The sequence below is a fragment of the Hypomesus transpacificus genome, chromosome 4, assembly GCF_021917145.1.
Source record: "Hypomesus transpacificus isolate Combined female chromosome 4, fHypTra1, whole genome shotgun sequence".
Classification (NCBI taxonomy): domain Eukaryota; kingdom Metazoa; phylum Chordata; class Actinopteri; order Osmeriformes; family Osmeridae; genus Hypomesus; species Hypomesus transpacificus.
Window position 1 is genome coordinate 7,810,440 of NC_061063.1, and position 56,623 is coordinate 7,867,062.

Here is a 56,623-nt window from a genome sequence, read left to right on the forward strand (position 1 = left end):
TTAAAATGATTTAATAAGCACTTTGTTTTATGAGAGAGTGTTATTGTTTTACGAGCCTCCAAGCAGCCAATGGCTTTGCAGGCCAGTCCAGCTCTCTCCACACCTCATTTTATTTTACGGCACGCTGGCTGCTTTACTGCTCGGCAACGGCAGCAGTCGCTGATGGCGACAGGGAAAGTTTTGCCCCCCTTTCCCAGCGAATCATCAAACAGAATCCACAACAGAAGGAGAACATAAACAAAATCCTATTCCCACAGCCTGATTGTGCTGAGATACAACAACAGAACATGTGTGTTGCCAACATTTCTGCTAAAATGGACATTTGAGACACAATCAACACATTTTCTTGACACTTGCTTAACAAAGATACATATTGAGAAAATACTTTTTTTAATAAATTTGAATATTAGCAGTAAATGTATTAAAATTCCCAAATAAACATGACACACGTACGTGTCGCGGTGTGTGTGTGTCTGCAATGCTGCGTTAATGTGTGTGTGTGTGGTTGTGTGTGCATTGCTGCGTTGCTGTCCGTGTTAGCGTGCGTGTGTGTATTCGTGATGGAGCACCCCAGTGCCGTGGTGATGCATCCTCATTATTTGCCAGTCCCATGACCGTCACACTCGGACGCTACCCCCCCCCCCGCCACCCTGCACCCCTCCATTGGGACAGGGGGGTCCGGGCTTTCCCTCATTTCCATCCCCCCCCCCCCCCCCGGTTGTTGCAAATTGCTGAGTCGTCCCAACCACTCACTCTGAACGATGCTGCCCAATAGCTGTGGTTTTTGTGATATCAACACATCATAATTGAACATCCTGGTGAGAAGTGCTTCAGCAAGGACTTTGGGCCCTTCAATTCTGACTTTGGATCAGTTTGCTCCCTCCCAGTGGTTAGGGTCAGGCTAGTTAATCGGATCCCAGATAGAGCTTTGAGGATGGCTGAAGTGGGGTTGTACACAATGTGTCAGCGAGTGTACAATGTGTCTGGTATGGTTGCGTGCCTGGGTCTTTGTGAGCTTGTGTCTCGTGTGTGTGGACATGTGTGTTGAACAGGGTTAAGTGAGAGAGGTTAGGTTAACTTGAGGTAAAAGAGACGGGGGGAGATAGTAGCGACAGATAGGAACGGTGCCAGTGAGGGGCTAAGAGCCTGTGCTTAGTGTTTTTAATGGATGCTTTGAAAGAACAGTCACTCTCTTTGCCTTTGAGCAGACCTCCCAAACCTATAAACTGATGGTGAGGGAAGGGGAGGGGTGGGAGACAGCACAGTATTGAGACCCGTGCGTGTGTCTGTGTGTGTCTGTGTGTGTGTGTGTGTTGTTGTGACATGTCGCTATGATGTCTTGATGTATTTGCAGGTAACACATTTCCAGGCAAGACAACTGAAGGTTTTGCACATTAAAAGACACAAAAAATGACAAAACTGATGACACAAGGAATGAGAGGGATACATAGCTGGTTGGTTGGCTTTGGAGGACAGACAGTGTGACGCTGACAAACATACCTGTGGCGTCTCCCATCTTGTGACTAACAGACAGGAACTCTTAACCGAGGATAGGGGGGCTGACTGAAGGTTCCTGTTTTCAAACAGAGTTGGGGGGGTGGGGGAGGGAGAGAGAAAGCGAGCGAGAGAGAGAGTGAGAAAGAGAGTGGTGGGGAGAGAGAGAGGAGTGGAGGGAAAGAGAGAGACAGCGGTGGGGAGCGAGTGGGATAGAGAGAGAGTGGGGGGAGAGAGAGAGAGGTTTTATGGTGATGCTCTGTTTGTGATTCCTGTCTCCTGGATGAAAACACAGCCTCTCCAACTCCTCATGGGTTAATGGAACTTTTATAGGTTTTTCCTGCAATCATGTGACCTCTGGTGTTACCCCCCCCCCCCCCCCCCCACCCCCCCTCTCTCTGTCTCTCTCTCTGTCTCTCTCTCTGTCTCTCTCTCTGTCTCTCTGTCTCTCTCTCTCTCTCTCAGGGTAGATCTGAGGTGTGCCGCTCTGTGTTTGTTTACGCACCATGTTCCCTCCTCAGAGTTTATCACCCGGTCTAGAGAGGTTAAAGAAAGCGATGAGTCACTGGTAGACGATTTGTTTATGTCGGGTTTCAACAGTCAGTGTGGTCAGTTTAGAGCATGGTGAAAGTTAAATAGTTAGGAGCCAGTGGTCAGCCTCTATGGCCAAGAAGTGAAGCATAAGAACCAACAAACATCGTTTCTCCCCCCTCCCCCCTATCCCACCATTCTCCATTCTTTTCCCTACTTCCCTACTTTGTTGGAGTCAGATGGCTGAGCGGTGAGAGAGTCGGGTTAGTAATCAAAAAGGTTGCCGGATCGATTCCCCGCCGTGCCAAATGACGTTGTGTCCTTGGGCAAGGCACTTCACCCTACTTGCCTTGGGGGGAATGTCCCTGTACTTACAGTCGCTCTGGATAAGAGTGTCTGCTAAATGAATAAATGTAAATGTAATGTACTTCCACACTCAGCACTGTCTTCTTCTTCGTGACTCACTCGAGTTGGGGGACGGGGCATTCGGAGAGGGATGAGAGTATGGAGGGGAGTAAGATAGTCGGTAGGTGTGAATTGATGGAGCGTGTCATGAGTAGGTGGGGGCCGAGGACGCTCGCCATCATAAAACACGGGGTGGGGGGACGAGAGGAGCGAGACACGCAACTTTTAACGCCTCGCCATGACTCATCCTGACTGTCTGTAATGAGTTTTATTCACTTCCATCATCTGAGTGTCGATGACGATCATAGGCGTGACGAGCAGCGTGATTGACGAAGAGACAAGTATGTAAGACGGTGGGGGGGGGGGGGGGGGGGGGGGGGCATGGGGGGCAGGGGCAGGGAGGGGGCAGTAAGAGACACACATATTCCGGTCTCGATTGACCGTAGTATGTTGTGAGGTTTACCGTTCTATGCACATCAGCAAGGTGACCAGAAGCCTTGTTGATGCAAAGAAATTCGAAAAGTTCTTTCGAAATGTGATTTTTCTTGTGTTTGTAAATTAAACATATGATAAGGAACGCAACGTGCACAGACATGCCCTGTGCATGATGCACACAGAATCGTCTTCCTTCCTTTTCTCCACCTAAACACTGAAGCAGTTTTACTCCTCCTCCTCTCTCCATACCCTCTTTTTCCAGATTCATAAACAAGGGACACGATAATAACCCCCCCCCTCCCCCCGCAAAGAAAAGATCAATATCTTCCCTCCTACTCATCCTTTATCTGACTCTTCCCACTTTCTCTTTCAATCGCTTCTTCCTCCTCTCCCCACACCTCGTCAGGACCTCCTCGCACTCAAACCCCAAAGACAGGCAGTTTGAAGATAATAATCAATATTGATCCAGTGACAGAGTAAGAGAGACAGAGAGAGAGAGAGAGAGAGAGAGAGAAGGAAAGATAGAAGGAATGAGGAGGGAGGAACTCGTGTGACGGGCCCTTACTCTGTCTGGTTGTTGACGCAATCAATGGCTGCTTGAGGCGTGGGGGAACGGCCAGACTGTTCAGCAGTGTCACAGCCAGTGACACTGCTGAAGAGATTGCACCTCAGGGTCCACAGAGACACGGCCACACACTCTACGACTCTACGACCTCCAGTCTCACTCTCTGAATTTTGTGCGATTGGTTTACCCAATTAAGTGTGTGTGTGTGGTATTCAAAGGTGATGTTGTGCTGTATGTGATGTCCAAAGGTAATTTTGAGGTGACTGGATATAAAACATAGTCCTCATTTTTCACACACTCCAGGGTATTGATTACAAAATAATAAACAGGGCAGTTACACACAAAATACGTGATGCAAACACCCCTTTTCCATACATGAGATCATTAGACACACACGTACTGAGATATAATCCCATACATGGACCATGTGAGACAGCACAAGGGAGAGAACAATGGCGGTGGTCTGGTCTGTCTGAATGCTGAAAGCCATGGCGCTGCTGGGAATAGCCTGGAAGAGTCGAGTGTCCCTGAGCTGGGGAGGAAAGACGCAGGCCCAATCCCTCTTGTTTAGTATTGACTGCTGCAGGCCCTTTTCTATTCTAATAAAGCCTGTCCTCTCTATATTTACCTGCTTACCACAGCCCAGTGCTCTGGGGCCACAGCGTCCTGTGTGTGTGTATGAGAGAGGCCATAATGGTGACTTAGCACCCAGCGACACAGGATATGGAGATTCAGCAAAGTAGATGCAGAGAGCATCCGAATTGGCTGTGTGACTATATATATGTGTGTGTGTGTTTGTGTACTGGTTATACTGTATGTGACAGCACATTTCTATGTGTGTAGCAGTGGATGTGGGGTTGCATATGTGTGTGTGTGTGTTTGTTTGCGCACGCCTGGAGAGAGAGATGAAGATTCAGCTCTGTGGATGACAGCACAGGATTAGAGATGACAACAGAGGCCGAGCTAAGCCATCATTCCATGTCCAGCGAGCGCTCCATTCGGCCCATGACGCAGCACCCCAGGGGAGGGGCAGTTCCGCCCCGTCAGGAGGTATTATGGCCTGATGGATTCAGCGCTCAGGTACAGAAGGAAACATCCCATGGTATTCTCTTCCACCCACTGGGATGTGTATACAGACACAGGAACACTGTGGACCAAACCTTGGGATATGGTTGCCAGCCTAGATTTATATATTATATATAGCATTTGTAATGATATCATGTTAAAGGGGTATTCCAACATTTTAAATTGGATTTTTCACGCCCGTCGTTGTTTTCCCTCCCAGTCCGTCCACTAGCAAAGCGGCTCATGCAAACCATGGCTAACGCAGAGCCTCCAAAGTACAGTAAATAAAGTCGGGAATCACTCACATCTCGGCCACACTTAATTAGTCTCTCTCTTGACATCCCAGCCAATCAGATACCTGTAGATTAGCAATTTACTGCTCTCCCCTCCCCCACCCTGGTCCAGCCCACACACATCCACACGGCCCTTGCCATGGGTATCTGGGCTTCAATCCCTCTCGGAGCGACGCGTCCTCTTTCCAGAACACAGACACACACCCAGGTCCCTCACAGTGCCACCGCTCTGCTCCCCTCCACTCGAAACCAACCAATTATGGGTGTTTATGTAGCTCTAATGTGTCTGAGATCCAAGAGAGAAACACTGCACCGCTCACCGCCTAATCAATGAGGCCTCTGCCTCCTAAACGATCTTTCCCTCTCTTTCTCTGCTTGCCCACCCCCTCCCCTTCTCCAGTGTTATCTCTCGTTCTATCCCCTCTCTCTTTTGCTCCTCTCTCCCTCCCGCTAAATGTTCAATTAGCAAAGACAAGGATGAGGCATCGGGTCAATTGACCATGAAGAGAGCTTTAAACATGACAGTGAATGGTACTTTGGAGCTGCTGTTCTGTTAGTGAGGATCTCATTTTGCACCTCCTGTTTAGCGTGCCTGAAATAAGTATGTTTTTTCTTGGCGCTCTAAATAGTAGCATTTCTATTTTGTAGATCTTCATTTAGCATCTTCCATCTCTGCGAGGCCATCTTGAAGGCCATAAGAATGCAGCCATTCTAGAAATGGGCTCCCACATCTTCCCCTGATTGAGCAGGCTCCCTAACTGGATTAGGATGTGTACGTTTGCTTTGTGTAAGGCGTCACAGTCTCTCCACACACAACAACACCGGAGGCCCCCTGTGTCTGTTTTCTCAACCAGCCACAGATCAGTAATCAGAATACCCAAGGTTGGTAGCCAACCACAACCATTAGAGGTATGAAATAACATGTGATCCTGAATCTGTTGTTAGGGTTAATGTCCTCCCTGGGGCTGTGGCATAGATGGATGCTCCTTCATGGGAGCGATGCCCCTGGGTATTTACAGCCCACCCCGGTGGGTCCGGTGGGGCCACGAGGAACCAGCCCGTTACCGGTACCGGTGATTATTTAGAGTACGAACGGCGGTCGGGTCCTCGTCGCCGTGGGAACCGCAATGAGATGGATTCTGGTGGAACTGATGATTACTCTTCCAATGAGAGTAATTAATATAATGAAGCGCTACTGAGCATGTGCAGTAGAGGGTGATGAATAGAGACCTCTGCCTGTCGTTACTCACAGGTGACACACACACACGAGAGAGAGAGAGAGAGAGAGAGAGAGAGAGAGAGAGAGAGAGAGAGAGAGAGAGAGAGAGAGAGAGAGAGAATGAAAGAGAGACATAACAGTAAAAGGAAAAGAATAGAGACTGCATATGAAGAGGTTGCAAAGAGAAAGGTGAGTAGGATGGGGACTGCGAGATGGAGAGGAAAAGAAAGGGTAAAAGGTGAAAAAAGTGATGGAGGGAAATAAAGAATGAGAGGGGGAGACACAGACCAGGGGTGAGTGAGGGGGTGAGAGAGGCTGAGACAGATCCATGGAGCATAACGGAGTGAAGTCGAAGACAGGTACATATGACCTCCTCTGATGTTTACTCATGTTGTTGAGGGGTGACCTCATATGTAGCATTAGAGACTCATGCTTCATAGCAGCTTGCCATGTCTTCATACATATCATAATAAGGACACCATAGGGATAATTAGCCGGAGTTGTGTGTTCTACTGTCACCAGTGATATGTTGTGAACCAACCTGTCTTTGTTAAACAGCTCTGCTCTAATGAACCTAAGCGGTGTCAATGAGAGGGGTAGAATATTGTGGGTGTATGTGGGTATGAGGTGTGGTACCCTACACGAGGGCAGAATGTTACAATTGTTGTGTTCATGTGAGGCATGGGCTTGTTTAAAACATCGTTAGCACCCCTTCTTCAAGTTAGCCCACTACTGGGAAAGAGAGCGAGAGAGAGAGCGCGCGCAACATAGCGAGTCTATTTAGGATATACGCATCGCTGAGCGAGACATTATTCCCGCTAATAAACAGCCACTAATTTACCCTCTGTGCGCCTTTTAACACGTCTGATATGAATCACAGGCCACTTAAACAGCCGTGTGCACCCCTCGCTGTGTCTCCACTTTCTCTGCTTTAAAGAGTGCCATTAAACCGCGGAGAGGATCCACCAACGCTTATAATGGGAAAAGAATGAACGTCGTCGCCCCAGGGGTTTATCACAGTGGCAACAAATAAGGGTTCGTCCCACTACCTTGCTTCCATATTTGTATGCGCTCTGGAGCCATTTCTTTTATAATACAGCACGTGACTGGATACAGAAGATGATTCTGGCTTTTGGACAGACACAAGTAGGACTACGAAGATACTTCTAGTTAGCGGCGATTGTAGGCTTAATTCATAGGTTCAAAAATACAAGGTTAAAGAAATCTGATGTTACAATGTTAGTGAAAAATGTGTAATGTTTGCTGTGTAAGGGAGGTCAACTGAAGGACTAGACTACTGTTTAAACAGTAGAATAGCTTGACTGTAAATACAAGATCCAAACCAAGAAGGAGCGGCTCTCTGGGCTGCATGGTGCTGCGTTCCGTCACTGGTTGACTGGCGCAGGGTGAGGCTCTCAGACTGGCCGGCCCGTCAGTCGGTCGCTACCCATACAGACGTCAGCGCGGCCCCGTCTCACCGCGGCTTCTTTATAGTATCCTTTCAAGTCGCCTTTAATGGGGAAACCGCCGGCTCAGCAGCCTACTCATAAACACTGGCGAATTAAAACACCCAAATATGAATCAGATACGCAGGGAGAGAGACCACAAACAAGACTGCGTTAGCCGAGGTCAAGTCTCTGTCGAATGACAGAGACACTTGACAGTCTGGGAGATATGGTTCAACCATCATCCATAATGTGAATGCACTTTAAAGACTACACTAGGTGGCCCCACCAAAGACTGTTAGTTCCTCTTAAACCAAATACCCACATAGAAGATCACCTTAGAGTGAAATATAGCCTACCCACTGGTTATTTAGTCTAGTGCTAGTCTCCTCAAGGATCACAATGACTCTTGCTTAGACTGTTGCTCTTGTTGGTTAGTGGTAGCTGGTTTAAACTGTTGTATTCTATTTTAGTTAATCCTATTTTTATTGCTTTTTACAGGTACACCTGCACTTAGAGATTAATGTTGTGTAATTTAACTTGTTTAACTACATGCTCTTATGGTTTCTTCCCTTTAGCACTATTTTTTGGTTGTTCACAATATGTACTTCTTGTTTTTGACTACCCGCAATGCTGTGGGGCTATCTTGTTGTTATTATCAGTGACCTATGCACTTTGTAAAGCTCTCTCTTGAAAGTCGCTTTGGATAAAAGCGTCTGCTAAATGAATAAATGTAAATGCATTTCCTAATCTATCCTCTAAAGAAAACTAAAACGTAATATAAACAGGTTTGCTGTAGGTAGACTCTTGAGCTTTGAGAAAATGATGAGTCCTCCACGTTTCATCAGATTGAGTCACGAGGTAATGCCACCACCGTTTCACCATCATGGCTAGCCACAGTCTGCTACATGCACCCGACAAGCACTTAAGACAGCACCAACTCAATAAAACATTAAAGGAAAAAAAAGAAAAGACCAACCCCAAAAAATAAATAAAACAAAACCGTAATTGTTTTTTTTCTTGCCCATTTCATTGTAATGATGGAAATAAGGGCATCATTCTGAGATTAGTGCTTCTATTTCTCCCTGGCTGACGTTGGGCGTTATATGAGGTTCTGCTGAAGAGCTTTAGAGGGACAAGGGAACAACAGCCAACCACAGGGCTGGTAGCACACTCCTGGTCAGACCAGGCACTGGGACACACAGGGTACAGACAGGGCACTGGCAGACACACAGGGTACAGACAGGGCACTGGCAGACACACAGGGTACAGACAGGGCACTGGCAGACACAAACTGAAACACATACAAGTGCACTACCTAACTGAATACGACCAATGGAACACCAGCATACCCCCTCCATACATCCTGTTGATGTGTTTGTGTTAGAATGCATGTCAGTAAGGTCGTTGCTGGTGAACTACAGCCTGGCACCATCAACTAGATCTGGACTTCTGGGAGGAAGGGCAAGGAAACCAACCAACAAAACATCTCAACTCCAACTTACTTAGTGACATACTGTCTACAGCAGCAACAAAAGGACAGGACAGTGTTGATATTGAAAGAACATTCTCTTATTCTGGAGAGTAGGTCCATTCTTTTTTATTTTTTTTATAACAGAACAGAGACCAAGAAGAGATAGATGCTCCACAAATGTACCAGTTAACAGCAAAAAAAATAACAAACCGTGACGACAACTCTGATTCTCCTTAATACAGCAAACAAAAGAAATATACATTATGTACATGGACACAGGGTCAAGCTGGGCCCACCCTCAGTGGCGCTTTATGCAGACATGCTTCATGGGCTCAGGGAGCGAGAGAGGACAAAGACAGGGAATAAAAGGATAAAGGAAGAGAGACAAAGATAAGGAGAGAGGGAGGAACTGGAAGAGAAAGAGGACATGGGGGAGTGACAGAACAGAAAGAGGATCGCAAATGTTAAGCTGGCATGATAGGAGAGGTTTGGAGCAGTGGTGAAGGCGATATTTTTTAACTGACATTTGTAAGTAAGTAAAACCAGGAAGTAAAAACCGGTAACTGAACCTAAAGAGGTGTAATAGGCAGAGTAGAGGTATGTTAAGAGTGTGTAAACTACATTAAGGAGGTATATCGAAGGATTCACTAGCCCTGCACCGCAAACATTGGTCAGAGTGCAAAGGTGACCCAGGAGCTGCAGGCAATGACATCTCACAGTACGTCAAGTGTGGAAGTGACCTATCCAGTAAGTGTTGATTGTGGTGATCAAGTGTTGGTCGTGCCAAAAACAAACACCATGGAGCGTAAAACAAGTTCATGATCAGATAATTATATGGATGCAAAATAAACAAACATTCAGTCAATACTAATATCTTCCCATTCAATTCAGACCCCGCTCCTTAAAAATAGATGAGTGACTTAGTGAGAGAAACTATGACCCTGTAGAATGGGCATTTGGTGACCAGGTGTAACACTGTTTGTGTGTGTGTGTGTTGGCAGGTATGAGAGATATAGTCCTTAGTTGGAGAGCTGGCAATTATACTCTTGCATATTATTCATGAACTCTTCATAATCTTGATCGACATTCATAACTCAATCTTTAAATCACCCCAAAACAACTCATATGTCAACGTTGAACTAGCTCGACGACTGAGGGGTGCAGCTTTTCTCTCTGTGTATTTTTTTTCTTCTTACGTCTGACTAAGAGGCAAGTTGAGTTTCACGCGGGTAACAGGCAAAATCCCAGTCAAACAAACACAAAGAACAGGAAGTACAACTGATGTACATAATCTGTTCTGTCAACCGTAGCATAAACCTCTAAACAGCCACACCACACGTTGCATTGAGTGGGACCCCACAGCGGCCCTCCCAAACCCCCCACATCACCTGACTGATCCTGGACTAGGAAGGGGTACGGGCGACGGGGAGAAAGATAACCTCATAGACACTGATCTAAGGCCAGTTAAACCTTTTCCCATCTTAAACTATCATCATCCTATAATCCCTTTGTAGTCATTTCTGTCCGTAGATCTGTGCTAAATCTTAGGGTGATCTCCATTGGTTGGGATGGGGAAAGGGGTGTGGTTGGTTGGGGGGGAGGGGGGGGGTGTTGGTACATCGCCCCTTACTGCCCCTCCTCTTCGCGCAGGAATTGAAAGACGGATGAGAAGTCCTTGTTAGCGTAGCCGCGGGCACACATGACGCGGTAGATCTGGTGTGCCAGCGAGCCCAGGGGGACGGGGGTCTTGGTGTTGGTGGCAGTGTTCTGGGCCAGACCCAGGTCCTACAAGAGAGACGGTGATAAGGAGGACATTATATGTGCACATACTTATAAATACAGTATGCACATTTGAAAAGAGAGAATGACATATATAATTTTTTTCAGGAAGAGAAGCATGAGAGATAAAGACAGAGATAGCGAACGAGAAAGGAGGTTGGAAGTCAGCAGGGTTAGGTGAAGGGACCAGACCTTTGCCATGAGCGTGGTGCCAAAGCCACCCTGGTAGTTGTTGCCCGAGGGTACTCCCTCCATGACGCCAGGCACCGGGTTGTAGGAGTCACTGGACCAACACCTGCCTGACGACATGTTGAGGATCTGAGCCAGCAGCTTGGGGTCCAAACCCAGTCTGACAGGAGGAGAGGAGAGGTCAGTGGAAAGAGATGAACTGGGCCGTATGTATTGGGGGGGGAGAGGGAAGAAAGAGAGTGAGCTAGAAAGGAAAGAGAGAGAACAGGAGATAGCGTGGTGTTGACCTATGCTGAACCCTGTGCCTGTGTCCAGGTCCATCCCTCAGAGTTAATGGCTAAGAGCTGGTAATACCGGCTAATGCAGTATTGATGTTTATCAGGACATCTATCCTTCATCATCCATCGTTCATGAAGAGAGGAGGACAAGTGGTTAAGGAGCACAGGGGGCCATAAACCTAGCTGACACACACACACACACACACACACACACACATGGCCACACACTCCCATACTCCCTCCCCCATCCCATTTCCATTCCATAGCAATCTGCTGCCAAAAGGACCAGATAACAAAAAAGAAAAAAAGGAGAGGAGAATAAATGAGAAGCGTACATTCAGATGAGCTCCCTGTCAGAGTGTCCGTGTTCTAGTAGCATTAATGAGGGCTGCGCCTTGAACGAGGTGTGTATCTGTCCATGTGTGCTATCGGATTCAAATCGGGATAGCGAGTACAAAACATGCAATTCCATCCAACACACCGACCCTGGTTCAGGGGCAGAACAAGCTGAGCACCGGCCAGCGCTCAGCCCAAGAGAGGGTGTGCCTGGAGCCTGTGTCTGTCCGTCTGTCTGCATGTCGCTGCTGCTGTATTAACAGTTTAAAGGGCAGTGTTAAGTTGACCACATCAAGCCCTGCCAGCCACAGACTGCTATAGCTTACAGGCCTGGAACTCTATTCTGCTCTCAATATGACTATTAAACCATCATGGGTCTTTAAGGCCAGAGGCCTCCCTGCCTCTGCCATCTCTCCCTCTCTCGTCCTCCATCTCTCCACCTGGCTCTCATTCTACCATTACTGCCACAAGGAGTTTATTAGCTGTCTACTAACTAATTAAGGCTGGGAATTACATTTACTCTCTTTGTCTCGGGTGCTTTCTCTCTCTCTCACACTCTCTCTCTCCCTCCCTCTCTCTCTCTCTCTCGTTTACAGACTGTTTTGGAAATGTGGGATAAGTGACAGTGTGTTTGCTTGTTTTTTTTTATGAAGTCTCACTCATGATGGCTTTTTCAGTTTGTCTGTATACTGCCCTGCCACCCGCCCTCCTATACACACACACACACATGCACGCACGCACCAACTCATCCGCCCCTCTTCCTCCTCCCCCTCTTCCTATGTGTTCCTGCTGGCCTAGCAGACACCTCCCTGTCTCAGGACTCAAGGGGACATATGTTTGACATCGTTCATCCCCCCTCCCTCCCCTCCCCATCACACACACACACACACACACACACACACACACACACACACACACACACACACACACACACACACACACACACACACACACACACACACACACACACACACACACACACACACACACACACACACACACACACACACACACACACACACACACACACACACACAGCCCCTCCCTGTGTTCTGGGTCAGCAGCTGAAAAGGTTACTGGCTGTGCTACAATAAAGCGCGTCCGAGCGCACAGATCATTTGTTATAGCGACCAGAGACGCTGACGGGAGCTGTTATCCTGTTTAATGATAAATCAATGAACCCGAGCTCCCTTTCCTATCACACACACACAGTTATTAGCTTCTGCGCCAGTGTTGCTCTTCGGCAGAGGTAATTTGCGTGGAGAAGAGGACACGTCACGCTTTAACAAGATTGACACGGAGGAAACCAAACGGAGACACTAACGTGTTGCGGAGCGATGCCATCACAGGGAAGAAAAGAAAACAGGAAAAAAACAGGGAGAAGACGGAGAGAAAGAGGGTGGAAAAGCAGAGGAGAGAGAGAGAGGCAGGGAGGGCGTGATGCGGAGTGATGTGGGACTGAAGCAGGTGGAGTTCATTTGGAGTGATATTAACTGTCTGTTTCATGACCACTGGGCCCAGCCTCTCCTCCCAGCCTGGAAGCCACGGGAGAGGAAGCGTGCTCCACATTTATGATTACATTAAACAGCTAACGAGCGCTCGCACACACACACATTCACGCACACGCATTTACCATTACATTTAAGAGGTAACAAGCGCGTTTATCACCCAACTTTAATCTTCATCTGGAACATATGCCTGCAATCTAATTCACAAAGCGGGGGGTAAAGTGTGTGTGTGTGTGTAGCCCTGGTCTGACCTTATATGGCACTCAACTCAGTGTTTCTCAGATCTGTGCGTTTATACAGTATAAGGGGTCTTGTGTGTTTGTGTAAATATGCCCATAACTAAATACATGGATATGAGCGTACAAGGTGAACCATAAGCTCTTAAGCTTAGTCTCTCTGCCTCCGTCTCTCTCCCTCAGTCTCTCCCTGGGTCTCTCCGCCTCCGCCCTTCATTTGCATCGTTAACATCAGGGCTAGCCTTGCCTGCAGCTGACTGAAAGCATACTGAAGTGACACCAAAGTGAGGTGAGAGGGAGAGAGAAGGAGGGGGGGGTGGACAGAAAAAATGGATGGGATAAAAATGGGATGAAATTGATAGAAAGGGAATCGAGGGAGGAGAGAAAAAGGGAATTAACTCAGAGAGAAAGAGAGAGAGGAGGTGTACGTGTGTGTGTGAGAGAGTGTGTGCGTCATTATAATTGTCATGCGGGGCCATTCCCTGCTCAAAGGGAACGTCATGCTCTGTCGGAGACGGCCAAGCTTCCATCTGAGATCAACAAATTAGCAGCATGGACAGGACAGGCAGCGTGTGTGTGTGAGCCTGTGTGTGTGTGTGTGAGCCTGTGTGTGTGTGTGTGAGCGTGTGTGTGTGTGTGAGCGTGTGTGTGTGTGTGAGCCTGTATGTGTGTGTGTGTGTGTGTGTGTGTATATGTGTGTGGAGGGGGGACAGGTATTGAGGAAAGGGCAGCTCTATCAGGCCCTACTACGGCATGATAAAATGTTATTGCCGTTTCCCTGTAAATTGGCTGGGAGCGCTCCGTCCTCCTCCTGTGCGTGTGCACGCTCGCTCCATTCTGCATAAGGCGCCCGGGCCGCAATGCAGCGTGGGAGATTTACGGGTGTCGGCTCTCTAAACGATGACTGTCTTTGTCAGTCCTCCTAATGAAGCCCCAGAGATGGAGCAGTCAGGAGGAGGGAAAACACACACAGACACCACGGCTCCAAACGATACGCTCAAGTCAGAGGACGACCGGCTGTAATTTGTACAACAGTACTGAACATAATATTAGGAATTTCAATGGCCACTATTTTTTGCTATTAACGGAGATGGAATGGAATACGATCTATGATATTGCTTCTAAATGTTGAGTGAGTGTGTGAGTGTGTGTGTGTGTGCGTGTAGCAGAAACACTGTGGCAGTGTGTAAATCTGTGTTGCTCCTGTAATGCCTCCATATTTCAGAGGCCTGGTGGGGGGATTTATGCCCGAACGCTCATGCCAATTTTCCCTCTCCGTCTCGGCACAGATAAATCAGCCGCACTAATACAGCTGCACTATGGACACACACACACACACAAACGCATCTACAAGCGCACACACTCTCTAAAGCTAACACAAAGCTACACAGAGCCGCACCCAAGAAGCTGCATGTTTCTTAAGATGTGGAATAAGCTAACTAAGCATCCTTGAATAATGAGCCGCATCCACATTACCAACAGCTACGCCAATATTGCTAAGGATGATGGGATGTGTAGTTCTCATGAAAGGATAAGAGTGACCGAACTCCATTCAACAGAGTCACTGTCTAGACTTCCAACATAAAAGGGATGAATTGTCTGAGAAGCATGCACGCAAAGACTGAGGTTTCGAGAAATACTCCATATACACAGCTCGGTCTGAACCCCATTAGACAGTGGTGCCTGATGGGACGTGTAGTTTTTGACTAATGTTCATTGGCAGGGTAGGACTTGGCCCCACTGAGAGCTCAATCAGGGGATGTAAATGAGAGTCTCCGCCCCCTCATCCGTCTCACTCCACCAATGACAGGTCTGCAAGGGGGCTGGGCTGACCCCTCTACACCCCTCCCAGCCCAAATCACTCCCCACACAAACAAACACACACCAAGTGTACCTGATGCCAAGGTTCATGGTCTCAGCGGTTCCGATCATCCCGATTGCTAGCAGCATGTTGTTGCAGATCTTGGCTGCCTGGAGGACAGAGGACACTGACGGTCACATGTCTCACACACATGTTCAATGGTATGTGTGTCCAGAGGACCATCCTTTGCTTCCCCTTGTTGACCTGAGTGTTCCTTCTATGGGAGGCCAGATACCAGAACGTCTGGATGTGGACTCATACATGGTGAGACAGAGAGTAGGCACACGGTGTGTGTGTGTGTGTGTGTGGTCATACCTGTCCGGTGCCGACCTGGCCACAGTACACCACATTGGCTCCCATGCAGGTGAGGAGCTCCTGGGCAGCTTGGTACTCCTCCTCCAGCCCCCCCACCATGAAGGTCAGCTTGGCCAGGCTGGCAGCTCCTACACCTGCACACACACACACACACACACACACACACACACACATGCAAACAGTGTTATTCTTCCGTGAACACAGATTAATGGATAGCAGGGTAGGGATTGACTGAATACCACTAGTATCCTGAAATAACAGAAAGCATATCTTCCCAACTATGAACTTCTCCAAAACGCTGGAACAGCCATCACAGAACCTAGCTATGGGTATGAGTGTGTGTGTGTACACACTATGGTGGGACAGCAGTGTTTAGGAGAGGGGGCATTCAAAAGACTGGGGTGTCTTTAAAAGCCGATTGTTCCTATCATGGTCCACACGACCCCCAAGGGAGAGTTTGCTATTGTCCTCACTCACACAGGCCAACAGCTGTGCCTGGGGCCACACCCCCCCCCCCTCTCCACACACACACACACACACACACCCCATGGGGGTATTGGTGACAGGCTTGAGGGGTAATTAACTTTACACTTTATCATGTTCAATTAGGCATCCCTCCCATTGCCCGATGGCTTAAGGAGCGTGCCGTGTTTTAGCAGGGATCTCCACGCCCCCCTGAAGGGGTGCTGACGGACCCTGATGGAGCAGATAGATGGCCGACTACGTGCCCGATTAGCGGAGAAATAAAACGGTTAAGAAGAAAACGGGGTTGGGGCCACTTGTGCCCAAATCTCATCTGCCACGGTCCCACCCTCTTAACGCACCATCGATTAACCCTAAACATTAACACACCTTCAGAAACACACAGTGAGAAACACACACAGGCCATAACAGATATACACACTGACTAAACAGACCCATTGTTAGAGGCACAAGTAAATATTTTATCGGACACTTCACACAAATGGTAACTGTATCTGTAAAGGGTACCAGTTTAAGATGGAGCTGAATGTATGCATCCTCTCTTGTACCTCAGTGGGTCCAGTAGTATCTGGGGACAGTGATGCGACACATGGGGCACCTCATGCTGACCAACGTAGTGGGCTTCAGTAAAGGTCACCCATTTGTGTGTAAAAGATCAGAGTGAGCACACAGCTCTTTGTCTGTCTGTGTGTTGTTTGTGTATGTTGTTTGTGTGTCTGCTCTTCAGGGTGCTGTGTAGCTCTAATGAAAGGCAGCTTTATGGTGAAGGCCTAATAATGTTGCTGTTAATAATTAAACAGGGATTAGCAGAGAGCGAGAAGGAGAGAGAGCGAGAGAGAGATGAGCTGAACTACAGAACAGGAGAGGATCTACTGTACCTCGCTGTGGTCCAGAAGCATATGAATATATACATCAGCCCCTCTCTCCCCTTCTCTCTTCTCCCTAATTAGCTGCTGCTGTCAGTGTGTGATGCCGCAGTGCGTCCATGTCTGTTTCTACGTGTGTGTGCGCGTGTGCGTGTGTGTGTGTATGTGCTGAGCTGTCGTTGCATCATTAGGGCCACATAATCAACCCAAACTCCACACTGCAGCAGCTGCCTGTGGACCACAGTGACACACGGGACACATGCGCTTAACAGACACACAGATCATGTATACATATGGTCAACACACACACGCGCACGCACACAACCCACACGCACACACCCCCACACGCACGCCCCCACACGCACGCCCCCACACGCACGCCCCCACACGCACGCCCCCACACGCACGCCCCCACACACACACACACACACACACACACACACACACACACACACACACACACACACACACACACACACACACACACACACACACACACACACACACACACACACACACACACACACACACACACACACACACACGGTCTAAGAGGAAAGAAAAGAAGGGATATACTACAGAGAAATGCATCCTGCTCTCTCCAACAGACGCACACACACACTTTGTACAGCTGACACGACCAAAGTTGTGTGACAACCGTGCTGGTTCATTAGTGGAGATCCCCGTGAGCTGGATCACTAAAGAGGAGATTATTGATAACACAGCCAACATGCTGATCAATACACATCTCTACACTCAGACAAAGAGAGAGATAAGGAGAAAGGGAGAGTTAGAGATAGAAAGAAAAGCAAGAGAATGGGACTGGGAGAGGGAAAGAGAGAAGGAAAAAGAAAGACCCGCTCTCTACACCCCGCTCTCTCCCCTTCTCTCTCTCCCTCCCTCTCTCAAATTAACTAATCACCCATAATATGCGCTTATGATCTGTAGTGGATTTCTATAAGCAGAGACAGGAAATGATGGAAGATCACCGCTGTGCAGGAAGAACAACACGTCATTAGCATAACACAGGGGGAGTGTGTGAGTGTGTCTGTGTGAGTGTGTCTGTGTGTGTGTGTGTGTCTGTGCGTGTGTGTGCGGGGGAGGACGAGGAGGGGGCGTGCTGTGCTCCGGACGGTCCTGTCAGAAGACAGATTCGACCAGAATTCTAATGAGTCTCCGGAGCGCTGGGAGCACCAGCTCATCCATCCCGACTGGGCCGACACCACCGGGTCGTTAACGCGGCGTTACCGCGCGTCGCCCCCTAGGGGAGGGACAGGGACCCATGCAGGCAGGGGGACAGGGAGGGGGGAATCAAACCTGTGTGCTCTGTAGGTGGGTGAGAGATGGAGAGGGAGTGGAGGAGCTGGCACGTTTCAACACATGTAATTGTCGTAGAGCAGGTATACGTCTATGCAGATCCTACACGAGACAATACCATCTCTACACAACAGGGGGGAGGGATGGAAAAAGGAAGAGAGAGAGAGAGAGACCCGACCGAGCTGGGGGGGGAGGGAGAAGCAAGGGATGGAGAAGATGGCAGCAGAAAAAATATATATATTGCAACTCTGGTCTCCTTGTCTCCTTTGGGGAACGATTCCCTTGGGAAACGGCAGGCTCCTTCTCATCTGCATCCAGGGACACGTTATGGTTGGCTACCACACAGTCCTGAGGCACAGTACCACCAGTCTGACCACGGTTCAACCACGCTTGGACCACGCTGAACTGGCATGAGGGTTAATGAACAGCGCCACCATTTTAGGGCCCAGAGAATCGGGAGCAGAGCCAGGGACAATTCTCCAATTGAACATGGTACACCGTCATTGTGTGTGCGCGAATATGCCGACGTGTTGGGTATTACTGCTTTCAGCACTAAGCTTTGATGAAGATACAAAAAAGAAAAATACAACTGAGAAAAGCATGAGCATACAGGAGTTAGGTGGTGTGTTTGCCTATGGGGGGGGGGAGATCTGATGGAGCTATATGGTTTCTGTCCCCTTGTAACAAGCACAAAATTAATTAGCACTTTTTTCATTACAGTCAAATAATCAAGCGAAGCGATTCATTATGGCGCTGTCGTCCTTTTAACTTCAGTCCATTTAGAAGCGGTCTGTGTGCACGTGTTCGTGTGGTTGTGTGGCTGTGTTAGCGTGTGTGTGTGTGTGCGTGCGCGAGGACGGCAGACAGGTGCGGAGCCCGAGCTGGCCGCCTCAGAGACGTCAGGCGCTGCTTCTGAGGACGTCTCCCTGGGTTACGAGGCCCGTGTGAAGCAGCAGCCACTTTTATTGGTGGTGGCTTTAAATGAAACTACATTTGTGAATATGAGGCTGAACAAACACACCACACACACACACACACACAAACAAACACACACGGGAGGCAGTTCCCACGCCTTAGTAGGGAATGATCCAGTTGACGATGTGCTTCAGCACAGCTCTGTTCCCTTGGATTGTCCATAAAAAGAAACCCTTCAACAGAAACTCCAGGACTAGGCCGATCTCTTAATATTAGTATCCATACATGATTACAGAGTACTTGTTAAGTTAATATCCCTTTACTTAAAGCACACGTTGTTTACACACACATAGATACTTTCAAAAGAGCCAGTGTTTTGTGTACCTGTACATGAGGGGTTGTATTGAAGTATATACTGACTACAGATCAAACAGGTTACCCGGAGCTCACTGGAAGTGACCGACTCCTTCCTGAGAGAAAAGACCATGCGGTGAGTGGGACTCTGCACGGTTCGACCTGAATCTTAACCGAGACTGAATGTTTACAGCCAACTCCCATACGTGGCCAGGCACTAGAATGACATGGAGATATTTTCTCAAACAAATTAAAAACCCCAAACAAGCTTCGTAAAAGCCTGACGGATATCAAGTGAAAACAAAATGAAATGCTGAGGGGAGAGAGCGTTTACCCAAATCACTCACACTGGCACATAAAAAAACAGCACTTTCAACAGTTTGTCTGCCAGTTTCACTAATGCCTCTCCTTTATGTTAAAAACAGAGTCTTTATCTGAGGAGTTTATGAGCGTGGGCCATGAGAACCTTTTTGCGCACACACAGAAACACCAGAAAACCCATGAGAAAAAATGACTGCCAAGCGTCGAGTGTTACAGAAAGAGAATTGTCTATAACTATACTAAAATACTTGCTAATCTCGGTCAATATCCTAGTCACAAACATGCCAATCCCCCCTTCACCCCCCAGTGACCACAGCCCTGATCCACATCATTATTATATCCTGATAGTCATGGTGGTACTGGTCAGACGCTGGAGAGATCCACAGGGGAGTGTGGTCAACGGCCAGAACACAGAGAGGGAGACAGACATCCACAATCAATCCCCGCTGCTCTGAAGAAAAACGTGTTAATGAGTGACTTCACACACACACACACACACACACAAACACAGTGAGTCCGACATATCTGAGATGAGTGACATGCTGGGTTGCTTTGAGAGCATTTGATGGACAGAGAGCCTTATAAGCAAGACTGGTGCATCAACCAGCTGACATTTACACCCCATACAAGCGCACACAGGCACCCAGGCAGTCAGTCAGTGGGCCAGTTCCCCAGCTGCTGTGGGTCTGCTCCCATCTGGGGATCAGACTAGACCACCACCCCCCTTCACATCACACCCTGGCCCTCTCAGACCCCCGTTCCCCTGGTTCTCCCTTCACATCACACCCTGGCCCTCTCAGACCCCCGTTCCCCTGGTTCTCCCCAAATCCCTTTTCTACAGTATACAATATAGTTACCCCCCCCCCCCCCATTTTCCTGTCTGATTCCCTCCCCAACTGTCCCTCTCTCTCTATCCCAACTGTGACTCACCACCACTCCCCCATCGCTCCCCCCACCCCCCATCCTCCCCCCCACTTGTCAGGGGACCCCTCAGTAAAGTGCTTGTTATGCTAATCTACTCAGTCTCTCTAATGCTGGTTAGTCATCAACACTGACAGCAGGCCAGGCCTTCTCCCCCTCTGTGTTCCTCCTTTTCACTCTCACTCGTCCTGCTCGCTCCTTTCCCCTCTCCATCTTCTTCTGTCCATCTTCTTCTCCCTCCTCCTCTCTCCCTCTACATACTCTCTCCCTTCTCCTCCTCCTGTCTTACTCTCTCCCTTCTCCTTCCCTATCCTCTCATTTCCCTATTCCCCTCTCATTCCTAACCCTTACTCCCCCTGGTAGCCTAAAGCTACTGTGTTGTTTGAGATAACTTATGAAGGGCTGCATTGGACTGGATAGAGGGTCACTCTCCACAAAGCCGCACACCAGCACCTGAAACATTACACAGACAGACATTTACTGTTCACATAATGGTCGTGGACGAATCCTAACGTCAACATTCAATTCCAGAAATTATTATACAGCTGGTGGCTCAGTCGATACATGTGCACTCTCTCACACTCACTCGCTCCCACGGTCCTAACAGAGTTTGTGCAGTTCTGTCACACACACACTTTCTCTCCCAAACACTGATATCCCAATTCCCAGTGTAGGGAAACAATACAAGCTTTAGATTTTTATTTTAAAACCCTTCAAAAGTCATCGTCCGTTTAGCGATGTGGCGGCGTACCACCGGCTAAGACATGCAGACGCAGGCATGCTGGGTAATTACTGCTAACGATTCCGGCGCTTGTTAGCCAGAGCTCCTATTTCTGCCATTGCCGTGCCAACACCCCAAAGGGCGTGACGTCAGAGAGCGTTTTGTTGTGGGTCTAGTTTGCATGTGGACACTTTTAACGACACCAGACAGTGGTACAAGAGTGTGTGTGTGTGTGAGTGTGTAAGAGAGGGAATGAAAGTGTGTATGAGCAGGAAGTGTGTGTGTATGGCTTTGAGGGGGTGCACGCACTGTAAGTTGCTTGTTGACAGTGTGTGTCTGTTTGTGTGTGTGTGTGTGTGCCAGAACAAAGCTGGGTCAGGCAGGGTTAGGCCAGGCAACTGGTCAGTGAATGAGAGAGAGACACCAATAATGGTAAAGAGAGAGAGGGAACGAGGGATGAGGTTTCTTTTGATTGTCGTTTTTTAACAGGGTTATTATTCTTCGTCTCAGACCCCAGGGGCGCCTGCCAAACCCCTAGTGACGCACACGAGGTGGACGCCACTAGCGTCCACACACAAACTCTCACATTATAAATATAAACTACCTCACTCCAGACAGAATCATTTTTATATCAAAAGAAAATCTAAATTTAAAAACAATAGAAACCCTAAAATCCTAAGATGAAAGTGTGTGTGTGTGTGTGTGAGAGGAGGGGAGACAATTAAGAGTGTCCATATATGTGTGTGTGTCGATGTATGTCCTACTATCCTTGTGTGAAAACATTGATGAAGATGTGTCTGAAGAAACGATGACAGAGCAAACCATCCCCACCTCCTTGTTTGCTTATGTTGGTTTATGCATCTGATCGCAAAGGGTCCACATGCTTTTCGCTTCCTTGCTCACACAAACGCGTACACACACACGCGTACACACACACACACACCTCTGTATGGTTCTCTATGGTTCCTCATTTGGATAGGGTGCCATCTCCTGGCCAAAACACAGCATGCAAATTCCCCTCCCGCGCGCACACACACACACACACACACACACACTCACTATGTGAGGTGTGTGGCAACTTGTCCAAGTTATGGATGAGGCCGTCTGTCAAACATTTCCACCTTGGTTCACCATTCAGATGAACCACATTTAACATCAAGGATGTTGGAAGTGAAGAAGACAGAACAGGAAAGAGTTAGAGGAACGTAAAGAGAGGTCTAGGTGCCATAACCACAGGGTTGACCCCCAGTTCACCCTTGGCCCACTCCTCCAGACCTCTCTATTCCCAAGTTCAGTTTATCCTCACCAGAATAATCTCATCCCCAGTCTTGGGGGTTAGACAAGGGCCGTGTGTGTGTGTACCTGAGGGGGTAGTATGGTGGACTGGATTGTTTGTGTGTGTGGATATTTGGAGGAGGGGTTGTTGAGAATATGGGCGTCTACAGGGCCCATGCCAGAGGAAGCAGGTAAATCATTGTCCATCTCAGGACAGTAAAACAGGCTTAGCTAAGAGCCACGAGAGAGAAAGCCTTCACACAGCACTGCACACTAACTACAGGCCACCACACAGTATGTAAACACAGGCTGGCTGGTAAGTGTGTATGGTGTATGGTGTGTGGTGTGTGTGTGTGTGTAAAGGAGTAAAATAGTTGGGAAACATTCACAAGGATCTGATCTCGCCGACTACAGCTCGTCGGCCTTGGAGACGCCAGCCAGTAAACATGGTGTGTTTACGTATAGTGCGTGTATGCATACATTTATGGGTCTTCCTTTTTTGCAAGTGTAAGAAGGAATGTGTTGCAGCATTGCCAGCATAATGCAAGTGTGTGTGTGTGCATCCGGAGGTTGGTCTGGCTGGTTTGAGATGGAGTTTTACAGCTGTGTGTCTCCCCTCTCTTATCTCTCCCCACCCCCAGGACTGCATGCCATGTGGGGCAGCTTCTTTCTCATTTATGTCTCTTTATCTACATGAAAGGCACGGATATGGGACACCCGCCATTACGGCTCCATCAACATCAAAAGCCCTGACACAGGATTCCCCATTGCGGCTCAAGCCATTAGGAGACGGCTGGACCTGTGCACTGTCAGGGAGCTCTGAGACAGACATAATGAGGACTTAAAACCTTAACCTTGCCTTTAAGGCCTTTAGTCTGAAGCAGCAATAAAACACAGGGCCTATGTCGTCGAGCAAACTTACTGGCTAGTCCACTCCATAGCAACAACATGTCCTACTAACCCCTATTCAATATCCAATACAAGAACATATCAGAAAACAAACAGCACCTAGCATGCTTCTTTAAAGCGTAGTCATGGACATTGTTGGGCAGTCTTCTTCACCAAAATGATCAGTATTCTAACACCAATAACATGTCATTTTTTAACTGAACTATAGCCTGCATGTAATAAACAATAAAAACATAAAGCCATAAATTATTTATAGATACTGTACATAGAGACGTGTTTATATTTAGAGCTACAGGACATGGTTTACATTGCTGCTCGTGTGTCTGGGTCTGTTCAGATGAACACTTCCCAGAACACAAGAGGAAGTGAGGGGAAAAAAGAGACAAAAGACAGAATCTTCTATTTGAAATGTTTTCCAACAGGTAGTTAGAGAGATGTTTCAGTGTGGATTTTTCCCGCTATCATGGTTCTACATGAACCGAGTTCCTCCACAAACAGAGAAGAATGATCTCCTCCTTAGAGGACTGGAAACAAGGCCATTTTATTGGGAGCCCAGTCGGAGTCCTGCCCTGACGATGTGGTGATGTTTTCTTTGCTTACCTCCCGACACGGGGGCGTCCATGAACACCGCGCCCATCTTCTCAGCGGCGAGGGCCATCTCCCTGGAGACGGCGGGGTCAATGGTGGAGGAGTCGATCAGCAGCGTTCCCTTCTTCACCTTCCTGAGGACGAGGAGGGGAAATGCGCACATCACAGATCCAGCAGCACCAAGAAGAACGGTGGTCAAAGTCGGCGTGTGGGTAGAACAGAGGAAGCCCAACACGTGACGACACGACTGCGTGGTCCCTCAAGCCAATCACCGTCATCAGTGACTGTTTTTTTTTTAAGCCAGCGTCTGGAGGGATTCCATCCAGATGAGGACAGGGACCTGAAGAGAGTGGACAGAGAGGGAGAGATGCCTACTTGAGGATGCCGTTGGGGCCGGTGTAGACCTCTATGACATTGGGACTGGAGGGAAGCATGGTGATGATCCTGTCAGCCTTGTCGGCCACCTCTGCTGGGGCATCCAGGATCTGAAATATTAGGAGGGGGCAGGAGATGGAAGAGAAAGGAGTGATAAACAACAACAACAACAGACATTGAGAAACATGTTTGGAAAACGAGCAGAGATGGCAACAATAAACACACATACAGAAAAGCCAAGACATCGATAGCCATTCTGTACTGTTTACTACCTGTGCGCCCATGTCTTGCAGCTCCTTGCAGGACCCTGGGAAAACGTCGGTGGCGATGACAGGGTAGCCGTGCTTCAGAAGGTTCCTGGCCATGGGAGTTCCCATGTTCCCCAGGCCGATGAAGCCTACCGGAGTCTTAGAGGCCATTGACCTGTTTGCCACTTGAGAGGAAAGAGGAAGAATTTTAGGTGCCAAGTCAGATCTACAATGTTTTTTTTATTGTACAATTTCATAAAAATAGACTTGGGGACTTTATTGTTGCAGTGTGACCACGACACACACCAACAACCTTGCACCCCTGTTAACACAGCCTTGACAATGGAACGTTCTTTTTCTATGTTCTTCTGACTGTGCCGTTGGTCAGGATTCCCAGTAGGTCATCATATTATCATGCTTCCATGCCCACCACATTCTGATGAGCTGATAGCAGGCCTGACTAGCGGTGCATACTAATTTTAGTCTGAGCCGGTTTAACTGAAATCTGTACTCCCCTGAAGCCTGAACACTCAGGCGATCTTTGGACGCGGAGATATTATGTAAAAGCTGTACACAACTGCTTTCACTCAGTTACACAGCATGCTCTTTTCGTGTAGGTTTCATCATAGGCATGTCAGGTTATGCAGTTGTGAGACTGGTTGTAATTATTATGTGATTTAAAGGGATCTTAGTATCTTAGCAATCAATGTGGAAAACTAAGTTAGAGTAAGAACAACAGTTATGTTTATCTACATGAAATCTGACTTACAATAAATGCATAAGCCAATAGGGAATTGCAAACTACTGATTTGAGGCATGGCCAGCTAAGGGAATCCAATTGTTGGCTAAATGCATTGTCAAACTCTATTAGCAAGATGCAATTAGTTCACTGCCAATGCTCGAATCTCATTTGCGTCAGATGAATACCACATTGTCTTCAGCTAATGCATTAAAGAAATACGCAGTTGGTGGTCGACAAAGATTTTTTTCAGACAGTATTGCCATTATCTTCAGACAAGGCTATGCTAGGCAACGTTAGCTTAAGGAAAGCAGGTTGATATTTCGAATGCCTTTATCCCGTGTTGTTGCAAACATTAGGCACACTAATCAATGGAGTATGGACAAATGAGACTATACTTTACCGAGCACCAGGTCGACATGTTTATTGCACCTTTGCAATAAATTCCGAGACCCTCTAAACAAGGCGGCCATGCTTCTTTCCCCTTGACCTCGGCGTTCAGTGACAGCAGCTGTCAAGACAGGAAGTAAAGGGGAGGTGGTTAGGAGTTACGATTATTTGAGCCAATCCTAACTATCCACCGAGTGTTGTATCCAATGGAAATCGTATAAAGGCGGAACATCCTGTGTTATCTCGCTTATTAGAGTCCATGTAGTTACAGTGCGGGACATGCAGCTAATAAACTCATGTGCTCAGTCTATTGCTTCCACTGTTCAGAATAACATTATACAACGTTATTTAGTTAGCCAAAAGTATTCAATTACATAAAGATTATAAAAGTACACTATTGAAAAAGCACCAGTTTACAGGAGAAGGAAGCTAGCCCTTAGAGTTAGTGTATTATTATGCAGCTACTGTAAATTCTTGATTAATGATTAAATGTTCACTTAAACAATAATCAGGCATGAATTTGGTCCACCCAGCAAGCCAAGTCGGGACAATGCGTGCGTGTGTGCGTGTGTATGCGTGTGTTAGAGTTATATGAGGGTGGGGAATTCTAAATACCTCTGACAGTAAATTTGGTTTATAATAAAAATGTTTTTTACTGGGGTGGAAATTACCAAGGTGTCAAACTCTTTGGGGGGTTTTGATTGGCATACGTCCGCTTTCGGTTCTCCTCAGCACCAGAAGCACCCCGGAAATGACAGCATACTTTTTCTTTCAGGAAGAGCATCTTCACTGACTCAGTACGTCGTTGACAACAACAGGGACCGAACTAAATAATAACAACGGCTGTCTGTCAGCTACATTTTGGTTATACAAATTACCATTGTAGCTGTCCGGGATTCATACGTTCACGGGTATGGAATATATATAGGCATAATCTATTTCTAGAAGTGATTGTCGCCTACCGCTTACTTAGCTGTAGTGCCATGGCCTGCTTGCATGCTAACGAGCAGACAGCTACTAGCTAGCTCTAGCTACTTTGAAGATAACCACAAAACAGATTAGGTTATACCAGCGAGCCTTCCCTAACAAGTTATACCTAGTTAGCTGTTGCCTTGATATACATAGATACCATGTGTCATCAAATTGACAGAGATTTAGCATCATTGACAATTGCAGTACCTCGATCAAGCGTTGAAAATAAATCCTGTCACTGACTTCCTTTCCCTTCCATTCCCTTAATTGATCACACTTGCCACGTGTCAATGGGGTTGCTAGGGTATTTGGTGCCTGCTGGGAACGACAAGTTGTTAGATATTGTCTATAATCCCAATGGATTAGATGCATTGACGTGAGCAAGGAATGGTACAGTAATGCAGAGTGATGTGTTGTCAGCATACTAACATAGGCGTGTCTGAAAATGATAGCTAGAATATTTTGCTCAATTTGTTCTTTCTTTCTGTGCAGGTCAGACAAATGAAGTGACCGACAGGATATGATGTCATCATTCCAAGTGGTGGGTTCGTCCCCCAATAGCAGTGTTGGCGTGATGGAAACGTCTAATTTTGCTCACGTCATCTTTCAGAACGTGGGGAAGAGCTTCCTCCCCCAGGCTCCGCTGGAATGTTGCTATACCCTGACCCCCTACCTCACCCCCAATCCCAAAGATTGGGTGGGCATCTTTAAGGTGTGGACACTTACATGCTCAAACAAAACAACCTCTTATTTTAAATGTTGTTGCTACACATAATTTCATACATGCATTTTCACCCACACACCCACATACAACACACACATGCATACACAACACCCCTGCCTCTTATTTCCACCATTCTTGTCATATATCTGATCATACTTATTTTTCTGAACGTGCCCACCAAAGGAACAGTTGCTCCCATTTTGATGTGGTTGTCTCTGGGGCAGGGAAGGGGATGTATGAGGGCGGATGCAGAAGCTGGGTGGGTAATCGTGGGGGGCACTTAATGAGCTACTTTGATACTTGTTCATTAATATCTCTGTTCTGTTCTACCCTCCTTAGCCTGTTTCCTCTCCACTCCTCTCTTACTTTTCATCTCTCTCTTCATCTATCCTCTCGCCTTGAGCTCTCCTTCATCGCAGTCTTTTATCGGGGCCATCAAATCTCACAGTTAATTAACAGGAAATGTGAATGAGGGAACTTAATCTCTCGTAAAGACAAAAAGCAAACATTTTTATCATCATTTAAGAACTCACTTCAAATCCACCAGCTCTATTAAAAAGGGATACAGACACAGGGTTTATTTGGAAAATGTCGATTGGAAAATATAAATGGTTAATCCACACCAATAAAATCTGTTTGATGTCTAGCTTTATGTAAGGGTGAGAAGAGATCTGTGCTCTTCAGTGAGTGTGTGTGTGCGGGTGTGTGTGTGTGTGTGCGGGTGTGTGTGTGTGTGTGTATGTATGAAAGAGAGGGGAAAAAGCAGGAAAGAGTGGAAAGATTTTTCCACAAATTTCCTCTGTTGGAGGTGGTAGGTTTTCCCTTAATTCTTGAGGGTATTAGTCAGAATTTAAAACAGAGCTGGAGTATTGTGTGTGACAACTATGACTCGGCCTCTGACATCATAGGTTGTACACAGACACCCCCTAGTGGTTTGACACTGTCAGGGCATTTGTCATAAAAAATTACAAAATCATAACAGCTTTTCTTTCTCCTTCCCAAAAAAAGAAAGTATGCAGTCATTTAGTCTCTTTTGGCACCCCTCGTCAATACAGCGTTGTTTTATATATAATTTGTGCATTTGTCAGCACGTTCTGTAACAGACACACCTTTCAAACAAGCCCTGAAGGAAACAGTTGGTTGTGGCATGTTTGTTGGGTCTTCTTGGAGAAACCCGCTCACTAACTATGTAATTAACATGTCATCACTCAGCTTGCTCATGCCTCTGAAGAGTGATTGATAGAATCTATGTCTGTGATTATTTGATCACGTTTACATTCATGCCAAGTCTCAGCATTGCAACTGTACAAAACCAAACTTCAGTCAGACTCACTCTAACCCCCTTTGGTAATGTGTACATTTCTATCCTCACACACACAGACATACATGGGCCTTGTCGGTTGGGTGAAATACAAACGACTGTCCCTTGGATTGTAGACTGAGAAGACACCCACCATGTGGATATAAAGTTCACCATCCTAACCATCATCATTATTTTGGCCTGTTGTTATAATTAGGAATAAATAATACATGTTATTTTCAAGAAGACACCCACCATGTGGATATAAAGTTCACCATCCTAACCATCATCATTATTTTGGCCTGTTGTTATAATTAGGAATAAATAATACATGTTATTTTCAATGCCCCTTTCTTGCACTCATATCGTTACAGTACAATTATAATTTGTCATTAACTGTCATAAAACATAATTACATAATAACTTAATTTGTACATTTCTATCTACACACACAGGCATACATAGGCCTTGTCATAAAACATAAGGACTTAATAAGTGTATTACACTTAATGCCTAATACTGCTAGACGGTCTGATTATTCCTATTGTTATTATACTGCTGTGGTCCAACGCTTTTTATTCTTTTAAGGTTGTTAGATGAAGTTAACTCCTTTAGCCGATGCTGGTGTGAGTGGTTTTGTGGTGGTTAGTGTGTATGAGTGTTTGTGTGTAAGTGTGTTTGTGTGAATGTGTGTTTGTGTGCAAGCAAGAGAGATGGAGAGCGTGTGATTGTGTGTGACAGTTTTATGGCGTACGGTTGGAGTTATAATGTTCTGTCTTTCCTTTCATCATCTGTCACCTAACAACACATGAAATTGATATAATCACTTCTCCCCCGCCATTTTCAGTAAAATTGTCACCTTTTTTTTCCTGTTTCGTTTTTCCCCCTATGTGGACTGTTTCCTCGAAGGCAACATCCACAAAGACACAACGTCTGACACACATGTAGTTCAACATCCACAAAGACACAACGTCTGACACACATGTAGTTCAACATCCACAAAGACACAACGTCTGACACACATGTAGTTCCGAAGGACACACTGACACATGCGTCTACACACGCACCACACAGACCACTAGGGCCCCTCTCAGTCATGCATGGCCAGAGGACAAGAAGGGGGAAGTGTTGAGGAGAAACATGTTTCAATCATGGCAACAATACCATAACACCATCGTTGTACATTAATAGAAAGTGTGTCTTCTATGTCATAGTATGGGTGTGCAATCTCAATGAATTGTAACTTGTACTGTGTGTGTGTGTGTGTGTGTGTGTGTGTGTGCGCGTGCGTGTGTGTGTTGCGTTCCAGGTGGGCTGGAGCACAGCCAGGGACTACTACACCTTCCTCTGGTCTCCCATGCCAGAGGACTATGAACCTGGGAGCACCGTACACAGGACCGTGGTGTTCCAAGGTAGTCTCTGTTCTCACATGCTCACACACACACACACACACACACTAGCACTGGCCTGTACTGGCATACTGTGTTCAAACATATAAAAATAGACAACCATTCTATGTGCACTCACCCACACACACATACAGTAGACTTACATTGTTTCTATACAGACACAGAGAACAGCCGTGTAAAGGAGCAGGGGATTTCAAGGTAACCTCTCCATTTTACGGTGCGTATAAAAACCAGGCCTGGTATTTTATTAAAGGAACACGACCACAAGCGCGGCCAGAGCCCCGAACACCTCTCTGACTCTGAGAGGAAACCACACGACATACACACACACACTGTACACACACACACTACACACACACTACATACACACCAACATCTGTGGACAGGTTTTAGTGTGTCTGAAATGGTCAGATATTACACAGTTGAAGTACGAGAGCACTTTGTGGTGTGTGTGTAAAACTGGCCGTCTACTGGGTATATTGTATTGTGACTGCTAGCGCTGGTCCAGGCCCATTGCTCGCTACTCTGAAATACACATGAACAGTGTCCAAATAATCAGTCACATCATCGCTAGACTTTATGTTCAAGATGTGCGTGTGGGTAGTTCCGTTCGTACCCCTTCTGTGACCCAATATCATGCTGTGTGGTCAATTCTCCAACTCAAATCCATGACGTGTTGAGTTCTCACACACTATGTCCGTTGGTGGTTTTTCCTCACCTCTGCACACTCTCGCAGGCTACTATGTTCCCAAGAGTGACGGGGAGTTCTACCAGTTCTGCTACGTCACCCACACGGGGGATATCCGCGGCGCCAGCACGCCCTTCCTGTTCCGCCCGGCCACGCCTACCGAGGAGCTGCTCACCGTCACCGAGGACGACAGCAACTCCGACATCCTGGTGGTCACCACTAAGAGCGGCCTGCTGGAGGTAGTCTGGGCCTGGGGAGACCGGCTCTCTCACACACACACACACAGACAGATGCACCTTCACACACATACACCCTCACACACCCTAATACACACACACACACATATTGAGACACTATAATCAGATGCAGTCCTATTGTGAAACATACAGTACTGGGCAAAAGTCTTACACAATTATTTTTTTGGAAGCAAAAATGCGAAATAAAAAGTTGCACTTTTATACTGCCGCACAAGTACAGATTTGTATTTCATTTGAGACAATACATGCTTAAAGAAGACTTTTGTATGAGTACTGTACATTCCCTCCTCTTCTCCCTCCTCCCTCCCCTCTCCTCTCCTCCCTCCCCTCTCTTCTCCTCCCTCCTCCTCTCCTCCCTCCTCTCCTCTCCTCCCTCCTCCTCTCCTCCCTCCCCTCTCTTCTCCTCTCCTACCTCCTCCTCCCCCCTCCTCTCCTCCCTCCCTCCTCCTCTCCTCCCTCCCCTCTCCTCCCTCCCTCCCTCCCTCCCTCCCTCCTCCTCTCCTCCCTCCCCCCTCCTCCCTCCCTCCTCCTCTCCTCCCTCCCCTCTCTTCTTTTCCCTCCCTCCCTCCTCCTCTCCTCCCTCCCCTCTCTTCTTTTCCCTCCCTCCCTCCTCCCTCCCTCCCTCCTCCTCCCTCCCTCCCCCCTCCTCCCTCCCTCCCTCCTCCTCTCCTCCCTCCCTCCCCCCTCCTCCCTCCCTCCTCCTCTCCTCCCTCCCCTCTCTTCTTTTCCCTCCATCCCTCCTCCTCTCCTCCCTCCCCTCTCTTCTTTTCCCTCCCTCCCTCCTCCTCTCCTCCCTCCCTCCCTCCCTCCTCCTCTCCTCCCTCCTCTCCTTCCCCCTCCTCTCCTCCCTCCCTCCCTCCTCCTGGCGTGGGCAGGAGGCACAGCAGGAGCGGCGGGAGCTGCTGAAAGCCATGCACCTCCTGCAGGAGGAGAAGAAGCTGCTGCTGGAGGAGCAGAGGCGTCTGGCCAGGGAGAGGGAGCTGGAGAGGGAGACCTGCAGCCTGCTGCGCACCCACAACCAGGTGAGGGCTGTGTGTGTGTGTGTGTGTGCGTGTGTAGATAGCCTGTATTTGATCCTGTGCTTGTTCCTCACCATTGATCACAGGTTCCAACATCAAAGGTTTTACTTTTATGAATGATCTTTGTCCATGTTTGAGAGCACAAAGACCTCGGTCTGCGTGCGTGTGTGTGTGTGTGCGTGTGTGTGTGTGTGTGGGTCTGTTTGCTCCAACTTTCTGTCCCCTTTAAACAACTTGACTCAGTGGGCCAGAACGCGATCGGCACCCAGTCTCTAGTCTGGGCCATCTGGCGTCAGCACGATGCCATCTCAACCGCAGAGTGAACAAACATGACGTCAAGCCCCCACACGCACACACACACGCACTCCCTAAAACCACCCCTTGTTTTAACTCCACTCAATCTCTCACTCACACTCACTGTCAGTTTTCAAGCCTCCGCACACATTCTACACACACACACACACTCGCTCTCATTATGCCACCCGCTTGCAACTTTTAGAATGTGTGTGGAATTAGACGAGAGTGTCCGCAAAACCGCCTGACTGAAAAACAGGAGCCCAGCCCAGCTCCAGGGCCAAACATGTCTCAGTCACGCGATTCCCAGGGCACTGCCTCCATCCCCCCCACCCCACCCCCCTCTCTCTCTCTCTCTCTCTCTCTCTCTCTCTCTCTCTCTCTCTCTCTCTCTGTTCTCTGTCTCTCTCTCTCTCTCTCTCTGTTCTCTGTAGGCTTACTCATCCTCTCGTTCTTCCTGCCTCCATTCGTCTCTTCTGGCTCACGTATTCCATCTCTTTGTAATACGTGGACCTCAGGGGTAAACCTTCAGACGAAGGCATGTCTTCCACAGAGAGCGACATGTGTAGCGTGCCAACAAGGAGTTAACCTACTGAAACTCTGAGAGATGTGAAGGGGGAGCGAGAGAGGGGAGGGGAGAGAGCCAGGAATGCCTCACCAGAGGATGGATCTTGAATCTAGTCTCACAGTGCCCCCTAGTGGAGGTCTCTGGTCCTGGTCTGCTAGGTTTCAGACAGCTTTGGGTGAGTCCTTTGCTCTTTACAAAGGACAAAATTGCCATAAATTACATCCTCCCAAAGACTATTATCAATGTGTCGCTTCTCATTCACCAGCTCTTAGCTTCCTAGATATATGGGGTATGTATGTGGCTTGTGTGTGTGTGTTTCTAAGTGTTACCCACATTCATATGTATGGTCTGTCCCTGTCAGGCCCTTGCTTATGTTCCACGGATGAAAATATCCTTTTACTTCAACATGAAAACATAAGTACATATTTTGCGGCTGCTAATTTTACGACTACATGTTTTATAAGGTCTTTATGCGCTGCTAAAGTGCTTCCCAAACGCCAGCAGTAAAATCCTGAGTCATCGAGAGAGCCAAGCCCATAGGGAGCCGGAGAGTGTGTGTGTGTGTGTGTGTTGGTGAAAAGTGCATCTGGATGTCTTTTTGATATACTGTACATGTTGGATTTATTTTCTTTGATGGGTGTTCTGTGTGTCTAACATGTCCTTGACAGTGTGTGTTTGAAGTATGTGCATGTGTGTGCGTTTGACATATGTGTGTGTGTGTGTGTGTCTGTGTGTGTTGGACGTGTGTGTGTCTGTGTGTGTGTCTTTGTGTGTGTGTTGGACGTGTGTGTGAGAGCTGAATAATGGTGGGGAGCTAGTAGGCGTGCTGCTTTGTCAAACGAGTTCACTCTGGGTGATTTAATGTTCTCCGAAGCAGAACGTGCGCAAGTTCTAACAGGGATCAACGCTGAGGACAGGAACATGTCTCATGTGTTGGACGGCTGCCAATCATTCCCTCCGGCAATCCGTCCTCGCAGTTCAGGAAATGATGACCCGTTCGTATTCACAGTTGATGTTCACCAGCAGTAAAACATTTAAAAAAAGGCAACCGAAACACTGGGAAACTTTTGTGTCCGACGACGTGATTGGCTCCGGTGCTACACCCGCCTCTAAAATGGGCTGCCGTGCTGTGACGGGCCCCCTCCGATTGGCCGCAGTGACCGACAGCGCCTCCCTGTGGCTGTGTGCAGGAGCTGCTGCGCTCCTCCCAGGGCCTGTGTGAGGAGCGGGAGGACGTGAGGAGGAGGCTGCAGGCGGCCACGGAGCGCGTGCGCCAGCTGGAGGAAGACCTGCTGGGCGTCACCCAGAGAGGCCTGCAGAAGGAGACCGAGCTGGACTGGTACAACCACCTCTCCCACAGGAACACACACACACACACACACACACACACACACACACTGAGAGGAGCATCACACAAAGCTACTGTACCCACTCTGACGCTGTCCAGGTCGTTTTCTGTGCGTTTGTAGAGGATGACCATTCAGGATCATCCCCTACTGAGTTGGTAGAGCCGTGTGGTCTGACTGCGGTTGCTTGTCCTGCAGCATCAGAGATCGTCTGAAGAAGCTGCTGGTGGAGAGGGACACCCTGGAGAGCCAGCTGAAGAACGAGAAGGACGAGAGAGATCTCTACAAGGTGAGAGGCTCGCTGGAGGTGACGGGACTTTCCTACTTCTGGTAGCTTGTGTGGTAGTGTGTATTTGTGTGGGTGTATTTATGTGTGTGTGTGTGTGCAGGCCCACCTGCGCAGCACAGAGCTGGAGAACACCAAGCTGAGTGCTGAGCTGCAGATGCTGAAGGCGGTGGAGCTGAACAGGGAGGTGACCATCGCTCAGTTCCAGGAGGAGCTGGAGCGCCTCCGGTCTTGCGTGGCCCAGAGAGACAGCCTGGAGAAGGAGCTCAGCACACACACTGCAGACCAGGTACACTCACACACACACACTGCAGACCAGGTACACACACACACACTCACACACACTGCAGACCAGGTACACACACACACACTCACACACACTGCAGACCAGGTACACTCACACACACACACACACACACTGCAGACCAGGTACACACACACACTGCAGACCAGGTACACACACACACACTGCAGACCAGGTACACACACACACACAGGGACATGGGGTGTGTGGATGTGATTTTGTAAAAGTTTGAAACAGACATACTTGGAAGATTTTGAGGGGGGTGAAACTTCGAATGGGGTTCAAGTAGGTGTGTGTGTGTGTGTGTGTGTGTGTGTGTAAGTGCGCACGGCAGGCGGAGGTGGGCCGCCTGGGCGAGCAGCTGCGCCAGGCTGAGGAGCAGCTCCAGGCCTCCCGCCAGCAGGCGGCCATGTTGGCGTCGGAGCTGCGCGACTCCACCAGCGCCCGCGACCGCACCATGACGGAGCTGTACCGCGCCCGCCTGGAGGCCGATGCCCTGCGCGCCAGCCTGGCCGACGCACAGGCCGAGTGCCAGCGCATGGAGACGCAGCTGGACCGCATGAGGAGCGCCGCCCAGCAGGAAGTGGTGAGGGAAGGAGGAAGTGAGACCTCCGAACCAGGAAGTGGACTCGTTTGACTCTCCGTGCCGAGTTGTGACGGGATCGGTCCACAAAGTGTGCTTTGGTGGAACTTACTCGACCTCTCTCTGTCTTTCTTCTTCCCCTCCCTCCCTCCCTGCCTCCCTCCCTCCCTCCCTGCCTCCCTCCCTGCCTCCCTCCCTCCCTCCCTCCCTGCCTCCCTCCCTCCCTCCCTCCCTCCCTCCCTCCCTCCCTCCCTCCCTCCCTCCCTCCCTCCCTCCCTGCCTGCCTGCCTCCCTCCCTCCCTCCCTCCCTGCCTGCCTGCCTCCCTCCCTCCCTCCCTCCCTCCCTCCCTCCCTCCCTGCCTCCCTCCCTCCCTCCCTCCCTCCCTCCCCGCCTGACCCCCCAGGGCGTGGGCACCTCGTCGGAGGGCGTGGTGTCGGAGGTGGAGGCGGAGCTCCAGCGGGAGGTGGAGGAGCTGAAGCTCCGCCTCCACATGGCAGCCGAGCACTACAAGGAGAAGTACCGGGAGTGTCAGAGGCTGCGCCGGCAGGTGGCCAAGCTCAGCGAGGCTCAGGGGGTGAGGGTCCTCACACACACACACACACACACATGTTAACACCACTCAACTGGTGTTTGTGGCCTGTTCGCAGGAGTCCAAAAGAAATCCTGGGGCTTTTACCCTACAGGAGACACTTACTCCCAGTCCGGAGTCACCAACAAGAGGTACACACACACACACACACTCACACTACACACTGTGTCTACACGCGTCATGTATGTGTGATGTAAGCTGTACCCTGTATGTACTCGCAGGGAGCCTGGCTGTTGCTGTGCTCCAAGGAATGACTGAGAAGACCTGCGCTCCTGAACACGACACGGAAGAGGCGCTCACACACACCGACACACACTCCGACACACACACAGAGGAGGAGGATAGACAGGGCGCCGGGGTTGGAGAGGCGGAGAGGAAGGGGCGGGGAGGAGAGGAGGTGGGAAGAGGCATGAGTGGAGGAGAGGCGAGGGGGAAAGAAGGGAACGTGGAGAAGGAAGAGAGGCACGAAAGAAGCGTGGGAGAGGAGAGCTTGAGGATGGGGAGTTGGGTGGAGGTGGAGAACGAGACCAAGAGCGCGGAGGAGAACGACGAAGGAAGGGGCGTGGTGGAGGATGAGGACGGGAGGAGCGTGGAGGAGGAGGAGGAGGAGGAGGAGGTGGAGGGAAGCAGCGTGGAGGAGGAGGAGGAGGTGGAGGGGAGGAGCGTGGAGGAGGTGGAGAAAGAACAGACGCGCTCGGTGGAGGAGGAGCTGGCAAGCATGGAGGAGAAGTGGAAGGAGCAGTGTGCCATCAACGAGACCCTCAAGCAACGTCTAGCCAATGAGGAGGAGCGCTTCAGAGTGAGTCCAGGAAGGCGTGTGTACACACACACACACACACACACATGCAACACAGGAAACATAGACATTCCCTATTGTATTCCTCAGCCAAGCAGAGTGTCCAGGTCGTTTGAGTAAATCAAGTTGTTCTTGGTTTAGCCAAGCAGCCTTAATGCTACAAACTGCGTTTGTGTGCGTGTGCGGGCGGGATGACTGGCGGGCATACAACTGACTTCTGAATAGATGCCTGCCTACTCGCACAAGCGTGTGTGTGTGTGTTTGATCTCAGTGAGTGAGTGTGTGTTTATCCCTGCTGTAAATAAGGCTCTCTCTCCTTTGATAGCGTCTTCAGTCAGAGATAAATCCTGGGCCTGTGAGCTCCCTAATGGTCCTGGGGCAGACAGAGAGCTCCTCGGCCTGCCAGCCACACAGGGCCATGCTTTACGGCTGTTTACGCTGCAGACCCTGGGAAGCAGGGACACAGGGAGGAGAGGAATGAGAGAGAGAAGTGTACTATTGCAGACCCCTTCTCACCTGAACTTAACCCTCTGGCCATGTCGTAATTCAGTTTCCCCCGAAAGTAAGATTGGAGGGGGACGGGGGGGGGGCAGACAGACTGATAGACAAGAAGGGCAGGGCAGGCGGGGAGAGGGGGAGACAGATAGGTTGAGAGGGAGCAAGAGGGGGAGAGACGCTCCTTTTGATAGTGTTTGCAGGGAGAGCTAAACGTCAGGCTGGGAGTAGAGCAGGCGAGAGAGAGCCTGGTTTGTGTGAGCCCTGCCTGTGTGTGTGTGAGTCCTGCCTGTGTGTGTGTGTGTGTGTGAGCCCTGCCTGTGTGTGTGAGTCCTGCCTGTGTGTGTGTGTGTGAGCCCTGCCTGTGTGTGCGAGTCCTGCCTGTGTGTGTGTGTGTGAGCCCTGCCTGTGTGTGTGAGTCCTGCCTGTGTGTGTGTGTGTGAGCCCTGCCTGTGTGTGTGAGTCCTGCCTGTGTGTGTGTGTGTGAGCCCTGCCTGTGTGTGTGAGTCCTGCCTGTGTGTGTGTGTGTGAGCCCTGCCTGTGTGTGTGAGTCCTGCCTGTGACGCCTCGTCTCCCTGCTGCAGATCCACATGGCCGAGCGGGCCGGCGAGGTGACAGAGCTGAAGCACAAGCTGGCTCAGGCCCTCAGAGACAAGGAGAAGCTCCAGGAGGTAGGACTGCCCACATGTCTGTCACAACGGCTCACCTGGGGCAGCAACATTCATAGAGCTGTTAGAACATCACATCTGGTATACATTTAACATTTAATTATTTAGCAGACACCCTCATCCAGAGCAAATTACAGTAATTAGTGCAGGGACATTCTCCCCGAGGCAAGTAGGGTGAAGTGCCTTGCCCAAGGACGCAACGTCATGTGCCCCAGCCGGGAATCAAACAGCCAACCTTCAGATTACTAGCCCGGTGCCCCAACCACTCAGCCACCTGACTCCCTATAGGGACATTCAAATAGCTGTTATAACATCACAACTGAACAGGAACATCCCACCCAACAACCACTTACACGGTAACGAAACGATCCCAAACCAGGTCTGAAACATACATAGGTGCAACATGGAGATGTTTCACAGCTTTGAAGGATCCGATTCCTCTATTTCTTTCCCTTGGTTCCTCTTGACTGTCCTGCCAGATGAAAGCTAGTGATGTTCCACACATACCTGCTCCGTAGCCCTGAGCTACTCCTCCATTATCTGCTGCAAATGCCAACCGTCGTGTCGGTTTCACCCCCACGCCAAAATGTTAAGCTGGGATATGGTTGCACTAATGAAGTCATGAAGAGAAAAGGGCTCAGAGGAGGTAGGGGGAGGAGGAAAGACAGGAAGAGAAGGAGGGCTCAGAGGAAGTAGGGGGAGGAGGAAAGACAGGAAGAGAAGGAGGGCTCAGATGAAGTAGGGGGAGGAGGAAAGACAGGAAGAGAAGGAGGCGAAGGAGAGAAATGTTGTTTGACACCCATGACAGTAATGAGTAGATAACTAATGCACATGGTTCAGGTGGAAACAGAAACCACGCTTTCCCAGAACTGAGAGAGAAATGTTTCCACCGAGCGTTTGTTGTTGTTTGTTACGTCTTGTGATTGACCTAACAGAGTGGTTATTTAAGGACTTCACCAATTATCTTGCACGTTGCTGTTGTTGTTGTGTCCAGGAACTGCAGCAGTGTCTGGACAGACAGAGGGAGCGTGAGGCAGAGGGGTCAGAGGTCAAGCAGCCCGTGGTGCTACGCTACCCCCTGCCCTACCCCCAGGACCCCTCCCCACCCCCACTGGTGCCACACAGGCCTGCAGAGCTGCAGTACGGCAACCCCTACTCTGCTGACAGCACCCGAGGTACAGCACCTCTCTCTAGCAAAACCCTTCACCTCTCTCTCTCTCTCAAAACCCTTCACCTCTCTCTCTCTCTCAACACCCTTCACCTCTCTCTCTCTGTCAACACCCTTCACCTCTCTCTCTCTCTGTCTCTTTCTCTCTCAACACCCTTCAGCTCTCGCCCTCAACCCTCTTCACCTCTCTCTCTCAACACCCTTCACGCCCTCTCCCTCAACCCTCTTCACCTCTCGCCCTCAACTCTCTTCACCTCTCTCTCTCAACACCCCTCACCTCTCTCCCTACACCCTCTTCACCTCTCTCTCTCAACACCCTTCACCTCTCTCTCTCAACACCCCTCACCTCTCTCCCTCAACCCTCTTCACCTTTCGCCCTCAACACCCTTCACCCCTCTCTCTCTCTCTCTCATTCATTCATGTTGTTACCCAAGTGACACTTCTTGTGTGTGTGTGTGCACGTGTGTGTGTGTGTTGTTTGTGTCCATGTTCAGACGGAGCAGATGGCGCCCTCTCCCCTGAGCAGATGCCCCGGCCCCCCCCGGAGGCCCCTACCTGCGGCCCCCCCGCCTCGGCCCCGGGGGCCACCTGGGACAGGGGGGTGGTCTGCATCCAGCCCTCCCGCAGCATGAGCCCCCCCGACGGCCTGGAGCACCCCCCAGAGGAGCCCCGCAACGTGAGGCCACACACACACACACACTTAGACACACACACACACATGCATACACACATACACACACAAGTTTAAACGCAAGTATTTGAAAGACTTGAGGCTGAAACTATACGAACGCAAAGCAGAGGAACACACAGGCTGTCTAGTCGTTGAGCAAAATCCCCTGCACTGTGTGGGCGGCTGGACGAAGTCTCATTTACATAAAGCTCTAATTAACGTCACCTCCTAACTCGTTGGAGAGAGACTGACGGAGGTGGAGACTGGAGGAGGCTAATTAAGGAGATAGATCTAGGATCCATTCCCCCTCTCTAAGCCTCATCTCACCCCTGCACATGGGGATCCAAAACGAGATTGGTTACCGAGGTCAATTTCCTCTTCCTCTCTAATTAGGACAGGATATAGTAGGAGGGCACCCAGCATGCACACACTCAAACACGCGCGAGCGCGCGCACACACCCTCGCACGCACACACACACACATTGCTCTTTACTGGTACACTTGAATCATGACCCCCTCATCTCTGCCTCCTCTCCTCAACATTAAAGGACTATTAACCTTTGAGGGAAACCATCAGTGTCCAGACAGCCTCGAGCTTTATTGTAAAGGTGTGGGTCTGTGTCGGTGTGGGTGTGTGCGTGTGGGTGTTGTTCGCTGTTATTTAGTCAGGTAGGTACTTTATCGATCCCAAAGAGAAATTACGGAACGTCTGCAACATACAGCGTTGTGTGTTGTCTGCAGTCATTACAAGGTGTGTGTGTGTGTGTGTGTGTGTGTGTGTGTGTGTGCTGTTGCAGGTCGGTGACGGGGCTCAGCCAGCGTGCAATCACCAAGCTGGCCGACACAACGAAGGAAGGGGCAGCTTCTGCTTTGACTCCAGGTAACACAAACAAACACACACGCACACACAGTAGGCCACTAAAAAGATGCTCTGGGCCACACACATAACCCTAACAAGCACGTTCTCTCTCCCCTGCTCACCCTGGGCCGTGTGCCCTGCAGCGGGGCGGTGCACACATAACCCTAACAAGCACGTTCTCTCTCCCCTGCTCACCCTGGGCCGTGTGCCCTGCAGCGGGGCGGTGCACAAGCGCTGCCCGCTGTGCGAGGTGATCTTCCCACCGCACTTTGAGCAGCGCAGCTTCGAGCAGCACGTGGAGAGCCACTGGAAGGTGTGTCCCGTCTGCGCCCAGCAGTTCCCCCTCGACTGCCAGCAGCAGCTCTTCGAGAGGCACGTGCTCACGCACTTTGACGGCCACGTGCTCAACTTCGACAACATCGAGTAGAGCGAGGGGGAGGGGGGGCGAGGGGGTGGGGGGGGGTGTCGGTTTGAATCCAATAAACGGGTCAAAGTATTGCAGTTGTTGGGTTTAGTATGTTTGAGGTCTAAGACCAACTTGATTTCAAAACCCAGTCCAAAATCTACTTTGTTGAAGACTTAGAAAGGGTCAGAGTGATTACAGGTGGATGTAGACAAGATGGTGATGGCTCCACCAACCTCTGAACCAGGGCTAGAAGGGACTAGCATTCTTTTTTAGGCCAGGCTCTTGGCGGGAGCTTCTTGGGTTTTCGTCTCATGATTATGATGTCATCTTTCTGCTTCTGGAGATGCTAGCGTTATTCACCACTGCATGTGTTTAGTATCTGTGTAGGATTCACCTGTTAATACCAGTCAGTCAAGTCTGTCAGCACTTTCCAAACTTAGCTTCTTGATTTTCCTGTTACAGCCGTGTCTGTGGGCCACACAGGTATTAGCAGGCAGGGGACCCTTGCAACACAAGGTCAAAGATGCTGTATTTAGTACTCCATGGCTGGTGGGGGTTGTAGTCTTGGGTGACTTCCAAGCCATTAAACTGTATAGAGAGCCTACCTAAAAACTACAAATGTTGAGCAAAGATGTCCGACTTTTTTTTTAAGGAGGGGATGAAAAGAAGGAAATAGCACTAGGTTTTAGTTTATATCTGCACTAAAGATGCTTTATTCTGAATGTAATGTATATATGAGATGTATAATTTATGAAGAAAAATGTGTGAAATACTGTTGTGACCCCCCCCTCCTCTTCTCAGTGTGTTCCCTCATGTTTTAGTAATGACAGAATTATGGACCAATGATGTTTTACTTCCTGGTGTATTCTAAAGTCCTCCCCTGGAGTGTTACCCACAGTTGATTGGAGGAGAGGTATTTGAAAATATATTTGCAAGCTGAAAATCACTGCTATGGACCATACCATTATGTAACCACCACTCTCATCTAGAATGTAAAAATTAGATGAACAGTCGTGTTCTTTCCCTTTTGTGCAGGTCCATGTCCGTCTGGCCAGGTGTGTATGTGTGTGTGTGTGTGTGTCTTTGAGTTTCTCTTCTGTGTGAGGTACTTTATCTGTTCACCATCAGTCAGATATTTTCCTGTCATTTGAATGTGGCTACACAGTGCTGTAATTAGATTTCACATTTACACTCATAATTCTAGACTCTGTGTGTGTGTGTGTGTCGGTCTTACCTCTCCAGACATTCCCTTCTATGTAAGGATGTATGTGTTGGTTTGAATGTGCATATCTAAAAAGATCTTTAGGAAATAAAGAATGCTTGTCAAATGGATCCAGTTGCCATCTTGTCCTATGTTGTTCAGGGTTGACGACGTGTCACCTTAATGTTGAAAAGACTGAACCACCCAGGACCACAGACTTAACCACCCAGGACCACAGACTGCACCACCCAGGACTAAAGACTGAACCACCCAGGACCACAGACTGCACCACCCAGGACTAAAGACTGAACCACCCAGGACCACAGACTGAACCACCCACGCCACCCACGACCACAGACGGAACCAGGCAGGACTAAAGACTGAGCTTGAACTTTATTTATTTTCCATGTAATGGTGTTTACATTTCTGAAGCAGCTTCTTATATAGAAAGACAGTTTGACAGTATACAAGTTACCCTCCTTACATCATCTGTATGCCTCCATACAAAACAGGAAACGGCGTTCTCCACATGACATATAAAAATATAATTTAAAAGCACTTGACAACAGACACATTACAATACATTCACTGTACACAGTATATTGAAACCTCCTGTCCGCCCCCTCTCCCTGTACACGCACACAGCCATGTCCTCCAGCACCATACGTGTAATACTGTCACTGGCCCCGTTAAACAATGTCATCTGCATTGTTCCCATGGCGACCTTGGTATCTGTGGCGGAGGACAGGTTTAGGAGTGTTTGACAGATCCTGACCTGGAGACTCTCCGACTGTCTGTCTCTAATCCCACACCAGAACATTCCGCAGCTCCCTATTTCCAAGTATGGAAAGTGAAGCTGTGAGGGGCTAGAACGATAGGGCCACAGCCAACGGGACTTGGAAACAGCTCTTCGTTTCACCCCGTAGACTGGTGATGACAAGTGGTGATAACACTGCTGAGCAGCCACTCTCGTGTCTGTGTGTCACCACTCCATCCGAGTGGCCCGTGTGTCACTTTCGAAAAGGTTTTCATGGCAACAGAATGGCGAGATGGTGCGCGGGTGTACGTGCGAAGGAAAGGAGGGAACACGGACTTCATGTTTTTTTACAAAAGCATCTGGGAAAAATGGTGGCCGATTGTGTACGAGGGAGGGGGGGGCACATTGTCATGGGCACCACCTTTTGACACATCTCAGCACACTACTGCTCCAGGAGGGGGGAGGCAGTTAGGACAGCTGAACAGCCACTAGTCTCCTGGTCTACAGGAGATCCCAATTAACTAGTTGGCCTGCTGGCACAGACATCAATAACACTACGGATAAAGAGGACCAGACATCAGAATAACACTATATAGGCTGACAACTCAGATACTGCAGAAAGACCTGGCTACAAAGCGACACCACATACTGTACTGGAATGCTGAGGACTACAACACAAGGCAGTAAAAAGTTGTAGTCGGTAATCTCTCAAAACAGACACTCGTTCACTCACATGCCCCGAAACACCAAAAGTGTACACACTGTAAGTACATACGCGCACACGCACACACACTCAGGAGATTTAATGAGACACACTTGCTGCCTCCTGGATGAAACCATATGACAGTCTCTCTCCCTCCCCCTCTTCCTTAGGCACATGGTATGGTCAGTGTTTGGCAGTAGAGAGCTGTTGGCAATGATCATGGGCAACAAAAACAAAATAACTTGGCAACTGGAATAGAAAATGCTCCGCATGACACCTCTGAAGGCTCCTAACATCTTCTGTGATGCAGTTCAAGGACTCCAAAGAAACGATTCTCTCGTCTAGATGTTGGGAATCAGAGTCGTTATATCTAGACCATTGAACAAGCAGTCCTAGTTCTATAATTGGGAATGCAAGAGGACGTCTCGTCTGGCTGTTAGGGATATCGAGGGAACATTCAAACACGTTCACCATGTATCCCACACTCATCACTGTTACACAATACAATGTGTGCCCATCACATACAGAGCACGGGTTTGAGTCCCGATGATGGCTATCTAGAAGGCTCTGAGGGTAGGATGCATGGCTAGTGTTGAAATGAGCCCTAGCCGAGATGTTACCAGACTGTCTGACCTCTGAACCCCTCAGATATGCATGTCATCTCAGGGGACCATAAAGGAATACAAGGAATACTTCTCAATAAAATATTAATGAAATAACATCTGAAAACATTTTGAAAAATAAAGTATAAAATAAAGCTTGAAAATAAAGTCTAACTATTTTGTATATGCTCATGGATACTTATATATATATATATTTGTATATACACATACATATCTTTCTATTGTTTATATATCTATTCATATATAGTTTGCTGTATAACTTAACTCTCAAGCTTTATTCCCCAGTCCTCTCCCAGGAAGTGATGCATAGGCACAGATCTTGGAAAAGTTAGGATCTTGGATGAATCCTAACTCTCACCAATCAGCAGTAAGATGCAAATCTGACTTACGATCAGGGTCAGGTGACAGGAAGGGGCGGGGCTTGGTCACACTTTCTTGATTATTCCTCTGATTTGTTTCTTCCCACTAGGACACTTTTCTTCTTTTTTTTTCCTCATTTTCATTCTTTGTTTTTTTACAGTTAGCACCGTATGTCAGTACAAAAGTAACCAAAATAGATGTGATAGCATAAGAATGTGCAAATGTACAACAACATAAAACACTTAAGAAGCCTACGAAGATAAACGATTCAAAAAGTGAGATACTGTAACGTAAAATAATACAAATACAAAAAGAAGACAGATAAAACAAAATAATAATACAAACTTAAATCATGCACTTGATCCTTGTGTAGTGTGTTGGAGAATGGGATTGTGTTAAGGACATGGTGAGGTCGGGGAGAATGGGGTAGTCTGGGGGGTTGGCACGGTGACCATCTCTAGCCCTGCATCTTGCGTATGATGTCGGCAGAGACAGGGGGGTGGAAGTTGATGGTGTGGTGCCGCAGGCCCTGGGAGGTCTTGTAGCTCTTCCCACAGCGGCACTTGAAGGGCTTCCTCACACGAATCTGGGTGCGATGGCCGTTCTTGGCGTGGTATTTGATACCGTTCACATTCTGAGGAGAGGGGGGAGCAAGAAGAGACAAAGAGAAGGAGAGAAAGAGAATGCAACCTGTTTACAGTGCATCTAGACTGAACTGTCGTCCACACACACACACGGACACGGAGGCAGCAGCGTACCTTGTATCTCTTCTTGCAGCCGGGCACGGGGCAGGCGAAGGGCTTCTCCTCCCCTCCGTTCATGCACATGGAGCTGAGGATGGACTCAGAGCTGATGGCACTCTCCGTGGTCCACGACTCGTCGCTGTCTGACTCCTCATAGTCCACCTCCTCCTCGTCGTACTCACTGCCTGAGGGTCACACACACACACACACACACACGGATTTGAAGGAGGAAGAAAGGCGTCATTGAGAGGATGAGACGTTGTTTCTTTGACAGACTTCACGACTCAACAGAATGAGCGGTAAGCAATTGAGCCTGGTCATGTTTTAAGATTTTCGCAGTGTTTGGCCTGGTATTGTTGTGTATGTGTGTGTGTGTCAAAGTCTGGGGTTGGCTCTATGAAAGGGATCATTAAAAGGGAGTGATCCTCATTGCTCAGGCTGGAAAAAGTGCTTTACTAAGTGCAGAACATTTTCCACTCGCACACGCGTACACAAACACACATCCAGATACCCCACTACTCAAGCACACACACACACACACCCTGACCCCCCACCACACAGGAAATGCTGCACCCCAGCAGGAGGAAATGGATGGCACCCTGGCACATGTTGAAAGGATGTGTGTGTCTGTGTGTGTGTGTCTGTGTGTGTGTGTCTGTGTGTGTCAGTGCCAGACCCAACACTGCGATTGAAAACATTTGGGCTGGAATTGGACATCTGCTTTAGGGCTGGGAAACACACACTCCCATGTGAACGCAGCATGCCAGCTGGTGTGTCATTAACACAGCGTTGACTGGCGGCTTGCTGCAGATCCGGGGCCTATAGCACACACAGAACAGGAGAGTCGCATTCACCTCCCTCTCGAACAGACGTGGGCTTTTGAACGTCCCTCCGGAACGCGTACCACAAGAACGTAGAACAGTGTCAAACTGGACGCACAGTATTCTACCCGTCAGACTCGACATTTCACCTTCTTGACAAAAAGCAACAGCCTGTTGTTAGCGATTAATGCTGACGCTGATCGCACCCCAGCGAACCCCGGACACACACACACACCTGTTGTCGTACCTGTAGGCGTGCTACTGCGGAAGGAGGAGGACGGTGTGATGGGAGGGGTTACAGGCGGGGTCAGGTTGCCGCTGGTGTGGCGAGGGGGCGTGGCCACACTGTGGCGAGACAAGCCCCCGCTGATGGACAGCGACAGCTTGGGCGTGGCCTTCTTCTTCAGGGTCTCCTGTTCCCGCCGGGCCGCATCCGTCATGAACCTGACACAGGGGAGTCAAGTGGCTGAGCGGTTAGGGAATCGGGCTAGTAATCTGAAGGTTGCCGTTCGACTCCCGGCCGTGCCAAATGACGTTGTGTTCTTGGGCAAGGCACTTCACCCTACTTGCCTCGGGGGGAATGTCCCTGTAGTTACTGTAAGTCGCTCTGGATAAGAGCGTCTGCTAAATGACAAATTGTAAAAATGACTAAATGAACCTGCATCTCATCATGACACTAGCTAGTCTTTAAGAGACATTTATAATGAATACTTTCACACTTTAACAAAGACCACAGCATGAACCAGCACCCTTCCTGATTTAAGAGGAGGTCAAATCTTTCCCTTTAAACTCGTGATTTAAGAGAGGTTCAATTGGAATTCTGGCTCACCATACAAATCTGCCCAGGCACACACACACACACACACACTGTAACCTAAGTGCTAAGTCTTTGACTAAGACTGGTGCCATGTGAAGTATTCCCTCTTATTCTGTGGTTTGGTGCGGCAGTGCGGATGATTCACGGCAGTGTCTCTGGGAAGGGATCAGTCATCCCAGCTCCCGCAGTGTAGCAGACAGTCTCTCAACACCCCCGTAAATACACAGCCACACTGCTCAACCAACGCAGCTATTAGCTCAGCTATTAATCACTGTGGGACTGCAGGCTCAGAGCTAGACTCAGAGCTAGACTCAGAGCTAGACTCAGAGCTAGGCCAGCTAGGCTGACTGGGTTCTTACCAAAGTCCAGACCCACCAGTTTAAAGACGGTTTAACAAAGGATGTGTAGGGAAACGTTGGATTCGGCATTTTGCTATTCAAGAGCATGGGCCCTGCACTGAGAGATAGCCTAGAACGTATGCAAAACACGTGGAACTACTTACTCAGGGTCAGTCTGCCAAACAGTAATGCAAACCAATGCAAAGCAACACACACACAGCCGCATGAATGGAGCAACACTGCCCTCTATGGATTCCTGTGTGTATATGTACATGAGTGTGTGTGTGTGTGTGTGTACCTGTTGATGTAGCTCAGGGCTAGGTAGGTAGGCTGCTGCTGCTCCTGCTTCTCCAGCACCCGTGGGTCTGTGTCTGAGAGAGAGGGGGGGGGGGCAGAGACAGATGTTCATTATGGCCGGGCTAGACATTGATATGAAGACAGGAGCGAGCAGTGAATACCTGCAGTGTGCACTTCAGTACTACATCAGCTATCGGCCCAGACAGGTCCTGCCCCGAAGCCAAACCTGTGACATACTTCACACTCTGCACACACACACACATGCACATTCGCACACACGCACACACATGCTGAGGGCGGGTGTGTCAGATGGATGGTTACAGGTTCTCACACAGCTCTCTCTGTAGAAGGTTGTGTCGTATGTTTAGCCGTAGCTCACACATCCATTTGAAATACTTGACTAAACAGCATCGTTTTTTTCACAGCAGCAGCGGGCCATCTAATTTACAACCAGTGTTTCTTTTACTCCATGGGTACATATAGCCCTCTCTGTAATCTGGTGGTGGGGAGACAGGTGGGTAATGGTAAATATGGTCTAGGCAAGATTCTGCGTCAAAGTATCCGAGCACACACACACAAACACACACACACACATATGCTTACTCAGAAACAGTAGGCAGCTTCCACTGCCCAAGGGAAGAATGCCAAACTTCAAAAGGCCCCCTACCTAAAAACATGAGTGTGAGTAGGTGTGTGTGTGTGCTTGGGGAGGTGTGTGAGTGTGTGTGTGTGTGTGTGTGCATAACACAGGAGGGGGAGGGAGGCACTGAAACAATTGTGTGTTGAAAGTGCCATCGTGTGGCCAAAAAAGAAATATGTTCATTTAATGTGTGTAGGTGTGTGTCTCTGTGTAGGTGTGTGTCTGTGTGTAGGCCAGAATCTAGGCTTATATAATCATGGCTGTGTGTGTAATGGTTCACAGATGTTGTACCCTTACACCATAATGGCCATGAGCTAAATTATCTCTCTCCAGTAATTAACAAAAGCTCAGTTTTCTCTCTCTATCCAAACTCTGGCTGTGCGTGTGTGTGTGTGTGTGTGTGTGTGTGTGTGTGTGTGTGTGTGTGTGTGTGTGTGTGTGTGTGTGTGTGCATTTGTGTGTGCATGTGTGTGTACGTGTGTTTTGGCCTTAGCAGCACTATGTCTTCATACTTTCACACCTCATAATTAGGTAGGAATGCAGACTTCCCACAGTGCACAAGAACACCAGGGAGAGACCAGCAGACACCCAAACACCAGGGAGAGACCAGCAGACACCCAAACACCAGGGAGAGACCAGCAGACACCCAAACACCAGGGAGAGACCAGCAGACACCCAAACACCAGGGAGTGACCAGCAGACACCCAAACACCAGGGAGAGACCAGCAGACACCCAAACACCAGGGAGAGACCAGCAGACACCCAAACACCAGGGAGAAACCAGCAGACACCCAAACACCAGGGAGAGACCAGCAGACACCCAAACACCAGGGAGAGACCAGCAGACACCCAAACACCAGGGAGAGACCAGCAGACACCCAAACACCAGGGAGAGACCAGCAGACACCCAAACACCAGGGAGAGACCAGCAGACACCCAAACACCCCGACGAGCAGGCCAGGAGCAGAGAGCTCTCTCTCACACACACACACGTGCTCAGGGAGACATTGTACATACATGTTTAGAAGAGGGCTATGAACAGTCGAGCACACATACTAGGCTACAGTTTAGAATTGCGTGTGCACATGCACGCACACACAATGAGAAACACACACAGAAGCAGACACACACACACGTCTGAGGTGGTCCACTGAGGTGGTCTTCAGCAGACTTTTACTGCTGTGCTTTAATCATTTTACCTGCTGCTGAGATCCAGATACCAGAACACTCACACACACACACATCAAGTTCAAGTTCAAGTCTTTTATTTGTCACACATACACACACACTCTTTCACACACAAATAGAGACAGGAGGAGGAAGAGCAAAGTCAGAAAAAGAGAGAGAAAGCGACAGGGAACAGATCACAGAAAGCCAGCGTTATAGCTGACCAAAACTCTAGTGTTTTGGTCAGCGACCAGATACAAACCATACGCCATGGCACAGTCTGTGTGCCCATGCCCCTGAGTCTGTGTGTGTGTGCGCGCGTGCGCGTGTGCGCGTGTGCGGTGGGCTCAGTGGAAATTAAGTCAACCAGGTGCACAGAAAGCCGGAGCAATCATAAATGTTCCCTAACTTTATGGTTTCCGTTCACCTCGCAGGACAGGAAGCAAGTGCACTGCAACCACTGAGACCGTAGGTGACTGTCACCAACACACACACACACAGTGCTGAGCTAAGAATCCAACTTGATGGAAGCATACTATATAGTACAGAGATGTACTGTGCTTCTATCAGGTGTGGTTATGTGGCTTGGCTCGTTTCATGACATGTGGATTCAGAATGTGTTTGTGCGAGACGTGTGTGCAGTACATTGAACACAAAGGGCCCACACTGGAGACGCAGACTCCAAATGAGCTGTCTTGTTATTCAATTCATCACCAATCTGACAGATCATGCTAACACAGATTCCATCTCACACCAACAGACCAACACTGCCTCTACTGGTTTTCACTAGTGTGTGCATGTGTGTGTGCGCGTGAGTGTGTGTGTGCGTGTGTCACAGCAGGCGAAGAATGCAGGGCTTGTTTTCCAGCCTGCTAATTAAGCCACAGTGTGTTTAATGTGTTTCTGACACAGCAGGGCACCGGATGGAGGGAGAGAGAGAAGTGGAGAGAGGAGAGAGAAGGGGGATTTTGGGGGAAGGCAAACCTCTCTGTAATTACACTACTTCCCAAAACTTGATGGGGTACTCCGGCCCTCAGATTTCTGCAAGCTCTCATAGTGTGTGTGTGTGTGTATGTGTGTGTGTGCGTGTCTAGATGTCTTCTTTGGGAAGCACTAATTGCTTTGTTACTTCCAGACAGGACACACACACACACACTCTGTCCCTTCCGTCTCACACCTCAGAAAGTACTCAACACCGAGGTGAGCGGATTTAGACAGGAAATGACTTTCCAACAAACCAGGCCTCCTCCCAAACACAAACAAGATCCTGAGCGTAGCACTATGACCACACATCCTTCAACCGCTAAACACAAGGACTAGGTGACACAACTTGGTTAGTGTGAATCGTGAATCATGTTTACTAACCTACCCTTCCCTAGTTTTCAAGCATATCTCACAAAAACGGAACTGACATTTAAGGACCAAGGCTGCCCATTAAGTGAGGTTTTGTTTTTGCGCCCTGGGCTGGTAGAATACAGACTATTCTCTGAATACTTTAGAAAAGTAAAGAAACAGTATGTTAGCACTCAACATAGTGGAGCCCAGACTCTTTGGAATTGTAATGCAAGACTGACATCTTCTGGTCACAAATTGGAGGACAACTATGGCTCTCTTTCTGCCTCTCTCTCCCTCCCTCCCTCCCTCCCTTTCTAGCACCCTCCCTCTCTCTCAGGGCAGAGCAGAGGGTTAGGTATGCAGGTGTTTGAAAAACAGGTATGAGCATGTGCAGGAAGGAAAACAAACCTGTGGTAGACAGTGATCCAAATGACAACACTACATTCCTCAGACCTGACTGAGACACCTTAGACTACTGCATCCACCCTGCCACACCGGACATAAACAGACACATCTGACCTTATACCACCTATCTAAACATTGTTGCACACCAGGTACACCTGCTCAGGGCAATGGTATCCCCTAATGGCAGTGGCCTCTTTCAAACAGATAATGCACGCTACTATTATGCGTAGTTTGGGAATGGTTTTAGTCTTCACGGTGTCGCCCTGGCCTCCTAATTCCCCAGATCTGAATCTGACTGAACATCTGTAGGATGTGCAGGACCAAGCAGTCCGATCCACTGCAGCTCCACCTCACAACTGACAGGACTGTTCAGTCCATCCCCTGCTAACGTTCTGGTGCCAGATACCACAGGACATCTTCAGGGGTCTTGGAGACTTCATGCCTCGGCAGCTTGGGGCTGTTGTGGCGGTACACGGAGAGCCAACAGCATATTGGAAGACAGGTTATAATGTTTTGGTTCATTGGTGTGAATTTGAATAAAAAAGAAAAAAACGGTTTAGACACAAGGAGGCAGTGTTGTACAGCTAGTGGCAAGGCACCTATTCCCATCAAAATCCCTCCATACTGTCCAGAACCTTGACACAGTGAAGAATGTTTTTTAACAGATATCAGTCATGTAAGTAAGTACTGACTAGCCCACTTGATCTTGATTGCTTTAGTCATTGTAGAGTAGCAGAGTGGCGAACTCTCTGACCCCAGGGATGTGACAGCTGATCTCTGGTTCTGCTCAGCTGACTGGGGAGGTCAAAGGTTAGACAGAGATGCCAGATTTTTTTTGTGCGTGTGTGTGGAGGGGCGGGGCATGTAAGTGATTGTGTGGATGTGTGGGGGAGTGTGTGTGCATGTGTGTGTGTGCATGTGTGTGTGTGTGTGCGTGTGTGTGTTTGTGTGTGTGAGTGAGACAGACAGTAATCTTCTGAGATGGTTGCTGACTGGATCAGATACCTGTCCACTGGTGTATAACTGACTATGTGAGTGCCACTATCCCCCTGATCCACACTAGCCTTAATAACAGATCGAGACACAAGGCTAATAGACTATACCAGGCCATGCATGAGTGGATAACGGCTGAACGGCTCCTTTACAGCCAGTTCCACTCCGCTAATGTTGGGGATGATGTTAATCATCTCATGGACGTAGGACAAAAGGATCTACCTATTATTCCATGCTGCCCTTTTCTGTTACATGCTGTCACTGAGTGATGACATCACCGTTAGTGACATCCCTGCCACAGCTGGCAGGCTCGAAGCCTTCTTTGTTTGCAGGGCAGCAGGTGTGCTGTCCCTTGGCCAATAGGCTTGCCCCATCCCCCTCAGACACAGCCAGTTTCCATGGCGACAGCCTCAGTGGAGCATCCGTTTACCACGCCCCTTTGCTAGACTCCATTCAGAGACAGGACATGGATATGCTAAGCCTGCATGGCATCTTTAGATTGAAATTATTTGGTTCATGACTGCAGTGCCCGCTACCCAATCATAGCGCGAATGGGCATGTATAGGTCAATCCAACATGATTTGAGAAACCCAATAAATGTTTATATTTAAACTGTGTTCAACACTAGACATGGTCATAATCAAGGCCTGCTTTATTACCAGGACAACTTTACACAAACAGTCTGGAAATGTATTCTACCCCATTCCCCACTAATAGCCAAATTCACGAGACAAATGGACCAAACAGCCCGTGTGTGTGAGTCACCACCTCGCCTCAGAGAACGCTGTGGGGTTTAACACCAGTCACATCCTAGTTTGAAAGAGACCAATTGGATGCCCCATATTTAATTAAAGCACAGGTTTAATCATCTGATGTTAAAAATCTAATGTTTGCGTGCGTCACTGTTGCAACTCTGATTCTAATATTTTCAGTAGGATTACAGCTTATTATATTATACAATTCGTGAGGTCAGTTATATTTCAGTGGGCTGATTTGAAGAGGATATGGGTCGAAACATTTAGATGTTGTCTGATCTGCTTCTAACGGTGCAATAAGGCAACAAGTTAAATTCATTTCACACATAACACTCCACTGGATTATTCAAACATTCCATTCAAACAAAACGTTGGAATGCATTGCACTCAACGATGCATTCAAGCACAATCAAGACAATTACACTTAATTATGCACAGCCTACTCGAATACATTTCAAAGGTAAACTCAAGAAATGTGACATGAAAGCGACACTTTGAGTTGACAATGGCATGAGACACGGAATTACCAATAAAACAGCAGCGCAAAGGGTGCTCCGCAGCACTGCAACATGGGCCTAAACGTAAACACTACCTCGTCTCCTTGCAAAAACCGCTACCAGCTAGAAGCGAGCTAAAGCTTAGTTTACCACTTTGAGACATTATGCACCCATGTCAAACAATATAAACAGAAAAACATTGCAAAATACACACGTAATCTTTCTGTTCGAGCCTCGTACCTATTGTAGCTATCTAGCTAATTAGAAAATATTTTTGACGCAGCGAGTCAGGCTGGTCCGTAGTCTAGCTAGCTAGCGGAATGCAGTTTAGACAGTCGGTAGCTTGGTGCCGTGCCCTAGCGTAATCTCGCCTAGCATTAGCCTCCGTTTATTTGCTACGGTGCGTATCAAGCTAGCCACCTAGCTAGAAACCTCCCTCTCCCCCCTCAGACTCACCGATGTGATTGTCCTCGATATGGACGATGAGCTCGGCCAGAGAGTCGAACTGGAGACCACAACCCCCGAACCTGCAGGAGTTGGAGAAGAACGACGCGGCGGCTATGCCTGTCATATTTGCAAGCTAGTGCATCCACTGGATTTCGGCAGCCGGGGCGGTGCGAGGGAGGCTTTGGGTCTGGGGTAAGAGTGGGGCAGAGCGGGGACCAGCAGAGCAGACACCGGGCAGCCAGACAGGACAGCGGCGGACGCAGCTGGAGCAGGCGGGACTGTGGGGGTGGGGAAGGTTGGGAGGAGGGGACAAACGCCTTTACGTCATGTTTACCTGTTGCTGTTGCCTGTGCTTGCCTCCAGGCAATGGATTTGGTTTGCATTCCACGTTTACTCAACCTCTTAATACAGTCTGAGCCGACCGACAAACAAATGTGTCAGATGTAGGCTACCGTGTCTTTTTAACTATGACCTGATCATATGGCACTCTACAGAGGGATCACCACATTCAGGTGTCCTAAATGTTGTCGATCTGATGTAAATGTTCCATTCTAGTGGACTGCCCAACCCACTTTCCCACTGTTGACCTATAATCTCTGAATTATTATTTTTTATTAAAATGTTTTCATTAATTTAAATAAAACATTTGTATTGTGTTATGATGAGTGTAAATGTGTGTGTGTGTACGTTGGCTCCCAGAGAGAGAGGAGAATGTCCCAAAATCACAGAGCTGGCAAACCAAGGCCAGATTCTTGTGTTCAACCGTTAATGGACCGTTAAACCGTCTGTCATAAAGCACTGACCAGTGACTTCAGTAAACATGGACAGGACCAGAGCAAACGGCCCTCCTCTCTCCGCACAGCTCCCTGGCCACCGGAGCATGATCACACACACATGCAACCAACGTGAACAAACATTACAACACACCCAGACACTCGCGCGCGCACACACACATACAAACACACACGCTGACGTCACAGACAAACACATACACACAAGTAGAAGAAACACACAACTAAGACACACGCATAAACACAGACATGTGCACACTCGTTACACATTCCCATCACGTGTGCATCAGTCAGAGTGACGATCACATAAATGAGAAATGCTAGCATCTGTGAAGAGTCTGGAAAAACAGATGTAGGAAGAGAGAGAAAGGCCATCAGATTTAATTGAAGGTGAACAACCTCAGCAGCCTCTCTCATGCTTAGAAACGGAGTGACAGTGGATCCTGGCCCAGATTATGGTGTGGGATAGATTACTGTAAATTTGGATTATCAGGATAATCTCAGATCGATTTCAGGGCAGTTTTAACAAGGGCAAACACGTTCAGTCAGACAGGGCTTAGACAGTTTTAACACACACACACACGCACACAAAAGCCTAAATAGAGTCACTGGATTTGAGATGTGAATAGAGGTCTATGGCCTTGTGGGTGTTTGACCATAGCTCTCCCTTGCATGCTCTGACAAGGTTGTGCCAGGTTCTGAGCTGGCGTCTAGGAGTCATTAAAAGACGCCACGTTGGCTGTTAAAAGCTGAACCGGGGTGAGCATGGCAGGTAGTAATGCCTTGTAATTACAGTTGAGTTATGAAAGAGGTTCTAATGTCAGTTTCAGAGTGTCCTCTTGGGCACCAATGGGAGTCCTACTGTCTGCCTTGATTCTGTTCCATTATTGTTACATTTCTTGCACACTATAACCCTCTCAGTCCATTGGTGTCTGTCACCAATACTCCCGCTCTCTTGTGTGTGTTTGTGAACCCATAGCACTTAGTCGAAAAGCTGACATAAAGACACGTTTTAGTCAAAAGACGTTTCATTGTCTTAGCGATCTGTATGATAAACGCAACTCTTGCCAACAGAATCTGAGTGATTCAGGATCATGTGTGGATGAAGTGCAACAACTCAGTGATGTCATTGTCACTTCCTGTTTTCCTTGTTTCTTGTTTTACTTGTCCTGACGTCTATTGGCATATGGAAGGTGAGTCAGAAAGGGTTTGGTTTGGGTACACATCTTGCTACACAACACAACCATATTCCTGTCTATCTCCGTCTCTGCGGCCATCACTGATAATCAGACAGGATGCCCTTACCAAATATGGCAAACAGCGGTTTAGATGATGCTTAATAAAGTATTGAACAGATACAACATTTGAAAAATTCTGTTCAGTGTCCAACAAGCAGATCAGAGAACAGCATGAGCATTGGTGTCAACTGGAGCCTTTCTATAGGAGCCATGTCCCACAACAGCACGTCCATGTCACATAAGGGCTGATAAGACAACTGACCTGGAAGAATCGTGATTTGTTGTCTCAAACAATTGAATGTTCTGGGCACTTGATTTAATTTGCCATTGCTGCCTACCTCTAAAGAAAGGTGTAGAACTGTGTCACTTAGCTACAGCTGTGGCCAACTGGAAATACTATGCAGGTAAGAGTCCGTCCGGGGATTATCTGTCGGTATATCTTA

At 48.6% G+C, this 56,623-nt stretch overlaps 3 protein-coding genes across 4 annotated transcripts; 1 reads left to right on the forward strand and 2 right to left on the reverse strand.

Annotated features, from left to right (window-relative positions):
* Window positions 1–9,036: 9,036 nt before the first annotated feature.
* Window positions 9,037–25,971, reverse strand: LOC124466964 (3-hydroxyisobutyrate dehydrogenase, mitochondrial-like). Its single transcript, XM_047018963.1, has 8 exons — window positions 25,864–25,971; window positions 24,746–24,906; window positions 24,474–24,583; window positions 24,111–24,232; window positions 15,429–15,562; window positions 15,147–15,223; window positions 10,898–11,054; window positions 9,037–10,711 (listed from the first exon to the last, which is right to left on the reverse strand). The coding sequence occupies exons 1-8, from the start codon at window positions 25,931–25,933 to the stop codon at window positions 10,553–10,555; spliced, it is 990 nt and encodes a 329-aa protein (XP_046874919.1). The 5' UTR covers window positions 25,934–25,971; the 3' UTR covers window positions 9,037–10,552.
* A 648-nt stretch (window positions 25,972–26,619) lies between these two features.
* LOC124466963 (tax1-binding protein 1 homolog) lies at window positions 26,620–42,576 on the forward strand. Its single transcript, XM_047018962.1, has 17 exons — window positions 26,620–26,761; window positions 27,315–27,534; window positions 30,156–30,258; window positions 30,992–31,182; window positions 32,076–32,222; window positions 34,272–34,420; window positions 34,626–34,716; window positions 34,817–35,002; window positions 35,340–35,603; window positions 36,005–36,175; window positions 36,249–36,321; window positions 36,412–36,989; window positions 38,066–38,152; window positions 39,144–39,324; window positions 39,812–39,993; window positions 40,785–40,867; window positions 41,063–42,576. The coding sequence occupies exons 2-17, from the start codon at window positions 27,343–27,345 to the stop codon at window positions 41,271–41,273; spliced, it is 2,889 nt and encodes a 962-aa protein (XP_046874918.1). The 5' UTR covers window positions 26,620–26,761; window positions 27,315–27,342; the 3' UTR covers window positions 41,274–42,576.
* A 258-nt stretch (window positions 42,577–42,834) lies between these two features.
* On the reverse strand, window positions 42,835–54,456 carry LOC124467287 (juxtaposed with another zinc finger protein 1-like). 2 transcript variants are annotated; one of them, XM_047019521.1, is made up of 5 exons: window positions 54,161–54,456; window positions 47,914–47,986; window positions 46,696–46,904; window positions 45,655–45,824; window positions 42,835–45,530 (listed from the first exon to the last, which is right to left on the reverse strand). In XM_047019521.1, the coding sequence occupies exons 1-5, from the start codon at window positions 54,273–54,275 to the stop codon at window positions 45,354–45,356; spliced, it is 744 nt and encodes a 247-aa protein (XP_046875477.1). In that variant the 5' UTR covers window positions 54,276–54,456; the 3' UTR covers window positions 42,835–45,353. The 2 variants fall into 2 exon arrangements, with proteins under 2 accessions (XP_046875477.1, XP_046875479.1); XM_047019523.1 differs by having other exon boundaries at window positions 46,708–46,904; window positions 54,161–54,455.
* Window positions 54,457–56,623: the final 2,167 nt, after the last annotated feature.

Bases quoted from the DNA above. Each gene is read 5' to 3' on its own strand.
- LOC124467287 (XM_047019521.1), bottom strand. From the start codon at position 54,275: ATGACAGGCATAGCCGCCGCGTCGTTCTTCTCCAACTCCTGCAGGTTC. The intron at 47,987-54,160 runs GTGAGTCTGAGG...CCTCTCTCTCAG, and splicing joins TATCGAGGACAATCACATCG to ACACAGACCCACGGGTGCTG. The intron at 45,825-46,695 runs GTGTGTGTGTGT...TGTGACCCTCAG, and splicing joins GCCTACAGGTACGACAACAG to GCAGTGAGTACGACGAGGAG.
- LOC124466963 (XM_047018962.1), top strand. From the start codon at position 27,343: ATGATGTCATCATTCCAAGTGGTGGGTTCGTCCCCCAATAGCAGTGTT. The intron at 36,176-36,248 runs GTGAGGGTCCTC...GCCTGTTCGCAG, and splicing joins AGCTCAGCGAGGCTCAGGGG to GAGTCCAAAAGAAATCCTGG. The intron at 39,994-40,784 runs GTGAGGCCACAC...GTGCTGTTGCAG, and splicing joins CCCCAGAGGAGCCCCGCAAC to GTCGGTGACGGGGCTCAGCC.
- LOC124466964 (XM_047018963.1), bottom strand. From the start codon at position 25,933: ATGGCCGCCTTGTTTAGAGGGTCTCGGAATTTATTGCAAAGGTGCAAT. The intron at 15,563-24,110 runs GTAAGCAAAGAA...GTGTGTGTGCAG, and splicing joins GGACGCCCCCGTGTCGGGAG to GTGTAGGAGCTGCCAGCCTG. The intron at 15,224-15,428 runs GTATGACCACAC...TCTGTCCTCCAG, and splicing joins GCCAGGTCGGCACCGGACAG to GCAGCCAAGATCTGCAACAA.